General features: G+C 41.9%; 4 protein-coding genes across 7 annotated transcripts in view; 2 read left to right on the top strand and 2 right to left on the bottom strand.

Annotated features, from left to right (window-relative positions):
• schip1 (schwannomin interacting protein 1) overlaps positions 1–1,146 on the top strand; it is a gene marked incomplete at both ends in the record, with an annotated part of 239,189 nt that extends 238,043 nt beyond the window's left edge. For all 3 annotated transcript variants that reach the window (XM_080503600.1, XM_080503603.1, XM_080503602.1), the window contains one exon: positions 952–1,146. In XM_080503600.1, the coding sequence (XP_080359726.1) occupies positions 952–1,003 (52 nt within the window). The remainder of the gene's footprint in view (positions 1–951) is intronic.
• Positions 1,147–7,000: 5,854 nt separating this feature from the next.
• Positions 7,001–20,689, bottom strand: LOC308138275 (uncharacterized protein). Of its 2 annotated transcripts, none has more exons than XM_080507357.1 (17): positions 20,382–20,689; positions 17,053–17,084; positions 14,272–14,304; positions 14,095–14,166; positions 13,534–13,575; positions 13,424–13,459; positions 12,807–12,842; positions 12,638–12,687; positions 12,365–12,420; positions 12,055–12,281; positions 11,706–11,959; positions 10,557–10,682; positions 9,899–10,034; positions 9,461–9,508; positions 9,298–9,369; positions 8,855–9,145; positions 7,001–8,181 (listed from the first exon to the last, which is right to left on the bottom strand). In XM_080507357.1, exons 1-17 carry the CDS (start codon positions 20,429–20,431, stop codon positions 8,153–8,155), a joined length of 1,590 nt encoding a protein of 529 aa, XP_080363483.1. In that variant the 5' UTR covers positions 20,432–20,689; the 3' UTR covers positions 7,001–8,152. The 2 variants fall into 2 exon arrangements, with proteins under 2 accessions (XP_080363483.1, XP_080363484.1); XM_080507358.1 differs by having other exon boundaries at positions 12,365–12,417.
• Positions 20,690–33,368: 12,679 nt separating this feature from the next.
• Positions 33,369–35,152, top strand: c15h3orf80 (chromosome 15 C3orf80 homolog). Its single transcript, XM_080512639.1, has one exon. It carries the CDS (start codon positions 33,503–33,505, stop codon positions 34,202–34,204), a length of 702 nt encoding a protein of 233 aa, XP_080368765.1. The 5' UTR covers positions 33,369–33,502; the 3' UTR covers positions 34,205–35,152.
• Positions 35,153–37,580: 2,428 nt separating this feature from the next.
• ift80 (intraflagellar transport 80 homolog (Chlamydomonas)) lies at positions 37,581–71,744 on the bottom strand. Its single transcript, XM_080512447.1, has 18 exons — positions 71,532–71,744; positions 69,722–69,832; positions 69,521–69,589; positions 67,362–67,471; positions 64,701–64,790; positions 64,482–64,619; positions 47,470–47,649; positions 46,064–46,182; positions 45,079–45,153; positions 44,314–44,477; positions 44,161–44,225; positions 43,231–43,366; positions 42,757–42,904; positions 41,601–41,772; positions 39,124–39,213; positions 38,777–38,949; positions 38,461–38,584; positions 37,581–38,153 (listed from the first exon to the last, which is right to left on the bottom strand). Exons 1-18 carry the CDS (start codon positions 71,566–71,568, stop codon positions 38,043–38,045), a joined length of 2,112 nt encoding a protein of 703 aa, XP_080368573.1. The 5' UTR covers positions 71,569–71,744; the 3' UTR covers positions 37,581–38,042.
• Between the last annotated feature and the right edge of the window lie 345 nt (positions 71,745–72,089).

Genomic DNA, 72,089 nt, shown 5'->3' with positions numbered 1-72,089 from the left:
GAAAACTGTTTGGTACTCACACGTAATGGCAGTTTAACAAACTGAAAAAATTCAAAACAATAAATAAATGAAAACAATGAAACAATAATTGTTAGTTATAGACTTCTCAGCTCCTCTTTAAGTTTTGCTCAGACAAAAGTAAATATAGATCATGCGTTTGGGATCAGTCACAGCTGTGAATGTTGTCTTGTGAGTGTGTTTACTGAAGACAGAAGTCACAATCATATTTCGTATTATACACAATAAGCAGAACTCTACATTTCTTGTTGACGTACAGCAGCAAGATGTTTCCCTCCTATATGAGAGAGACGCTTGAAGTCGTCGACTCAAAAACTAAAACCAGCTGTTGCAGCTGTGTTCAGAGAGCTTCTTCTGCTTTGATGCATTTCAGGGCCTGTTCAAGTTCAGCTTTTGTTTATAGGCTTAAAATGTTCTGTTTTCTTATTATCTGTGATGTTGAGCTGCACTGCTTTATTTTGGGAGTCAGAATATCAGGAGCAACTGACCACATTGCAGTCCAAGTTCACGTCACAGCAGAAAAATATGGGAAAAATGTAATTCCATGGTTTCAATAATACAAAATATATTGTTGTTAATGGCTGTTTGGATCTATAACCTATTCAAGGCACAACTTGTCTCCTGGTGATTAAATATTTTTAACTTCAAAATATCCACCAAGTCTAAATATTTAGTCTGTAATAGTTCCTCTTTTGGTTTTGTGCAAAAGCTTATTCCAATTTCCAATTTCACTTCATTAACAATATATTGAGTTTTAAAATGTTTATGTTGTCATTGTCTGAAGTATGAGTCACATTTTGTTTCGGATCACATTTAATTTTACATAATAAAGTGGAAACTTACATAAACACCTGTGAGGTTCATACAATAAGGAAATGAAGGTTGCCACCTCTTAACATTCATCTGATGATATGCTCCCTTCCTCTTATCCAGGCATGCCGAGAGCCAGCAGAAGCATATGGCTGAGAAGACCCTATCCAAATAAGATGCCCTCCCCCACCCCCACCCCCTGGCCCCCAACCCCAGCCACCCCCCCGTGACACCCCGCTTCCCTCTGCCAAGCTTCGCCTCCTCTGCTTCAACACAAACTGTCTCCCTCTGGCCATTCCACCTCTGCCCTGTGTCAAATCCAGAAATCCTCCCTGCTTGTCCCCGTACTTTACTCCTCGCTGCCCCCACCCCCTCTTCTGCCCCGCCTCCCTTTCAGTCCAATTCACTGACTCCAGTGATAGCAAGTAGCAAAGAAGAAGAAGAAGAAGAAGAAGGCCACGTTCATTCATTTGCCTCTGTGGTTTTTCCTCCCGGTGCTGAGAAGCGAGGAGGAGCGTCTCCTTCCTCCTGGGAGACGAGAAAACTGATTGTGTGTTTGTCATGGACTCTGTCCCCAGCTTCCTGTGCAGTGATCGGCCTTGCTTTGCTATTTCTTTTTAACTTTCTACATTCGCCACTAAATTATAACTGTTCAAATGCAAAAATTGTGGGAAATAAAAAAAATAAAAAATAAAAAATAATCGTGAAAATTTAGTAGAAAGTCAGTCATGAGAGAAAAAAAAGAAGAAAGAAACAACATTGTATAAAAAAAGCGATGGAAAACTAACTTCTTCAGACCATTTTAAGTTGGACAGTAATTTTAAAGTATTTCAAAGTTGACCCGTTTTTATTCTGCACAAATGGTAGTTTTCAACTGAGAAATGTTCATTTGAAGGTGCTAAAAGAGTGTAAAGGAAACATGCCTGCCTTGTAGTGGAGTTGTAGATTTTTGGTAATACGTTCACTCTAATTGCTCTTCAACATTTTGTGAATGTTGATTTTCTGACACAAGTCATTTTAAATGAATAAGTGTGTTAATATCGTTTTCATCCTATTGTATTCAGATACTTTATTTGAGGGGAAAAAAAAGTTTATGTACAGATATGTAAAATAAAGAATAAACTTTGTTTCATATAATGTGGCCTTGTGGTGTCATATGTTGAATTTACCCACTCGCTCTTTCAAAGCAGCTTCCTGTTTCTGTGCACAGGGAGGAGAATAAGTGCAATGAGAATATAAATCGTCACGCTGCCAGTAGAATGACTCAATCTTTGTGTTTCGGTCTTGCCTCGTCATGCTATTGTCCCTCACAGTCAGATCGAGGTTGATTTGGTTCTTAGAGAATCCCTATCATTTGGTAAATCTCTTTAAAATCACAAAGAGGATTTTTTTTTTAACATGAGACAAGAGGACAGCCTTGTGAATTGTTACCTGCAGTGATGTATATTGAATAAAAATTTCAATAATTCATCCTATATGTTAAATTACCTGTTTTGCTCGAGCGAAAGTCCGCCTGTCTCTGGTGGGATCAGATGTCTAAGCATATATATTTAAAGATTTGGGTTGGTGGTCCTGTGGTCAACGGAGGGAAAAACCTGGAAACTTCTATCATATCCCACCAAGAGCTGCAGTTTCAGAGCACATAGCTCCTTTAACAAGTGAGTAGAACAACAACAAACGGACTGTGAAGCATGTGAAAAGCACTAAGTCAAAACTCGTGAATTTCTCTTGATTCTCATTATGTGTCTTGTGAATTTCTGATAGTCATTAACAGTGAACCAAGCGAGGAAAACAACTGGTGGGCGATGAAAGTTCATTCATAATTCAGGAAATTCTGGAGCTCTCAGATGAGATGGAGAGACATGAACTTTACACACTTCTTTCTGTTTATTTTCAATAAAGCAATATTCAAATGTACCAAAGTTCATATCACTTAATTCATCAATTCAGAAATTATTCAAAGTATTTGCAGAATTGTCGCTGTTCGAGACGTTTCACTTTCAAACAGTTATTGCAATAATTGGCGTTCAAAAAAAATCATTTTCGAGAACGACATCTGTTGTGAGGATTATTATGATACTTATTAAAGTAATATTATGAAAGAGCAAAACTGCTCTGTTTATGAGTAATTGTCCCGATTTATTTATTTTCTATTAACTAGGTGATTTAAGTATAAAGAAGCCTCATTATGCTCACTTTTACAGTGGCGTTTTCTATGTTTTCTGTAAATGATGAGTACAATAACGCCATGTGATGAATTCAATTCTAATGAAACTCAACTTTTTTTTGTATCATAACTGGAAACCACTAGTCATTAGTTACCACGGTTATTAATAAAGTACATATTGAGTAATTCTGTGCAAATGATTAATGCATGACATAATTTAGATGTCTTTCCCCCCTTGTGATCGCTTTCATTCATACTATGAAAGAGAAAAATAAACAATCAACATTTCTAAAAGCCGACGTGCAGACGACAGGAATTTACACATGACGTTTTAGTTTTCTTTTTGCTGGCGCTCCTGCAGGCCGCTGCAGGGAATTCCCCTCAACGACAAATAAATCCAGCAGAAACGGAGGCTTCAGCAACGTTTACCGACGAACCTGACTCCATCCAGCATCACCCGCTCAGAATCATGGCCAACTTCACCACCTGTAAGTCGGACGTTTATTACGCATCTGTGGAACTTGTGGAAATAATTTGCTCTGTGCAGGGTGGGAGTCATCCCACTGTGTGTGTGCAGACTCATGAGATACATGTGTTGTTTGTGTTTGTTTATTTGCTTATTTGTCTTGCCGTGCAGACGTTGTCAGCTGTGTGTTGGTGCTGGTGTGTAACCTGCGCGTCTCCTCCGGTCTCCCTGTGCGCAACACGAGCGCAGAAAACCACGAGTGCGCCTTTCTCTTCAAGAGCCTCCTGCTTAATGTCACGCAACTCATCGACCGTGTACCGGTAAATACATCCCGCAATCTCTCTTCTTCTTCCTTCATTTATCCGTCTTCTTCTTTTTTTTTTTTTTTTGGTCTAATTGCGCTGGGTCTCCCTGTGTGTTCCAGAATTCTGTCTGTTTTGAGGTCTCACCTGGCAGAGTGGCAGCGAGAGACGCGCAGACGGTTCAGGCCTGCGCTCCCACTCAGACCCAGGTGAAAATAACTCTTCCTTTGAATTTTAAATTTTGTAAAAAAAAAAAAAAAGAAGAAGTTTTAAAGGCCACCTACTCCTATTTGTCATCATTTCTTGGAAAGAAGACTCCAAACCCATTCTTGTCTGCCTCCAGCAGCCTCTAAAATGTTTCAGTGGAGATTATTACAGCTGTGAGCTTTCAGATTCATGTTGTCACTAACTTTACCTCCATCAATCTTTAAAATGTGAGGCATGATGTTGCAGAAACGCTGATCATTTTCTGACATCACCGGAAAAACACATAAACAAGTTCTTTTATTTATGTTTTTTTTCTCTCTCCAGAGGTCAGGCTGCATGCCGCAAAGAAATTCACCCTTCAGTGAGGTACACACTCCCCATGCAGCCTTTTGATATTTTCACACATATTATATATGTGTCTGTTTGTTATTCTGCTCATCTGTGTTTTGAGATTATTCACCCAAACATTGAACACATTTTGTTTGCTGGCTATTTGCTTCGACAGAGTGAATGTCTGGGGAACATCATGAAAGACTTGGCCCACTATCAATCCATCATTCAGTCCTACCTCAAGTTAGAGCTCAGACAGCAGGAGAATGAAGTTGCACTTCTGCACCCAACTCTGGGAATAATAAGCCGCCTGAGGAAGGTATGTTTATCATACATAAGTGTGTGTGGGGCTGGGGGGGGGGGGTGAACAAAGGGATAGATAGATAGATAGATAGAGAGATAGATAGATAGATAGATAGATAGATAGATAGATAGATAGATAGATAGATAGATAGATAGATAGATAGATAGATAGATAGATAGATAGATAGATAGATAGATAGATAGATAGATAGATAGATAGAAAGAAAGTCTCCTGGGAAACAACATTTGGAAGCTGCTTGACAGAAACTCCTCTGGTTTGTACAGAGCTGCTCCCCGAAGCCGAGTGAAGAGGCTGACTCTTCACTGACTCCTGAGGTGGGTTTCATTTCTCTTTGCTTTTCACCACAGCTCGTTTTTGTTTGTTTGGTGTTTTTTTTTTTGCTCTGTATTGGTGAATGGCCATGTTTGGTAACCAGGAATTCTGGTCTTGTCATATACAAGTGAGTGCATGTTTCATGCAATGAGCCTCCTTTGTTGAAAAGAACAAATTGCATTGTGGCATTTGACTCAAAAGTGTGCCGGCAATCTGTTACACTAATCTAGTGGCACATTCTAATGGCTGATATCGATTAAAAATCTACAGTAATAGTCATTTTTGGATCAAATTGACATGCAAAGGTGTTGATTTAATTATTAAGATTGAAGGAAAAGAACTAAAGTATTCATTCTAAAATGGAAATGAATTTGAAAGAATATTCATAGTAACTGCAGGACTTATGGCCCAATGACCATTTTCAGGTTTGTTTGTTGTTCATTTGTTTATTGTGCTCACCTTCCTGATCGCCCCATTAGGGAAACACTGCGCAGGCGTGGGATGACAACTCCTTCAGTAACCGGTACGAGATGTGTAAGATGATGAGAGGCTTCCACATCCGGATCGTCACCATCAACCGAGCAATGGGCTACATCTCCTCAGGAGACCACAGGAAGTGAACATCCCCCTCCCGCCATCATCCATAGATCCATTTAGAACCATATCCATTCATACTTTCTTCATTTGTCACAACCCTGCAAGCCGTCCTGATTGTTCACTCTCTTAAAAACCAAAACCAAGTAGAGCTGCACAGCTGATCAGACATAAGCTACCAGGCTCGACATGGCCTACTCCTAAAGAGGCCAGGCTGGTCAATATAAATATTTATTAACACATGGAGCAATGTATCTTATTTATTTCATCTCTATTTATTATAAATTATTTATTTATTTGATGGCCTGTGATGTTATTTATTACTATTTATAATAAAGTATTTTTGGTATCAAGTGCAAAAGCTGAAGTAGTTTGTGAAGTTATTTGTTTTTGTTTCCTCATTGTTCGTTTTTTTTTTTTTGTATAAAGGGAAATAAAGAACAGCACAATTGAACACTGGGCTGCACAGTGTTGTAGTGGTTAGTATTATCTCCTCACAGTAAGTCAATCCAACAGGCTTTGGGGTCTTTCTTTCGTAACATATGAGTTTCTCCATCAGCCTAAATACATAAATTTGAAGTCAAATGATGAACTTAGATTCCTATGTTGGTTTTCTCTCTGTTATTGCCCTGATCGCCTGGTGAAGGCAGGATCCATCCTAAAATAAAGGAATGGGTTTAGACAATGGACAACTGAGCGGAAACTAGGAGGAAATCAAAAGACAAAGACAGAAACAGCTTAACCACAATGCAAATTCCTGTTCATGGGTCACAAACAACCAAGCTTCATCTTGAGCAGACCAGACTGGTAAAATAGTGTCATAATATCCTTTACATTGAAACCTTAGTTTTTCTTTGTTGCGTATACATGATGAAAATGTCTATATTTTTACAAAAAAACCAAACAAATGCTACTAAAAAATGACTACAATTTTAACATAAAGCAAAGTTTAATGAAACCTTCTTCTGCAAAATACAGTGAAATGCCCCAAAACACTTCTCTTATAGCGGTTGCATTATACGTACTTTTACAAACGGACTGTATGTTTGACACCCCTGTTATATTGCCGACCTGATTTGAGATCTCTCCTTAACATATCCTAATGACCAGTGATGGGGGAAAAAAATATCACCCATTATTTTCTAGAACATTAAGAGTGTTCCTTCAAAAACAAATTTTTTTTTTTAAATTAAGAAGTGTATTTAGGCTCCCATATGAGTTTTCCAGTCTATCTAACCATCTCCCTGACAATTCAAATGCTTTTCCAGATTTTATCCTCAATTAGATCATTAGTTAATATTCAATTTATTGTTTTGCAGCTTCTTTCAGGGTCATCACAGAGGATCACAGGATCCTGTTTCACACAAACCATCTAAAGAATATCAAATAGCAGTAAAAAAAAAAAAAAAAAAAAATAGAAAAAAAACATTTAATCAAATAACAATAAAATGAAGGAAGGGAACAGAAAATTCAGTCATCAGTCACTTTATTTCAAAAGTACCTGGAATGTTAGAAAACAAAAACGTTCGACGGACTGGACAAGTAGTGGTTAATTTTTTAAGTAAGCGCCTCTTTGCTCGAAATGAAAATATTACTGTATGATTCATGATTCAAGTCATGCGAGGCTTAGAAAAATTAAACGATTCCATTGATGGTTCTGCAGATTTTCCAAGAACTGTCTGAAAATAAATATCAGTTTAAATCTGATAACAGCAATATTCCCACAGAAAGCTTACAGGGTGGATCAGATCTCATCTGATGGAGAACGTGTTCCAATTTGGACCTGGTGTATAAAGGGCACATAAGTCCAATAAGTGATAAGTTCACTCAAATTAAGATGAGTATTTGTCCAGTTTTTTCTTTAGCTGCACTGGCACACATAATTCAGCCCTGATTCCAAACGTGTGTCGTTTGATTTCTCGGCAGTGTATCCTTCTAAAAGATTCACACCTGGAAAAGGCAAGACAATCAATCCAGTCTCACAGGAAGTGACTCATGATTCAAGTTTTCAAAAGGAAAAGGTTATAAACAAGGAAGACAAACATACAAAAAAGTTCTAAACAAGTACAAAAACATGTACAGAAAATTTACAAATAGTGCATATATAAAAACAAAGTAGTAAACGTTCCATGATACTTTGCTTTTGCAATCACATGTGTGCATGTTACACAATGCCTGATAGTTTTATCAAATAAAAAGTCACAGAACATCTAAAAAGAGAAACAATATACACACGTTGTATATTTCCCTGTTGTGTGTTTTTTTTTGCAGTTGAAAGACTGCAGCACCGACACGTACATCTGCTACTGGCTACATGTTTAGCTACTTTACATCTCAAAGACCGCGACAGCCCTACCGGTCTTTTCCAAACCTCAAGGAACTCTTCACTAAGGTACCTTTCATACAGTCTGCCTGGTCTGTACTTGACTGATGGACTGTATTTGAAATTGGAATGCCTGCGTTAAATGGCCCTTTTTCTGAAATGCAAAATCAAAACAACTAATATGTTTCAGACTGAGAAAAACAAATTAAGTATAAAAAGCTGATATTTGGTCCATAAGGTGAATCCACTTTTCCCCCGATTATAGTGCAACAGACGTCCAGAGGTCCAGTTCATTCCGTCACTTGGCACCTTGACTGTTCATCATATCTGTGGGAAAAAAAGCCACTTAAATCATGAATAATGAAGCTTCTGTCGGTGACGCTGGTGGCCAACTGGACCAGCTGACTATGCAGACAGTTTATTACTGCAAATAGGAGTTAATGATTAGTGTGATATCATCATTATCTGCTTGACATACTGCTGTGCTGGCCCAGCATAGAGGGCACAGCTTCTGGAGGCTGAAGGAAGACTGTCTTGCTCGCGCCCTGCCGATAAGCATCTACCATGCTTTGAGTCTCCTGAACTTCTGCTGCAGTGTGTGTGTGTGTGTGTGTGTGTGTGTGTGTGTGTGTGTGTGTGTGTGTGTGTGTGTGTGTGTGTGTGTGTGTGTGTGTGTGTGTGTGTGTGTGTGTGTGTGTGTGTGTGTGTGTGTGTGTGTGTGTGTGTGTGTGTGTGTGTGTGTGTGTGTGTGTGTGTGTGTGTGTGTGTGTGTGTGTGTGTGTGTGTGTGTGTGTGTGTGTGTGTGTGTGTGACAGGAAACAGGAAGGTACGGCAGCAGGCTGCCACACATTTAACCTGAGTGGCTACATAGAAATAAAACAAATCACCTTTTCCCATTGCTGCCCAAATGGACGGAGACAATAAATAGACAGTTCCCCACACAATACTTTGAGACCTCTGTTTAAAGGGCATGTTTCTGCCATGTGTTCTCCTGGATCACCTTGTAGCAGCTGATGAACGTCATTTGGCAAGTCGTCCAGGTCTTTCAAGCTCTCCCACAGGTGGCACGCCGTGGATTCCCCCGGCCGCCTCCTGCTCTTCCACTCCACCAGCATCTTCAGCTTCTGCATGGTCACGTCTTTCTCCGCTGCCTGGATGTCGTCCAGCTCCCGAGAAGTCAGGTCCAGGAAGATGGCCACCTGCTTCCACTCCTTTCCGAGCCGCTTGGCCACCTGCAGGAGCTGCTTCTCTGACAAGTCCTGGCCCGGAGTCGTCCCCGTTTTACCTCCATCTGGAGACAGAGACGCAAACCCACACGTATACGGGAGCCAGTGAACAGACAGTTGCATCTGGACAGTGTTTAGGTGGCCAGTATTTACTTCAGCTGTGCCTGATGTTAATTTTAAACAAGCAGTTTGTTAAAAAAAAAAAAAAAACAGTCACCTGACTCATCCTGCCATCGAGGTTTTTTAACGTTGATTTCTTCTTCTGAGGGGCTGCTGCTCCTCTGTCTGCCTGTGAGACCCAACGAAGAAATGTAAGTGAGTATGAGCCATTTGAAAACACTTCATCAATAAAAATGAAAGGCCGAAAGCAGGACGCTCACTATAAGTCCGTTTCCTGGGCTTCGTTTGAGAGTTATCCACACAGTCACCTGAGCGAAGAGCAAAGGATACAAACCAATCACATTGCAGCAGAAACCAAGTCGCAACTAAAAGCTCAGTGAACACATAAGGGTCTAAATGACTAATGTTTTGTGTTTTTGTGGAAAAAATGTGCAAGCTGAACTACCAAACTGGTCCAACATGACGTGACGTTTCTATCACAATGCACTAAATACTGAAAGAGTGGAAGCAAAGCGATTTCTTCAAAACTTCCAATGTGATCGACAATGTCTGAATGAAAGCATTGTTCATGATTGCGTCTGTCGTCAACAAATCCTCTCGTACTACATCCAACGACACTATTCACTCACTACATGCAAAATCCTTATTATTTGATCATCAGCAAAACTAGAACCTTACAAGAACAAATGCACGGGTACCTTCTCTGATGGTAGCAGACCAGACGGGCTCCTCGGTGTTGACTTCGATCAGAGACAATTTGAAAGGAGGACGCTGCTCAAAGAACGCCTCAAAGTAGCCTTTCATCTTAGTCACGGCCAGGGTGAATTTCAACTCCTGCAACAGAGAAAAGTCGAGTTTAGTGAGTGGAAAAGACAATGAAAACATTTTTGATGGCTGGATGGACATGATCCACTCAGCCGTTCCAACAATATTCTGATGCATCTCAGAATATTGGTGTGTTTAGTGTAGAAATAGACAAAACAATGATTTTTTTTTTTTTTTTATTAAGTGTATCACCTTGCCGGCATCCGCTGAGTCTGGGCCATGTATGAAGTGAGTGTTTATACAAATAAACATTGACGGCAGTCTAAAGCCTGAAGAACTCATTTAACAGACACGTTTATCAAGAAAGAAGAAATGCTGTGAAGCAAGACGGCTTTTGAAAAGAAAGGTGCCTTTTCTCTATTAATCCGATAAAAAAAAATGCCAAGTTTAAGAAGAGAAGGAAAACCAGTGTTTGGTGACCAGTTTATATATTTTTTTTAAAAAGACCTTTAACTCTTCAATGTACACTTTTTTTGATGGGTCGCTGTCTTGTTATCGTTCGTACATGCACACACACGCACGCACACACACCTGAGGTTTGATCTCTCCCTCGGGCTCGCTCAGGAGACGATACGTCCCCTCATCCAGGTTACACGTTGGAGGCTTTGTGATTTGAAAGTATCGGTTCTTGTAGCTCCGCACCTGTTTGGCTACGTCCTGATGTAAACAAGAGCAACAAGACAACAAAAAGACACAGAAGTCAAGTCAGAAAGCTCCTCAACTGAAAGTATGTCAAAACTTTTGAGTGGGTGAAGTCACACACGTGATCATTTCTCACTTTTATTTCTGACAGAAAGGCAATTTCATTTATCCAACCCACTCCCATTAATCTGTCAGGGGCGGTGCATTGATCAAGGTCATACAAAATCCAGGATCAACGTCACTGTTTATCGTAAAAATGAACAAAAAGCAAAAGAGGTTGTTGTGAGTCTTACTTTTCCACATATAATTTCTCATGTATGGTGTTTTGCTGGACTTTTGCTCAGTTGCAAGACTCAAACCATAACTCCTGTGAATGGAATATTTCGTTGTGTGGCTCATGTGAAGAAGGGTATTTTCACACCTCAAAAGGAAAAATTCCTCACCTTCAAGCTCATTTTAAGAGAAAAAAAAAATCTTATGAGCACATACATGGGAACTGACCCTCTGTGAATATACAACAGTAACGTAACTGCAGTTTTTCACCACCAATACAGCACAGGAATAGATACTAGAATGTTTCTGAATGGAGGTGTGTTTTATGGAAAAACTAACTTTTATTTTCAGTCTCAACACAGAGCTGTCACCCACCTGTAAAACATTTACTGATCAAACCAGTAGTTTGAAAGGAGTTCCTACGACGAAAGTGTTGTAAATATAAAACAAAACAGGATCCTGAAACTATCGGACGCTTGAAGAAATTTGACCAAACAGTTTTGAAAGACTGCTTGGATAGATTTACATTTCATGACTGTAGAATTGTGAAAGAAATGTGCAATAACCGACTTGTTTTTTCTTTCTTTTTCTTTCTCCAAAATAACTACAACTTTCATTATGTTGCAGCTGCTCACCATCACTGTGTCCTTTAGTTGTTACTGAGAAGTTCATTTTACTAATGTGACACATGCTAATCAATCTTATCTGTAATTAGACAATCGTACAGTGGAGTTACAGGGAGGCACAGAGTTGCAAAGTTCCCACCTTGATGTCAGACGAGCTGTTGGGGGCCAGGTACACGTGGAAGCTGTAGCTGTGGGCGTCACTGCAGCGCTGCTTGTAGACCAAAACCACCCCGTGCTGCCCGACCGCCTGGTTCGTCTGAACGATCGGTCCCACGGGCGACAGAGATGTCACGTTCCACTTAACGTGGCTACCCGAGTGGTCCGCCGTGGGCTCGATGAGCGGGCGGTTGTTCTTTATGTGCAGGACTCCGAATGTCATGTCATTGTCTGGATCTGGGAGACGATGACGATTGAATAGGTAATAATGAACCATTATTAACTCTGATTAACTGAAAACGTGCAGTCCTGGTTAATGTCATGGTGCTCACCAGCTAGGCAGAGCGAGTGAGGGAACTGGATGGACTTGAGGACGGATGCGTCCTTGTCGACCGTGTCCACGTTGAAAATGGGGCCGGCGAACTTCCAGGAGTCTCGGAGAAAGGAGCCAAACTTGGACCAGGACAGGACGGAGTAGCGCACAAGAACCCGCTCAGAGGCCTCGAAAACCAGGCCGGTGACGCTACACTGGTAGGTGCCCTCTGCTTCCAGCTGCACCCTAAAACCATCAATCCGACGTGGACGAAATGCAGCTATGAGTCAGCCGATAAGTCTGTGGCAAATATGCAATGTCACACTTACTGTAGTCGTTCCCTGGATAACGTCCTGGGTGTAACAAGCTCATAGCTGAGGCTCTGCTGAAAGCACACGTGGACTGTTTTATTCACATTGCACAATTACAGCACAAATATAGTAAAAAACACAAGATAAAACATCAAATATCCAAAGTCCTTCAAACATAAACACAAGTATGAGAATGTACCGAAAAAAAACCTAAATTGAATAGAAGTGAATAGTTCCCGCTTTAATATGGAGAAATAATCCTGTATGATAACATCTGGTGCCTGAGCTCACCTGCTTGGTGGTGTTGCATTTTTCACAGCATATCTTGAAGAGGTTCTCATCTGTTAGGACGCACAACAACAACAACAACAACAACAACAACAACAAAGCCAGATGAACATTGCAAGATTGGTGACATTATCTGCAGCACGCCGGGGAGCATCAGTTACGATCTGCTCACCTTTCCCGTTTAAAGCTTCAGGTCCAGCAGCTGCATCTAGAGGGTGGAAAAAAATTCAGATCCAGGGTTATTAAGAGAAAATATTCCAGCATCAATGCAGACTAAATGTCTCGGCGAGACCTCTGGCTGCATCTTCACTTTTCTGATAGCGTGTCAGGGTTTGATTGAATTTTTAAGTGTAGAAGCAGTGGACCTTTACATTTCTGTGCATGAGAAGAAACGCCACAAGGCAGGCAACGCTGTCTGTTTCAACAATTTCATTCCTATCTAGCCACTGCTGGCAGTCTATGGGATGCATGCATCTCAACACTATAAATCCAGAGGCCTGTACGACGAACCGTGATAAACATATCCCTCATCTCTCTCTGTTTTCTGGGTTAACTTATCCAGACACGTGTGATCCTGATCACCGTTACGACAAAGCAGGTCATCGACTGGCGAGCTCAAACGAGGTTAGACAGGCAAGACATTCAGCGCGAGTTGCCGGGGTCATTTATCTCGGTGAGAACGAACAAGCGTCGGAGCACAGAAAACCCCGGGTTAATCCTCGAAGTTACCTCGATAAGAGAAAACCCAGTGTCGTAGTACAGTCCTCAGTAAATCTAACACATTCTCACCGTTTTGATATATTTCTGGATCTGCTTCTTCTTTGTCTAGAAAGGAAATGAAAGAACTGAATGTAGTTAACATGATTCACGTTTCAGCAGAATTTGAGTCGTTCCCTAACCTCGCTCATCTCCGTCCTTCTCAGCAGAGCATCCTGGTGAAACTTTAAAAAAAAACAAGCAGGAAGACGGCAATAAGAAACGGCATAATCAAAGGACTGCCTCAACTCTTTTTGACTTCAGGGTTATTTTCCCCACTGAGAATCAGATGAAAAGATTGATGCCACATTTTTTTTAAATATGAAAGTAGCGCCTGCAGTCAGTTAGCGTTGCACAAAGAGCAGCTGCAGATGAAAACAGCCTCCCTGGATCAAAAAGGTCAAACGTAAATCTGCCTTCAAGCGTCACTAAGGCACACTAATTAAAAAGTTTTATCTCATTTATTCCCACGATAATGACTAAACTCCAGTGAGTCGCTGCTTCTGGGTCTCTTTTTTTAACCGTTTTTTTGGGGGGGTTTTTTGTTCACAATAACAAACGCCTCACTAAATACTGAGCTCCAGAGTTACAGGATGAGTTTCAAACCTGTCTGGTTCTATTTTTATAAAAGCAAAACATTTGCAGATGAGAGTGACATCAATCACCTTCGAAAAATTACTAGTCGTTCAAGTCATCCTTCTCACCAGGATTAGTATCCTCCTCTTCATCCTCCTCTTCCTCTGTTGAGCTCTCCTCTGTGGATGTCCCAGCGTTTTCTGTTCAGTAGATTATTATGTGAAGAACAGGTGAATTTCTAGGTTTCTCAATTGCTCTGAAGTCTTCATGAAAAGGGATTTGATTTTTTTTTTTTTTTGCCGTACCTGAACCACTGCTGTCACTCTCGCTCACGTCACCTGTCATAAATGAATCAGAGTTTTTATGTGACCACTTGATGGACCGACATGAAAACTAGATCTGAACCTTTATTAGTGTATCATTGCACCAACATCATAAAAGATTAGGTAAGTAAAATCCCTCTACTAATCATAGCCTCCACTTTCCTAGACAAGACAGACTAACAACTAGTGGCTCATCGTGTTTCACTCTTCACTGCGGATGCCTTTATTTTCTTCTCTGAAATCTGTGGAGTGTTGGCGCTCAGCCCGGTGGGGTTTGCTTTGACACATACTGTGCATGGAAATCGAGCTTCAGCTCCAGGTTCACACTTCCACTGCCACATCGTACGCAGTCCAGAAACTCCACTGTGTTTACTTAAATGCAGGAAGTCTAAAATTATGTCGCTTCCTCAGAAGAAAAGAAAAAAGAAAAGAAAAATATTCAGTGAAGCTGTTTTTCCACAGGTGTTTGTGACTATCAATAAAAATATTGTATAATATCTCAAAGATCCTCTGACTTTAAAGTCGATATACCGACCAAAAGAAGGAAATCAGGCATCAGTTTAGTTTGCATTTGGTTTGTTGTGGTTTCTTATGCCTTGTTGGTCAATTGTCGGTCAGTTAATGTCACATTTAAAAAATCCTTTCAATAATAAGTGATAATTTGCCGCCCAATTATATATCTAATTTTTGGTGCTATTTGTAAGAGAATATCTTTCCAATTGATAGCCACACTGTTAAAACTTTCACGTATATATATGCAAAATAACATGTTTTTATATGCTTTCCAGTTTGTGTGTTATGTAGGAACATTTTAAAATATCCCCATCATCCTTTATATATTCACACGATTCACAGAAACAGAGCCGAGACGCCCTGTGAAGAAGCCCATGATGAGTGCAATGCAATAACATTTTGTCACATTCATACGGACGAGTCCTGAGGAGCTCCTGCACGTTTGTTTCCAGCAGCAGTGGGAGTCCGTGGACGGGGCCATCTGGCTGAGTGCCTGGCTGGCTAATGGAAGGAGCCCACCGTCTCAGGAGTTTTATCTTGGACTAACAAGCAGATGCTGCCAATGCTGCTCCCCTCACAGCACCTCCCTCATCAATCTCTCTCCTCCACTCTGCTCAATTTGTCTGTTTCACCTCTTTCTGCCCTCCCTCCATCCATTCCCTCCCTCATTGTCCTCGGATGCCTCCAACGGGCAACCGTCTTCCCTGCCACTGCTGCTGCAGCCACACGGCTGAGCCAGCAGGCATCCCCTCTTCTCTCCTCTGCCATCGCGGCTTCCCTCCGTCAGTCAGACCGACAAACCAGGTGGAGAGCACACACCAGGAGACGCCCAGAAGCATATGAGGACACACGCACAGGCACATGTTGATGACTGGATGTGTTCATGAGTTTTGACTGCCATCTGCTGGCCTACAATTGTAGCAACTGTCCAAAAAGGTCACTGGCTGTTTGTGGGATGTCCATTTCCATGTATCATAACAGCAACTGGATTTCAGAGATGTTTCACCTTCACCTTCACCTTCATCAGTAGGATCCTAATCGTATGGTTTTGTTCGGGGACATTTACATTGATTGTAATTATTTTAGCTGTGTAAGTGGAGCGTTATGACGGTTTGCAGGTTTAAGGCATGGCGCATGTGTGATTGTCTCGGTAAAGTCTTCATATACTTATTTGCCCACCTGTTTCTTTACTAGCTGCATGCTTATCTTTGATTGAATACACAATTTAATTAGTTACAGTATATAATGAATCGCCCCAGACATCATCATTTTATTACTCTCATAATATCATATTGGTCAGACCTTTTTTTTCTCTTCTGAACTGTTCTGAAAATATGGGCTTGTCTTATATTTGGGGTCAATATTCAGCTCTTGATGTTATGTGTAGTTTAAAGTATATCCAGTTGCTTTCGTATAAAAAAATAAAAAATAAATTGATGACCTGAATAAGTGAGGATCTTCAAACTTTCTATTGGTTGATCACCTGTTCAACCTCTTTTATGTCCATTTCAACTTATTTTAAAACCTTTTGGCGGTTCAAGATTTTAAAATATAATGTGAATATCCATCCAGATGGTAAATATTTAAGCAGCATTTCTATACAAAAAGCTCTGAAACAACACGCAAGTAAAAATAAAAATAAATAGGTGTCTAGAAAGCTTTATGTCACCAAGTTGGTGTTACCCAACTGATGGTGTCTTGTTACAATAGTAATCCCATTTGAATTACAATTAAAATTTAAGTATTTTGTATTCAATTGTTTCAATGTTTGCTGAAAAGAGCTGAAATTAACATTTTGACTAATTCCAACTGTGACATTAGGGCAAAGTTATGTATGTGAAAGCATTTTTCTGACACTGCGTTAGGATTGTTGAAATTACCTGCTCATATAGCAGGAAAAAAATGAAGAACTGGAAACTAATTGATGCACACGATGAAACCAAATGAAACTTCAACTACTCTGAGAAAGGGAAGTAATCCCAGTATATGACTGCATCTTTATTCTCCTGCATGTAAATGACATGCAAAGCAGGGATGAATGAGAACGTATGAGAATAAAAAGAAAGAAAAACCGATTAGTTCCAGGCATTAGATGGGGAATGTACATAATAAAGAAAAAAAAGGAGTCAGACGTATGATGTAGCATGATTACTGTACAGAATATCTGCACCAGACAGAGAGCGTGAGCTTTGGCAAAGTGAAAGCAGGAAGCTGACAGTGGGGGGGGGGGGGGGATGGGTCGATGTTTACCTTTGTTTCCAGCAATGGGGATATCTCCGTCTCTGCGGGGCAGAAAAGATAACATTCATAAATCGAAGGGACTGGAGGGCTGAAAGCGATGGTGTTTTAACACCGTGCAGCTGGAGACCACTTCTGCTTATGATCAGAAACACGAGAGTCAAGAGAATTAGAAAAACAGGAAATGTGTAGGTGCGAGCGGCATGCTCCGCGACTCTTCACGGATTTGGCTCGAAGCCATCCCCTGACACGACAGATTTACTGCCCCTCCCGACTTTCCATTGTGACACGCCTTGAGAGCTGCGGTGATGATACAGGACACCGAGCAGAGCGAAATACTGGCCCGGAGGTTTTAACACTAAACAAAACAGGTTCACGACGTGTGGGTGAAGGCTGCTTTCATAACACTGATGCTACATCAAATGAATCCCTCCATGAAGGGCAGGGACACCGGGGGCAGTTCACCTGTCCATCACAGGGCGAACAGCGAGACAGACGACCACAGACGCACACAACCACACCTACAACTATCTAACGTCACTAATTAACATAAATTGCAAATATGCCCAGAGATTATATACGTACACAGCGAGACCTTAAAGCCTTCCTTCCCCGCTGTGACGTAACAGTGCTAATCATTACACTATCATGCAGCCTTGCAAATGCATTGATATTAATATTAATATTAACGCTATAATTGTAAGCTGTAACTTTTATTTCAGACATTTTATACAAAAATGGTTTCGTTGAAAGTTCACGATGATGAAAAGCACGCTGCACTGAGGAGACATTTCTTTAGAGTCTCGCTTTAATGATTTTCTAAAAAGGAGGGTCAGACAGTAGTTTATCTCTCCGATACCTCGGGTTTGATTCTGGGCTTGCTGTTTGGAGTTTTAGAAAGTTCTCCCTGTGTGTGAGTGGGTTTTTATCCAAGATACTCTTCAACTTGACGTTAGAAATAAAGTATTTATAATGAATCTTTCTGTGTTTTTTGCCCTGAAATGGACTGGTGAGCTATTCAGGGTCTAACCTGCAGTATTAGTCAACAATCTGCAACCAGAACTTGAATGAATCAGGTAAAAACGATGGATGGATCAATGTCAGTATCGCCAGGACTTCATCCAAGAAGGCTTGCAATGCATCATGGATGTTGTGTCTGAGCAGAAGACTGGGGCAACTTGTTGATATGGTTTGCACTTCAACAAGAGGCAACACGCCTCACAAGTCCGTCAGAGGTAAACTGGAGCGCCAAACTACACAGGAGGAACAAGTTCACCACCCGCACATGAAGGAAAAGTAGGTCATCTTCTGTCACTTCCTGTTTCTCTCCCTCAGCTTTTCACACCGATGAGGGGGTTTGTTATTTATTGATCAAAAGAAAAGTGATGAATCAGGAAAACAGGGTTTTTTTTTAAACCGACCCAAAGACTAACCCTTTCTTTGCAGTCTGTTGATCCTGATAAGGAGGCTGCGGTTTCCTTTGTTTTAAAACATCTGTCCAGGAAACTCACTTTTCTCCTCCTCAAGGTCGTCTCGTTCACGCTCCTGCCAAAGCAGCCCCACCACAACAACAGTGGGGCTCACTAGTTGCCATGGCGATCGCGTTTTCAGACGGTCAATAACCTCCCGAAACAAGATCTCGGACGTTGTCTGCTGTTTGGAGATAAACATTTGGAAGGCTGCAATGCATAGAGGGTTTTATGGCAGAACAAAGGACATTTGTTCTAATCACTCATTAATTCAACCTTCACTTTCAGTTATGGTCATACTGCATGAAGACACTTTCATTCAAAACATTAAGTGGTGAGATACGTTATAAAGTAACAACTACGGTACTTCAGTTCAGTTCAGAACTGAGCGACGGGTTATTTTGAGACATCATCATTTATATTAACTTTTACCTGTACCCGAGTGTAATTTAAGCAGCATAACAGTACTTGTACGGGAGTACAGTATTTCATTCCATCTGTGCTCGCTTGGGGACTTTCTTTTCCAGCCGGCTCAACATGCAAACAAAACCCGGCTACAAACCTGGAGTATTCACCAAGGACAGTGACTCATCACCTGCAGTTCACATTACAAACAAGCACCAACTGCTGTGCGGCATAGAGAGCGAGTTCTCCAGCCCTTAAAATAGAATTAGTATTGTTTTAAATATGACTGTAGCCTGTTGAGCACATGTATGAGACATATGGCACTTGTGTTTTATTGGCTCATCAATCATAATGAGAAATACTGAGGATGTTCACAGCTCCCCATTATATTGAAGTTGAATAATGATCTTCGGATAGAGACGCAGTTGTCTTTATTCAAGCGTTTCACAAACTAGGGTTTAATGTAATAATCAAGTTTGTTAGTTACTTCTGTGATCATTGTGCTTTGGCTGCTGTCTTGTCAGGCAGAGGTCCCATCTTGGCACAAGGAGTGTCCCTGAATTATAATAGATACCAAATTATATAACCTCTTGTGTTTTCATTGTGTTACAAACAGAACATGAAATTCACAGTGAAAGTAGCTTCGACAACAAAGTGGTGCGGTGGTCAGTGGCTTAGCCCCATAGCAAGGTCGTGGTTTAGAATCTCTCCGTGCAGAGTTTGCATGTTCTTTTTGTGCATGCGAGTGTTGTGGATATGTGTGTGTCTCTGTGTTTGGCCCATGGTGATCTGTCAACCTGTCCAGTCAGCTGGGCAGAACACCAACAACCCTCAACATATACACACATGATACAGTGGTGTTGAAGATGGACTGATGCAAGACCAGACCTATGGGATATTTCACTTTAAAGATATTTCATTGTTAGAATAAAACTCAAATATAGGGCTGGGTACACAAACTGAGTGTCAGCTTCATTTTGCTCCGCCCCTGCTCCCTCACCAAATACAGGCTCAGTGTTAAAATCACCCATATTTTATTTCTTATATCACTGGTTTAATCATTGACGTGTTTTTCATACACTTTTCTAACGAAGGATTGCTTTATTTTTGGGAACATTCACAGCAGATGTGGTACTTTCTCCACAGCGCGGCGAATCATGACAACGCAACAACACCGCAGCGTGGACAAGATAACAAACATCACCACACTCTTCCTCTTCTCGATCGACGCTCCTTTGTTGTAGGGAAGCAAGAAATGTGTTTTGTTTATTACAAATAATAAAACAAAACAAAACCAGACATCGGTTCTAAAAAAAACTACTTAGAAAAGACACTTCCTGTGCGGACGAGAGCGTTTCTTTTCTTCTTTGCGCACTGGCGCAGATCAAGTCAGTTTGGTCTGTGACATTGTTACCAGTAATTATGAAGAAGGTTAAAAAAAAAAGAAAGAAAGAGAGAAAGTCTTACCCGTCCTCCAGGTGACCAGCCGTCCCCCAGCTCCCCATCTCCGCCACCATCCTCCGGGCTGTGACGATCAGTCGTTCATGCGTAAAGCACCTTAAGCGAAACGCGATCCTCTGCGGGTTTCCTCCTCGCCGTCGTTTAATTACGCGCGCGCTGCTCACCGGAGCCCTCGTGTCCGCTGCTTGGACTCTTTCTTCACACCGCACGAACCACTGGCAGCAGCATCCCGCTTTCCTCACGCAAAATAAAGGATTTTACGCGTGCATGTCTCCAAAATCCCAAAGAGAAACATGCAGCCAGGCTTTGTTGCAGAGTAATCGTGGGTGGATTGTTTCCTTTTTTTTTTTTTTTTTTTACAAACACAAGAGTTCGCGGGTGGGCGGCTGGTCGCAGATCATAAAAACATGGTAACTTGACTCGGCGCAGTCGCACATGCGGGGGCAGTGTCTTTTAGGATCAGCGCTGCTGCGCAGTTGCTGCGCAGCGCGGGGACGCGCGCGAAGGAGCAGCGGTAGCGCACGCGGGGGCGGGGCGGGGCGGGGTCGCGCGGCGCATCCCGCCTTCATCGTCGCTTGCGTTTACAAAAGACGTGATGATCTGTAAGCGATGTTTGTAAACAAACATGTAATAAACAAGGCGCTAATAAATGAGTGTTGAAGAGGAGTTTGCTGAAACCTGCCGCGCCAGTCTGGATTCAGCTGGACTGAAATCATCTGCAGGATTGAGACAGTCATGGGCCCCAAGGCTATCCTTTTCTTTCTATTTGTATTTCCTATTTCCCTCATTGTGCACAGTCAAATGTTCTTGCGTGAAATATTTTTAATAAGGTCGTGGGGGGAAATGACCTCACGGGAAACCAACAAGGAAGAATAATTTACTTCCTTTATTCTCTCTGCACAATAAGTATTCATCAGTGATATTCCTCCATACAGTAGAGAAAGCCTCAGACTACAACTGGGTCACTTTGAGCGGGAAAAGGAGCCAGATCTCCAAGCTGCACTACAGCAAAGACACCACCAGGTGTCGCCTTAGACAACAAAACAAGTCTAGGCCAGCATTTAAAAAAAAAAAAAAAAAAACCGAGGCCAAAGGGCAAATTCAAGTTTCATGTATGCGCCTGATGTGAGGACGGAGCCCAGTATCAACATGCCACATAACCAGAGTGAAATGTTTAATGGGTCAGGACGGGCCAGTGGCACACGCTCACTCACTGTGCAGCAAAAAGAAAAAGGGAGGAGAGCGATCTGTGAGTCTTCAAGATGTCCAGTGGGAGGAATGAGTGAAGGATCAAGGGCTTTCCTATTGATCTTCAACTCACTGATCTTTTCCCGTTCTCCTCCCTCCACTCCCTCAACTTGACGAATAGAGATACCCAGCATCAGGGAGAGAGAGAGAGAGAGAGAGAGAGAGAGAGAGAGAGAGATAGCACAGACCAGCGGGGACATTATCCAAGCCTCAGAGTCTAAAGGGAGAGATCAGCTCCTCTGAGCAAGAGGAGACAGCGCAGCATCAGAGTCTGTGGTGAGACGATATCCCCAATACCTCAGGAAACCAGAGGAGATAGAGGAAGAGAGGAGGAGGGGGAGCTGGGAGGAGAGGGGGACAGGGAAGGTCAGCCAGTAAGACGATGGGAAATATTGAAAGACAAGAGGAATATTAATAGAAAATGTAAAATTAAGAGAGGTGGATGCTTGGTATTTTACTTTTTAGAACACAGACTATTTTGAGCTTGAGCCCCAAAACTAAAGACATGTGGCTTTAACACCTTTTATTACATACAGGAAATAATGTTGAGGTCAAGTTGATAATTATGTTTCTTTGTTTTTTTAATTAAATTATTAAAAATGACGTTAAAAAAAAAGTATTGTGCTTTCACTAAAATACACATTTAGAATTGGATGTATTATGTAATGGTGACAAATCGAGATGATAAAACAAACTTGGCGCAAAACTGTATTAGTAACAGGTGCAACTGTTTCAGACGGTACAGAAAAGCATCGGGCCGCGACAAGTATCAGGGATGTTTGATGATTCAGCAATATTCACAGTCTACTTACACAGAATTGTCATTATTATATTGTTTTTGCATCAATATGTGCAGACGTATGTGAAATATATTCAACAAACAACAGAGGAGTACATGAAGTAATGGGAAATAAATCAGAATATATACATATATATATATATATATATATATACACACATATATATACACACATATATACATATATATATATATATATATATATATATATACACATATATATAAAGACTTATGAAACCTTTCTAATTAAAAGTGTCTAACTCACACCAGACAAATTCAACTTATTATTGTCCATGAATCCCAGCAGTTATAATATTTAATGATTTGGAAAAAACAATAGAAAGTGTATCTGGGATGAGGCGAAGCGTTGTGGCGAGAGTTTGGGCGGATTGGAGCGTTTACAGCTCTGTGAGAGGGAGCATATCCTCCCACATCTTGAGTATCGACTATTCTCCTTTGAGATTTGACTCAACTTGACAGGAGACCAAATGCTAAAGTCTTAACTTCAGACAGATTAATATTTAATAAGATGGAGAGTCCACAGTTATAACTGATTGTTCGAACTTTAAACATCAAGTACAGGCCTTGAAATGTTGGCAAAGTGTAACAGTGAAAAGTCACACAGCACACAATGTGAGAGGATGAGCATCGAAAAGCTGAGATCTGTCACGAACAGCGTCTCACGCGAACACCACTGGTCCAAGAAACTGTATCTGTTATCCATCTTGAACACCATAAACATGTACATGTCCATGGAGCTGCTGTGATGCCTAAATTTCCCCTGTGAGGGATGAACAAAGTTTTATTTTCTCTTCAGAATACCAACTCACTTCACTTCAGATTTTTTTTACACAGCGCCAATTGCAACCTATACTTTCAGGATACTTTTGCACACAAAAAAAGAAACCTCAAAAATCCCACATGAGCAAGCCGTGACAATGGAAAGAAAACTGTCACGAGCCAGACTCGGAGGTGGCAGCTTGTTTTCTGCAGAGGTCCTCTGGAGGCCTTCTGGTGTCACTCCCTATAAGTGTTCACAAATTTATATGGAAATAAATAAATGTTGTCAGATTCGTTTTTTTATTTATTTGTTTGCAGATCAGACTCATTTTCAAAAGAAGCTTCACCTTGTTGCTAGAAAGCTTAAAGAAGACATAAAACAATAACTAAAATTGCTCCTGAAAAGGTAAAACAGCTCAAAATGCTAATATGGCTAAAACCACTAGAAACAGTAAAAATGAAATAGTCCAAATAGCTAAAATTGCTAGAAACAGCTAAAACAAACAAACACACTAAAACAACTGCAAGCGCAGATGACCAAACCACTGAAATGGCTAAAATTGATAAATAGGTATAACAACCCCACACACTACAAAATGTGAAATAGAAAAATACAGACACACATATTAAGATAAGCCTTTATTGATCTCACAATGGAGAAATGTACTTGTTACATTCAGCTCTTAAGGACACTCATGAGTAGGAAAGACAAGAAATGTGCGAACAGTTATATAAGAATAGAGGTATCTTATATACAATGACTATCAAGAACTCTAAGGGCCAAAAGTATTTACAGCAAAAAGTAATAATAAATAAAATAAAATAGGACTAAAATTTAAAAAAATAATATAAAAATCACAAACTATAATAAAGTATAATAAGTTCTAAGGGGAGCAAAGTATACAGTAATATGAAATACAAGGAAATTAAACTATGATGGGGGGGGGGGGGGGGCAAAGTGTAGAATAAAAGTACAATAAACATACTATAGTAAAAATAACACCAGTGTTGGCAGTGCATAATTATTCTCACTTAAAAGATTTCTGCCCCATCCATTTGGATTGAAATCTTGATGTTGGCACAAAACAATATATATATATATATATATATATATATTTTTTTTTTTTTTTAAAGAAAAGTTTGCTCTCAAATGCAAAGTGAAAAATACAACTACAGTTGCTAACCTGCTTTGAGAAGCTAAATAGTGAGAAGCGCTGCATCATTTTGACCAGATGGTGGCGCTAAAGAAAAAGCTGGGGCTGGACCACTTCTTCCCTGAGAGGAAGCTATTGAAATTTAGGGGAACATTAGAAGGTCATCAAAGTCAGTAGGAAACATCATCACCGTGAAATGTCTGAAATAAAGCTCTGAGTTGAAGGTTTGAGGGGTTTTCCTGAGGAATGGGAGTATTTACCTGGTGGTGGCGCTAGAAGAGCAGTCGGAGGAAGTGGGATTCATCTAAAAAGGGACTGAACATCAAATATCCCAACAAGATGACTAGAAATCATTAATTTGACCAAGTTTAGTTTTTATTTTGGGGGGAAAAAACTGGCACATTGTTTGGTTCACTTAAATTCAGGTTACTGAAACGTGATGCTTCGTGTAATGTGTGTTCGAAACAACAAGTGTATATTTTTTAATTTTTTAATTTTTATATTTACATATTCTATTTTTGTGCTCTTTTTTGCTGTTGTTTAGATATTGACATATGTTTACATATTTTAATTCCTTAGATTTATAAGTTCTGCACCTTTTACCTTGAGCTGTTGTAAGTTTGTGTTTCCCCCTGGGGAGGAATAAAGCTCTCTACACTCTTTTCTAGACTTACAGGCCAAGTGTAAATGCTCTGAAACCTTGACCTGGACTAAATCTGAAAGACTTAAAAAAAACCCAACAACAACAAAAAAAACACTGGAAATAATACTGTTTTAAATCTGTAACGTGTTGTAATCATAAAAGGCTGAGCCGAGGTATATTTTTGAAAAACACAGGTATTGAGAAATGTCTGACTTTCCCCCCTCTGTGGCTCCGTTAAAACACTGTTTCATTGTGTGTATGTGTGAGTGCGTGCGTGCGTGCGTGCGTGCGTGCGTGCGTGTGTGTGTGTGTGTGTGTGTGCGTGCGCGTGTGCGTGTGCGTGTGCGTGTGCGTGTGCGTGCGTGCGTGCGTGCGTGTGTGTGTGTGTGTGTGTGTGTGTGTGTGTGTGTGTGTGTGTGTGATGACAAGGCCTTTTTTTAATATATATATATATATATATCACCAACCTGTTTGGATACGATGATGTCACGCACCCTAGAGGGTTAATACGAGCCCTCGTTGTGCACACTCATTATCCATCATGCAGAGTCACACACACATGCACAACACATAAAGGTACTACGTCAGGGAGGAGGGAAACTCATACCTCGGTGTTCCAAACCGCCGCTTTATAACATACATGTATTCAGCCACACACTGTGAAACACACAAAGGGTGTCCCCTTACTATCCCTTCCTCCGGAGATGAGGAACGCCGTATCCTTTCAGTTTCAATGGGCCATTTTGCCATCAGGGCTGAGTTATCACTGGAAAGATCCGCTGCAACAAAGGAGCCGTGGCTGCGGCGACCCTGCAAGGAGAAGCTGCAGGGAGGTGAGCAGGTACAAAGAGAGCCACGGCTTTGCATTAAGAGAGAGAGAGAGAGAGAGAGAGAGAGAGAGAGAGAGAGAGAGAGAGAAGCTCTGGGAATCATCACAGATGTCAGGAGTCACCTCAGTCCACCCTGTGCAACGATCCTGTAATGGACGGGCAGAGAAGTTGGCAGTTCTCTCATGATTTTTCATGAGCGATCAATATAGGATAACCTCTATATAAGAAAGCATAAAAGCAAAAAGCAAGTGCAGTGCCGCTGAAGAGATTCAGAGCTGTGGAAAAAAAACAAGAAAAAAAACCAAGAGGAAATGCTTCACAAAGTGCAACTTCATTTAAAAGGAGAACTCCTGAACTTGAAGCAAATGCTTGAGGCTGAATCTGTGACTCACTCACTCTGACCCCCGCCCCCCCACCCCCCACCCCCCACCCCCCACCCTTCTGATTTAAATTTAATTACCTGTTATTCATATATACTTTATATGGACTTTTGTTGTTTTTCCACTATCACCTCATTTCGCCATTACCATCCTCGCAGTTTTTTTTCTTTCCTCTTCCTTGGGTGAGGGATGTTTTATGAGTCCCTGGAGTATTTTCATCTCACCCACACAGTTTACACTTCTTTGTTCTCTATTTTCAGTGTGCTGTGATTTAGATGAGAAAATAAACTGAGGTCCCACTGAAATTACTGTTCCTGTCACATTTACCCAAAATGTACGACATTAACTACAACAACACAGTTGTCTCTCGTATCTGAAGAGCTGCTTGACTTAATGTCTCTTTATTACCGCTGCAGACATGGGGGACATATTTCAAAAATATAGACACGCCAAGTCTTTGCAGTATAGTTTTATAGATGGTGCAGTGAAGGAGGTGGGAGATGACTGCGATAACAGAACTCCGGTAAAATGGTTATAATCTCAGCTTTCGGCTGTCTACTAGCAAACATAATAATGTACAGATACATATAAGTATCTGAACTTAATTGGATTTTCGTTATCATTCCTGTCCCGTTTCCGAGACTCCACAAAATCACTTTTTTTTTTTTAATCTCTGCAATTGTCATTAAACATGAAAGTTAGATCAGTCAGTAACTGCGACTGTGAGAGGTCGAGGTTCATGGATAATCAAGGCCAGTCTGAATATTCTGAGCAAAACCACCAAAATATAACTAATTTAGATGGTAGGAGTCGGTGTGATCAGTCCGAACGACACGTTCAAGCGCCACTGAGATGAGTTCACGTCATGCCACGCTAACAAATGGGTCCAAGCCAAAGTGATTTGACTATTATTCTTTCTTAAAGGCTTGATAATCCAAACACAACTTTTGTTTTACATCATGCAGACTGTATGTTTTCTAAGATGTGAGGTACATCTGTCCTTCATCTTGTTAGTGTTTGGATTTGACACCTACACAGTTTTGCCCGGGAGTCTTGACAATCTTGTTCCTGCCTTCATCAGAGGGGAACGGCTTAAAGTGTTGTGTATTTTCAAATATTAACAGATTTCCTGCCTCTGGGCAACCATAAAACTGGATGGTGGGAAGTAACTGAGGCATGTAGGCAATAATTTAGCGAACATGGAAGAGAAGAAGTTAGTCTGCGCGGTCTCCAGGGAACTTGGTTGTGAGTTTTTCACTTGACTGGACCTTACATTGGTTTATACCCAGCATCTGTGTGTGTGTGGGGGGGGGGGGGGGGGGGGGGGGGGGGGCAACATATTTTTTGGTTTATATTGTAAAATATTTCTCATCACACTGTATAATGTGTGTTGTTTGTAGGCCTTGCTATCTATACTGCTGTCTTGCTATGTTCGTACTGTATTTTCAGCATTTCCCCGGGGAACTCGGAGTGTTCGGGGGGCCACAGAAGGATGAGCACCGGGATGTGACGTGGGCGTTTGGTGAGAGTGATGGAGCTGAAAGCCACAGTCTAGTCACCTTCTGAGCCCCCCCACCCCCCACCCCCCCACCCCCCGCCTACAACCTCCCTTTTCACTGTGACTCAGTCCTTTAGTGCGGAGGCAGGGAGGGTCAAAGAAATCCCCTGCCTCCACCCCGCTCAAAACACGTGGAATGGGAAAAACTTCATCCTATATTTAACCTCCAGGTGTCCGTCTGCTGTCTGTATACATGCGAGGGACCAGCAAGTGCGTCATCTGCAGCTGGGTGGTAGATGGGTTATCTTATTGGGAAAATTAGACTGGACCTTGTTCCTGGGAGATTAGCGGGGTTGGAAAAGCTGTGTGTCAGCCACCTAATACTTCACAGTCATTCTCCCTCTCATGAGAACTTCCACCAATCTGATGCTGAACATGTGTGATTTAGATTCAAGTGAAATGTTGCGAGAGAAAAGAGCCAAGATGACTAGAATTGTCAAGAGGAGGGTGAACAACTTCAGCGTTTTGAGGAATAAAGTAGCTTTTCTAAATGACCACTTTGATTAATGCACACGGAGAACAGTCCTGTGATGATCGCTGTGTCTGCGGAGGAGCAGTATTCTGAAAAATTGAAATACAGTATTGCAGTGAAGCAGTGTCTTTGTTTAAACAGAAAGCAACTGTGCTGAGTCAAATCACTTACTGCTGTTTCCCCTCAAACCTGGCGAAATGATAGCAGTCGATTATGGCGGACGATCATCACAAGAGCAACCTTATACAGTTATTCATATAAAGTCAAAAAGTCCAGCTCAGCACAACCCTTCCAATCATCTGATTTATTAAGAGTGCTGAGTGTAATTCCCAGTGGACTGAAAAGGGATTTTACCCCTCTCTCTCCGGTCGAGGATTTTCTGGCCTCTTAGAGGAGTTTTTTTTTTTTTTTAAGCCTTTCTCCTCAAAGCAAGCCTGGATTTTGATTCATCTCCACGCCAAAAGCTACAGAGGACTTGGAAAATAAGCCACATCATGGTAACAGGCGCACACTTTCTCTAAAACACATTTGCTTGTGAGAGGTTACCACATACAATGCTTGTTCAGAGAGCATATCATTGAGACAGCGCAGTGTATCCGGGTACTTGAGCTGCACAACCCGTACGCACTTTCATTTGTCTTTATCACATTTCATCATGTGAAACAAAAACAAAACAAAAAACAAAAAAATAAATCCTTGAAACTTTACAAAGACACCCACACAAACAAACTAAAACATAAATACAGTTGCCACACACACACACACACAGCACACATACACAGCCTGTACACTTTAAGACCTCCGAGCCAGCAGAGCGATAAGATTAGAGGAAGTATGTGGTGTGAAATAGCTGTGGTGTGGGACTTTCTAGATTCACGCAATCTGCCCTGACTGCAGGCCCTGCTTTTTATTAAGAGTTCAGACTGATGGGAATACACAGACGCTGATGACACCCACACATGCATCCTGCACGGATACAGCATTCATAAACTCACACACTAAACAAATCAACCTTATGTATCAATCCACTATTGTCTGCAAACTGAGACACAGCTATTTTTATTCATACTTTTTATAAAAAGTGATTTATTTATTTATTTATTTTTTGCATAATGCCCGTCTGGAAATCCCTCACTGCTGATGCAGTCGTATACCAGACTAAAGGACAGTACACCATATGCAGAAAGCACCCTGTTTCCTTAAATACTTTGGGAAAACAGGCCGTAGAGCTGGAGCTGGACCCAGGGCAGTAACCCTGAGGTTGTGACTTTTGCACCGGAGCAAACAAAGCAAAACCCAGAACCATCAGTGGGTCCATTAACAAAGCCAGAGGCCTGACAAGGCTCTCTTTGTTTCATAATTAATGCAAACGTGATAACCGTGACATTGACTGTTGGGCGGGCTGTACATCAACATCTCCGACACATGAAAATGAACGCTACCATTCATCATTACACGGGGCTAATGGACCCCATAAGACTGAATTATTAAGCACAACACAAGAGACCTTTGTGCTGGATTAATGGAAGCATGCGGCACAGCACATTTATTACAGAGATACACTATAGTCCGTGTTTTATCACTTTAATTGTTGGCCATACAGGAGGCTGAAACTTCCAATTATTGTGTAAGTTAAAGCAACAGGAGCAAAGCTGCCTTTGTGTGGTTGGTGTTAACAGATTTGTTGTGCATAAACTTCTTACTGTCTCCACACTCCTCTCTCTCTGTCATGTTTTACATCCATCTTCGATGTTTCTGCCTCTGTGCACGGCAAAGACTGACGTCTCACGGCAGAAACGGCTTCATCTAAATATGCTCTGCAGCAAGAAAGAGAAGAATCTATATTTTAAGTTTCTTGCGTTATATCAGGGGTCTCTTTTATTAGTTTGATGTTCTTGCTGAAAGCTGCTCCAGGATAGACACATAATAGAAAAGGAAAGGAAAGGGAGTGTAAAGAGAAGATTTATTCATTATTCAATCAATCTACTCATACCAGAGCAGCACTTTGTGGTGGATTTCAGGGAAGGGGGTGGGGGTGGGGGTTACAAATAGAGCTGAAGAGGAGAAATAGTGAGAAAATAAAGTACATAGAAAAAAGAATTGATTGAATGATATCACGTTATGTCATCAAATCTTTGACCAGGAAAACGCTAACTAAATCATGCCATTTATTCCAGTGAGAACACATGAAGATCTCTATAATGTTATTCCGTCATCTTCTCAAATGCTTCCTTGGGTTTGATTTGAGTGGCTACGAAGCCAAACACCCTATAGTTTTATTCTGTACTGCAGAGCAGTCCCCCCCCCCCCCCCCAGACACTTTAGAGAGCAAAAGCTGTGATCTAAAATAGCATTCATTCCCAATCCTTGTCAATACGAGCGCACTGAGGAGCAGAGTTGCTGGGAAAGTCCTCAAAACAATGGACTGAAAAGGTTTTCTGAACTCTCAGAGCCACACACACCACAAGCTATTGATTGTTTATTTGGTTAGAAGGCTGCCCAACGATCACATTTCCCTAATCGAGGCGGATTACAGAAAGAAATACGATGCTGCATAAATCAGGCTGTACGATGCTGCCCTTCTCCTGAATTTCACATCATAATGCTTCAATAATTAGATTTGGTAAACTGTGCATTAGGCCTTGTTTAGGAAAGAAAAGAACCGGACTGGGCTATTAGCGACAAACAGGAACATAAAGACGAGACGGGGTGAAACGTTAGTCTAATTCAGAAAGATATGAGTTATACAACAAAGACTTGACTGTCTGTGCCTGTCATCAATACAATCTCATTTGTTTAAAATATACACCCGGGACCCGGAGTTCAAAAACATCTAAAGAACCACACTTCTACAGTGGTCTGCTATAGCCAGGATGGCATTAGGCACATTCACACCAAACATGTTTTTTTATCAAAATGTCTGAAGTTTAGATATATATTGCATGTCAACAATAACTATCCAAAATCTAAAGAGTTCTGATGACGAAGGTTCTCATTCAATATGGTTCCCTTGGTTCAACTTGATACTCCAAACATAACTAGTTATAATTGAGGGTCCAGCAGGTCGATTCATCACTGAAATGTGATACTGAAAAGCTCCTCATTGAAATGAAACAGGAACAATTGGAGTATCTCAAATACATGAATGAACGAATGAAGAGTCTTTTCCAATTCAAAAAGGGAAGAAATCTTTCACTAAGGCAGTGGAACAGCACACAACCATGGAAGAAGCCTTTATATATCATAACTCATTGAGCTTATTACTAGCTGACTCAGTTGATCAGTTAATGCTCGGTACTTGTAGAACAGCTCAGTGAGTCGTTTGTCATTCTTGGGTGTGATCCAAGGGACAACTTTAGTGTGAATTAACACGGTGGGTGAGAAAGCCGTTGTTTCAAGCGAAGATTTAGTTTTATGGCTGCCCTCTTCAGAGCTGATGACACATGGTCCTCTCGGGTGATGCAGGACTAATGTGAATCCAGACACTCTCCTAATGGGGGGCCATTACAGTCCACACTGCAAGAACTATTCATTTTTTATGAGAGGGGTGGATCTGTTGGCACCTTATATTGGGGGGGGGGGGGGGGGGGGCATTCACCGATACTGGTTATGTGTTTGGCACTTAGAGGATTCAGTGAAGATATAGGCTTAAAGCTTGCTTCAGCTCTTTGGGGGCAATGGATCACGAAGTGGGGTCTGGGGAGTTGTAAGCATGCTTTGGAGACGATCATAAAAATGGACTGGAAGTCACTGAATTAACTTTGATTCATTTTTTTAATGTGTTTCATGAAGTGTTCCATTTTTCAACTTGGCGTGTTTTGTTTTTCCAACATACTTTGGCAACCTAATCACATGGAGTTTGTATGCTGATGTTGTGTTACCTGATAATGTAGTGGTGACCCAGAGCTTGGAGAAGCAAGATTGCGTTTGGAGGTTTGCAAGTTCAAATCCCCCCGTGTTAGTACCATGGCTTCATGAGCGAGGCCCTTGACCCTGCACTGCAGTACCACACTCCACCCAGTATGTTTATTTACTTCTGTTCAGGGGTACAAATGAAAATGATGGGTTAAATGCAGACAAGCAGTTTCCTCAACAGTATAAATAAAGTATGTGGTTGTTTTTTACAGGGATCTACAGGTTTATGCATTTCCGTGTTTCAACAGTGACTTGAAAACTTAACTATTCCATCAAAGGAAAACCAGTATGATTTTACAAGCTCAGACTAAAGCTTGAACCACACTGCCTGAGATCGAAACTCCTCTTTAAAATGCTCATGAATCACGAGGCACTGCTCCAGAGGCACTGACTCTTATGGGCAGGACAGGTCAGTTAGGGTGTGAAGTGCATGTCCTCAAATGGGACATGCAAGAGACTTGGTGGAAAATGTGCTTACATAACAATAACGTCAGAGTATTTGTGATTCTCATAATCTCATCATTGCCCCCTTGTTTTTTTTTTTTGTTTGTTTGTTTAAAAGGACCACAATGACATTTAGTTGTACAAATAGGTGCACTTTGCTGTGTCAACACTTCGTGATTTTTGATCTGTCATTACATGTTGCAGCAGTGCTTGTCGTGACCATAGTGTTAAATATTGCAGTACAATGAGGATTAGGTTCGACAAGGTGTTACAGTGAAGTACTAATGCGATCAGTAATTTTCACCCCTCTTTTTTTTTTATTCTACATGTTTATTGCAAAGAAGAAAAATCTACAGAGATCATCAGGCTCTGCACCAAACATTGCACTGACACGGGGTGGAGGAGGGTGGAGGAGTTTGTGTGTGTGTGTGGGTGGGGGGGAGGGGGGGAGGGTTGATTTGAAATAGGTGACATCACAAATCTATGGGGCAGGACAATTCAGGTAAGGCTGATCATGACAGTGTGTGTGTGTGTGTGTGTGTGTGTGTGTGTGGGGGGGGGGGGGTTGTGCCCATTTGCGTCCAAGACAATACAAGAGACCTAATGAAAACGTCTTCACGTAACAGTGATGTAAGATTATTCATGATTGTGATCACTGCTCTCTCCAGACGGTGATTCCGCTCCATATTGCCCATCATCACCGGAGCAGACAGGTCGTCCTCAACAGGGGGAGGGGAGGGGGAGCGGGGGGGCACCTGCTGTCCCGCTTGACTCTGCGTGCACCACATCTGGCGAGAAACGGAAAACCTCCCCGCAGCACCTGTGCGGACTTTTAACAGCCACGCCACACCGGGACGCGTCACGCGCAGCGGGACTATACTTCTCCGTCCCGGGAGATCCAGAGATGATGCCCCGTGTGCGGGGCGGCGGCGGCGGCGGCGGCGGCGGCGGCGGCGGCGGCGGCGGCAGGACAACGTACACCGGCACCTTCCTGTCGGCATGCCTGATCTCTGCCTGCCAAGCCGCCCGGAGCTGCGGCGGGGTCCAGTGCGGCGACAACCAGCAGTGCTGCCCGCCCCTCCTCACAGGGAACGGCAGCGCGAGCCCCGCGGTGCGCTGCTGCAAGCTCCCCATACACATCTTCTTCGACAACGTCGGCTGGTTCACGCGGAAGCTGTCCGGCATCCTGATCCTGTTGCTGCTCTTCGCCATGGGCTACTTCATCCAGCGGATCATCTGCCCGCGGCCCCGCCGACACCCGCACCACGACCGCGGCGAGGAGCCGTCGCTCTTCCACCAGGGACACGCGTCCGCGTCCGCGTCCCAGGACTCGCTCCTGGACCGGTACCCGGACCGGTACAGCCTCAGCGACGTGGCGTCCCCCAACCTGCCGGCGTACGACGAGGTGAAGTACCTGCCCACGTACGAGGAGAGCATGCAGGAGATGCACCGGGACCGGTCCGACGACAACTTGCTGTCGGAGAGCGACCGGGGCGGCGCGAGGAGGACGAGGGCGACGGCACTGGGGAGCGGGGACCAGAGACGAGATGTCCTGGAAGTACCGGCACCGCAGCACAGTCCAAGGACATCTCGGAACTCAGTCTGACGGCAGACAGACAGAAAGCAATGAAGCACTTTGCTATTTTAATATCACCAGGGTCATTTATCTTGCGGAGATAGAAACTCAAGTGCAATTACAACCCTGAATATATAGAAGAAAGGCGGAGGGAATATATGAGAATATTTAAGGGTCATAGAGGATCACTCGCCTTTTGTATGCAAATGATCGCTTGGGTGAAGTAAAGGAGATTATAAAATAAGCGAAGGCGGCTCCATTGACGCGCATTGTGCAGCGCGCAGCCAAACTGGCTCCGGTACAATCGCATTAAGTTTTACTTCAGCACCTCAATCTCAAGTGGCACCGTGAAACCGTTGCCCTGTCAAAAATGTTTCTGTCCCGTCTTACTGCTGAATCTGAACAATCTCCTGATATTTGATGTATTCTTCATTGGATTTACATTCAAAAGTGTTTCTAGCAGTACATCTAAAGTGTGGAGTGAAGAGTGGATGGGGCTTTGTGAGGCTGGTTTCTGCTAATGTATATCCTAATGGCATGAGAGCAATATTATATTCAAATGCACTTGGTTCACTGGGAGTGGATGAATGATCACCTGAGCAAAGGAAGTAATGTCTCCTGCGAGAGAAGCTGCAGCAGAGCCTCTCTGCCTGTGGTGTTTCCAAGTTTTGAAAAAAAAAAAAAGGGGTAAAGAAAACGCCCCCAAAAAAGTGGAGATTAGAGCTGGCATGCTGATGTGGGTCAAACTGCCGAGAAACAAAGTTGGATTTTAATGATAGCATATCAGAAAAAGATCACAACTCCAGCCCCAAGCAGAGCTGAGCTTGAACCCAGCAAAGGACAAAAGGTCATCCAGAAGAAAGAGTTCAATAATGTGTCAATCCTGGTAGAGTTAGAAGAAACAGACTGGAAAACATCTTCCAACAACACTTTCAAATATATTTGATGACCATAACTGTAATAATGAAACTGTGCAAATAAAAGAAGAGTTGTCTTTTAAACTGTAACAAAATGAAGGTTCACCATGTAAATCAGATTTTTTTTTTTTTTTTTTTTTTGGGGGGGGGGGGTAGATAATTATTCCACATTACTTGACATTGAAATTTATGAGAAGTCAAATCAGCACCAGTTGTCATATCCCAGAGAGGGAACACAACACACAAAAACACAATCAACGCAGAGACAATCTCCATAAAAGCTGTATGTGTGACGTTTTGTGATGCAACACACTGGTATACCAATCCGCCACTAAAACCTCAAAATTACACAGATGTTACATTTTTAGTGGCCAAGTTGATTTCTTCTTGAAAAAAAAAATGATTCAGTGAAGCAATCAATCACTTTGAGAAAATGATTGCCAAGATCTCTTTTGTTAAATAACTTAAACAAAGAGAATTGTTTATTCTTCTTTCTTGGGTGGAATTAAATGACCTCCACTGTGGTTACCTGCCTACAAAAAGAAAGTCTAATAACTTCTTGAGGACAAAAGACAAACAATTCACAATACACTGATTCCCCCCCCCCCATGTTCAACAATAAGCTGTTCAAATATAACAGAAGAACTGTCAATTATCTGCAAAACTCAGATTTACAATCAGGGACCATCAGATCATCTTACGCTCCTGACTTAAGAGTCTGAATGTGATTGTGGTGGCTTGTGTAATCTAATACCACCAGGCTCTGATGGCAGAGCCAGTGGTTATCACTGATGGCTTTCTGTTCCACAGGAGAAATTGCGGGTGGGTGCAGTTAGCACTTAAAAGCATTTAGCCCGCGGCGAAAGCCCACTGATGGACCTATGAGGGGGAGAACATGACCCCAACATACACAATGTCGTGGATCAGCCCTGCAAAAACAATGACGTGAGAATGTTGTGCTCCATCGCCTCTTTCTTGGTCACTACGAGTCATTGTCTAGTCGCTGGCATGTGTAAGATGGGCTTCCACTTGAATGCATGTTAGAAAGATCAAATGTACAGTACAGACTCACAATGTACCACAGAAACAGAAAGAAAACAAAGCTGCAGATTGCATTGGCTGAAACTATCGATTTTGATCCAGTTCATCTGCTGATCTTGTTATTCTATTGCTCTGCAGAAGCAATAGAAGAGATAAACTACAAAGGTCAAATCAATAAGCATTATCCTCCTCATTAATTGCACATCATATCCAGGAAGTGTATTTTGGAGGGAGCGGTATTGCTGGGCTATCAATTTATTATAGAAGAACTTGCTAGTCATTGAACGTGGAACTGCAGTTTTGTGGTTTCATAAAGAGCACTCTTTTCATTTTTGCAATAGTATTTAGTTTCAAAGAGTGTGAAATTATGACACAAACTGATCCAAGTCCAGAGTCTCGTCTGAATTTGACGTCGTTGAACTACATTCATGGGAGTCAATATTGTTGCATGAGATGCTGAATGGAGAAAGAATATGCAATACAGGTTGCAATAAATACAAGCCCAAATCAGACGATATTTTCCATGAAATGCCAAATTATTTGACGTTCAAGACCTCAAATGGTGTTTATATTTAATGGTGAATAAAATCTAGGTTTCTGAAAATTGCAAACCAACTGCTTTCCGTTTTCATTTAGATTTTACACATTGTGTCATTCTTTTAGGAACAGCTGTCCAAAGTTTCTCGCCACTACAAGAGTTTTGGTGACATTACCAATATTCTGAATCAAATGTGCTCTATAGTTTAAAACACACTCACACACAAATGCTCCATTTGTTACATACGAGGGGCCACGCTCTTAGTGGTAATGCATGTGAAACCTGACTCCTTGCTGATCAAGTCTTTTCACAGACTCACACGGTTTTATCTGTGAGGCAGTAAGTAAGTTCAGAAAGCTCGCAAGCAGAAGAGCAGAATGAGAGACAAGCCCCCCCCCCCCAGAGGGACTTACACATATATGTTAAGAAGGCGCAGGGAAAATAAAGAAACAAGACGACAGACTCTACAAAGATTTTCATTCCTCGAGCCTCTCCTCTGATGTTTGAGCATTTGTGGGCACTCACAGTTTCCTGCGTTATGCTGATCACCGTTTAGCGTATTTATCAGCACCGTGTTGATATGGTCTAGAAGCCGTTTCTGGAGACCAATCTTCTCTCAGCCAGGCCACTAAAAGAGATGGATAGGCTATAACGGCTCGCTGATGCACTGGCCTTCTGCCAACCAGGGGGTGGAGCTCCACTGCAAGCGGTGGGTTTCACACCTCAGCAGAAAAGGAAATACAAGAATAATTCAAAGAAAAGCCCTACTGTAGATATATTGGACGATAAAACACCCAGAAATATCTTCTGGGTGTATATGCATAGCTGAAAAAATATCTCAAGAAACCAGTGAATCATCAAGGGATTGCAAAAAAGAGAGAAAGCAAAGAAGGGAATTGGGATGAATATACTTGGTACAGTGGCATATTTTATTAACAGAGAACTTTTCTAGTATTTACAGAAGGTAACAGCTGAATGTGTGAAGTGTAAAAATATATTTCATAAAAACAAAAATGACAAGGAAGGAAGAAAGCACACATTTGAAAATGACCAAACAAGATCAAGAAGGATTGAAATTCAATTTGAAATAAGTCACTATATACATATTTATTGTTGCTGAGAGATTCATTGTATTATCATCTGTGCAGTTGCAGCAATGTATTCTGTTGTGCTGATGTTTCGTGTGTCGTGCTTAGAGGCGTGTCACAGTAGGGTACAAGAGTGTCGGGCTTGGAGTTTCCGTGTTACTCCCATAGTCCAAAAACAGGACGTGTGTTAGTGCCTTTAAATTGACCACACAGTACGCTGTGAAGGCGAGTGTTTTGGTTGTCTGTCCAAACTGTCTAAAGTAAAAAAAAAAAAATTAAAAAAATTAACGCCGTGAGGCCATGCTGCTTCTCACAGAGGCATTCGCGGCTTTCTCTCTCTCTTTGGACAACTCCATCTCAATCTTTGCCTGGATTTTTTCCCAGTTTACTTCAACCTGGAAAAAATGATGCAAAAAAAAAAAAAAAAAGTGACATGAAATTAGATTGCATGAGATGAGCTACATGGCTTTACTGTTTTACATCAACACATCACTAGGCAATAGGGTCTACTCTCTATTTAACATTAATTTGTTTATTTGAAAGCTCTTTTTTTCTCCAACAGGCAGTGAACAGAGTGTGCAAGCAGTGTATAAAGAACTAATATCCTCTGGGAATAATTAGAAATAGACATGACTGAGCCAGTGTCCAGTGTGGTCACTGTCTACATCATACAGTGTGGTGAGGCAGGCTGCAGTAACTTACCCCTTCAGAGTACTGCAGGAATCTCTTATTGGTCTCTTTCCTGCCAAATCCTTGTAGAAATTTCTCTCTATAGGCGAGTACAGTGTCCACATGGGTCTTGTGCTTAACTGCGAGTTCCAGTGCCCTGGACACAAAATAACAAGCTGTAGATGAGCGCACATGTTGTGCAAACAAACATACATCACCCCGACTCTCTCTACCCTAAATTTAGATCTACTCTTAAAGATAAAACTTAGGAGGTTTAGGGGGGAAAAAATGTGACCCTATTGACCTTCTACTTCACACTGGACCTTTATACAAACAAACTGAATTGTACCTCTCCCAGTTGAAAAGGTCAATGTTGACTTGTATGGCCTGGTACATGAGACCGGCTTGTAAGAGAGTGGCCTCAGCCTCCTGGGTCTGACCACTGAACATCAGCATGTGGGCCAAAGACGACTCCTTCGAGGGCTGTTCCCTTATAAAGTCGATGTACTGCACTCGACCTAACTAAAAGAGAGAAAGACAGATGATTATGCAGGTGTAACAAGCAATATAATATTGTGATATATAATATAAACAACATATAAATATTGCTATAATCTCAAATCTTTAAAACGCGTCTGTGCAAACAAGACCTGTACAACCTGCTGAGCTGAATTTGCCCCGTACCGATGTTCTTACCTCTCCGATGGCGGCATAGGCCATCTCCGCTGTGTTGAGCTCCCGATTGGCCATCGCCATTCCAGCAAGACACGCCCACAAAGACTGGTCCTATAGATATAAAGGAGACCGATCACGTTCAGATAGAATAACCTTTCACTTCAGTTTTGCTGTGCGCTAACCAGGTCACCGACATGTAATTACTATAACGGCTGTAAGAAGTTTACGCCTCAGAGCGACAACGATCCCAGTTCGAGTCTGGGTTGTGCTCGGGGCCATTTATGTGTGAAGTTTGCAAGTTCTCCCTGTGCGTGCAAGGTTTTTTTTGTGACTCCAAATAGCCCATGTGTGTGAAGGTGAGTGTGTTTGAATTGTGTGAATGATCCTGGGAGTTCTGTCTTTGCCCATAGTCAGCTGGGATCGGCTGCAGGGTTGATATTAATGTCTGTCCGGACTCATATATTATATGTAACGAAGATTGTAAGGGCAGGCTATCAAAAAAGAAAAAAAAAAGTGTACGACGATGCATTCAAAAGCTGGTGGAAACACAAGGTCACTACGACTTGGACTTGTGACCTTCTGACTCTAAAATCCAATGAATTAATGAACGAGAGAGAGTAAACATGTGCCGTACTTTTCTATATACTCGTATAGTAATGAGACAGATGCATAAACGACTCCAAAACACAATGGAGGCATTGTGTTTTGGGGTCGCTAGATGGCATAGCCAATCATCAATTGGTGAATGTTTCCTATCATTTTATAACAGGAAGAAATAGAAAATGTCTGACTGAATAGCAATTTCATTATGTCGTCGGCAGAACAGACTGACGAAGCAGATTAGGAATTATCGTTTTGCTTTCTGTGCTCGTTTTTAACAATCCAAACGAAAACTAATCTGAGGCTACCTGATGAGCGATTACTATTGTACACCTGTTGCTCATGTTACAGAAAAGATATGAGAAAGACCCAGCATGCAACTCATTAGTGTTCCTGATTCTGATTATCCTTTCAGACCGAAGCACCTCACCTCTGACACCAACCGAGTGATGCAAGGAAGAACTTATGACCCCCTTAGTGCCATCCACTCAGACAAAATGCTCATGCTTAGAAAAAAGTGTAATTATTCCAAGTATACTTAGGATGGAGTATTCATCGAAGTTTTCGACGCGTATGCAGTGGATAATGGTTAGCAGTCTGGCTCCATACCGAGAACGCCCCCGGTTGAAGTCTGGTCTTGGATTTTTTTCTATGTGGAGTTTGCATGTTCTCCTAGTACATGTGTGATTTTTCTCAGGGTATTCTCATTTCCCCACAGGGGAGATAATGGACAGTTGGATGGATCTGTGCGTGTTCTCACATTAAGTCAAGATGAATGACACAGAATTTGAAAAAAAAGAGACTCACCTGTTTATCAACGTAAACAAATGTGTCACCACTTTTCTTCTTCTTTTTTTTTTTTTTTGCAGTTACAATAATTAAATTGAAGCCCTGACCACTAATTGGCCAACAGCGGAGCAAAATGCACTTCAGAGTCACCGCTCTGTAATTCCCCCTTTAATCAGTGTCATCACGTAGACAAACAGCCCTAATTGGAAACAATTCCTGGAACCAACTAAATAACACTGACGGGCATTGCCTGAAGGCACAGACATGACAGAACCTGCACGGCTGTGGTTGAAGTCTGTTTTTGGGGTGTTGTATTACAACTAAATTACAAATATAATTCACTTCATGCAATGTCTGTACATACAACAGTTAACGGTGACATGTAACATATTATATCAGGTAAGATCTCACTGACGGAAACAACAGTAATTCTGGGAAACAACCACCAAACTCTTACCAGAAGCGGGGGGGGGGGGGGGGGGGTGTTTAAGGAGAATGCTTTTAAAACTAGTGCCTCTATGCATCCCTTTTGTTCAGGCCATCTCTCGCGACTTGTCCATTTCTCCAGTGCTGTGGTTACTGCATCACTGCCCAGGCAAAGGTTCAGTGTGCGTCAGTGTCGAAGTTTGGAGCGTCTCGATTGGCGTACAGCACAATGTGCATTTATGAGTGAGGTCTGGGGTGGGGTGGGGTGGGGTGGGGTGGGGGGGTTAATCCGGTAAATGGTGTCACCAGGCTAATTGAAGGCTAATTAAAGCCTGCTGGTCTGGTCCCATAAAACTGTCTACTACCTTCTTATTTCACCCCTCCCTGCCATACATAACATCGACGCTTGCATGTGACACGCACCGCAGGAGCTTGAACTGTACTCGTGCAACCGGCTGCAGGATATTTCACACTTTCCTGAGGCTAACTGCACACAAATGCAACGTAAAAGTACTAAAAAAGGAGAGCACAATGGGATTGTGTTTACAAAGACCATAACCAGATGGAGAGATAGAGCGAAAGAAAAAAAAAATGGATGTTGCAGCAATGAAAGCTCAGGTCAACGTTAACATTTCTTCAATGAGTTATTCGCACATTGTAACAGAGACTTGATGGTATCTTACTTTAGCAAAGCGACAAAGACGTAGTGCATCCTCCCAGCGTGCAGAGGTGCTGTACTCGTGCAGGAGAGCAGGGTACGGGGGCACGCTGCTGTAAACCAGCGACCCGTCTCCTTGGCGCAACGTCACCTTGCTATCAACGTAGCTCAGAATGTGGGGGGCACGACTGAACTCACTACGTGAAGAACACACACACACACACGTATCAGAGTTGATCACAGTCGGCGAAGAATCTGCTTTGTATGGATTGGTGGACATAAATACATATGCTTGCTGACATGAAGAAAGTAAACTATTTAATGTCATGTGTAAGGGCATCTAAAAAATGGATATCATTTAAAAGTAAATAGTTATATCAGTAATGTCTATACTTAGGATAAATATACTAGAAAGGTGCAAGATTTGAAAGAAATATTGTGATAAAAGTATTTTAAAAAGTGACGGTATTGACCGTTATATTTATTTGATTTTTATGACTTTTGAGCTAAAGCTATAAAGGCTTGATGAATCTAAAAAGTTAGGACAAGGGCAAGTTAAGCAAAGACCAACACGTAATACAATTTTCAGATGAGCTAGAATGCCTCAGAAGAACTTTTTATTGAACTTTGCCAAATCCTATCTTCCTTCCACCACAGGCATAAAAAAAAGACTATTTTGTTATTTATTACATTTAGCCACATGCTATTTCTTTAAAGACTTCCAAAATGCAAACTTCTATGAGAGACGAAAGTATCAAGAGGACAATATAAAACTGAACAGTACAACCAAATGTGCAGATTAGTGTAGCAGACATGAAAAAGTAGTTTGAGACGGTCTATGTGGACAGTGCAGGCATGATGCCGAAGCACCTCCTGTGTTGGCTGAAGCCGAGGTCTTTTGGGCAGGAAGCATTGTGCTTGAGGTACGTGTTCCTGCCAGTAACTAAGTGTTGTACCTCGTGGAATAAGCTGGAAGGTGCAAAAAAAACCAACCAAGAAAACGTTCTTTTTTCTTTCTATCGTTTCATGCTACTTTTCAGATGAAGATCCTAAATGGGCGGAGCCTTACCTTCTGTTCTCTTTACTACATGAAACTTGGGCCTGTCTTAGTTGTAATACCTGATCAGAAATTGTTATAATAGTAAATTGCAGTGAAAGCAGAGAGATATGCATGTGTTTACCTGCCGTCCTTCATGAATAGTGTTTTTGGTAGTAGTTCTTTGTCAGTGAAGACAACGCTTGGGTGGTACCACACTGTGAGCTGGGTGTCTTGGATTCCACACAGGACGTTAACAGCATCATTCCATGCCAGGCTGTGAACCATGCTGCCTACAGGGGTAGAATGCACACACGCACGCACGCACGCACGCACGCACGCACGCACGCACGCACGCACGCACGCACGCACGCACGCACGCACGCACGCACGCACGCACACACACACACACACACACACACACACACACACACACACACACACACACACACACACACACACACACACACACACACACACACACACACACACACACACACACACGTAAAAACACACACACACGTACACACACACACACACACACACAGAAACACAACTTTCATTCATCTAGTCTCAGTCAGACGTTTGGCTAAAGTGAGGTCCCTCCTCCCTCGCTCACCAATCTTGCAGAATTTGGGTTCTCGCCCGAGATGACGCACAGAGGTCAAGTAGAGGTCACGGTTCTTGTCTATCAGAGCGATTTTCCTTTCAGTGGACGGGCCACACTGGTCCAGAGCGATCTCCACCACTTCCAGCTACACACACATGCAGGCGTACACAAAGAAAACGTTAAGAGGGAGCAAGGAAGTGAATGATGGAAGAAGGACAAAAGATCAGGCAAAGAAAGGAGGAAGCGAGAGAGGGGTTTGGTTCAACAATTGCCTGCCAAGCGCATGTGCATATTGGAGGCACAGAGAGGGTATACGTGTGTGCGGACCTGTGTGTACTTTCGACCAGAGTTTGTTGGCATTGGTGCAGTGTCTTGGAGCTGAAGCATACTGGCAGTCAAAACCAAACTCCTGCTACCAATACTTCTTTTCTGCTTCTTCCACAGTTTTTCCCTCTTTGTTTGCCTTCTGACCCCCCCCCCCCCCTCCTTTATTTTTTTAATGTTTTTTCTTTATCTTAGGAACAATCAAAAAACATTTGAGAAAACCCTTTTGGCAATTTGTCAAGGGAACCAGAGTTATGCTAACTTCTGGGTTGACCTGTAACATTGCAGCTGAGGGACACCACATTACATTTATTCCACAAAAATAATTTCACTCTCATTAGGCACTTCATTTTAAACAATTAACACAGTACTATAATGTGTTTAGATTAGCCGCCACATCAAGATGTTTCTCATTTTCTCATGGCTCTTTCAGTTGTTTATTACCTCAATTATGCTCCACAACTTTTAATCATTTTCTAAAATGCAGGGGAAGGTTGTATACTTCAGCATATGGCGCCCTACTTGACAAATTCCCACTTCCATTGTATACAGAAAGTGAAAGAGCTTGATTACTTGAAATATGTGTGGTTAAAACAACGAAAAAGGATTGCCCACCTTGTGAGTCAAGTGCTTCCCATCACCAAGGACTTTTCCGGTCAAGGCGTCAAACAGCAAGATGACTGATGGGTGGACAGTAAAAACGGAGCATATTAAAAACACAATCCATTTGAATTATTAGATTATGGTGACCACAGAAGCCCCCCTCACCTTTTTCATCACTCTTGTCTCGGATGGCAATGGTGTCGTTGCTGAGTGAGACACCCTGGGCGTTCAGGATGTCGGCTCTCATGCCAGGAAAGTTTGGGGAGGATATCAATCGACCTTCGTAAGAGAACGTGTACAACCCTGCTCCATCCACGAGTAGAAAATGCCTGAGAGTGGGAGACAGTGGATGAGAGTGCCTTCAGAGTTTGAATATAGTTTTAGATATGGTTGAATGGGGATAAATGGAGAGCAAGAAGGCAAATAATATAAATAAAATGTTCATTAAAAAAAAACCTACAACATTTAATTAACTGGAACAAGCCGGTAATGTAATCATTTATTGAACATCAACACCGTGCTAACTTACTCAGCGAGAGTCATCAAACTCGGTTGTGATTACAAAATGGCCAGTAATCCATTTAGCTCTAAGTGTTAAGGACACTGCAGTGGAGTATTGCACAAGAGCTACTCCATATTAATCTAATTTCCCCCAGTGGTTTCACTCTCAGCCTTATTGTATGACAGGGCTGGCTAAGCTAGAACGCAGCCTGTGTGTGTGTGTGTGTGTGTGTGTGTGTGTGTGTGTGTGTGTGTGTGTGTGTGTGTGTGTGTGTGTGTGTGTGTGTGTGTGTGTGTGTGTGTGTGTGTGTGTTGGCTGCTGCTTGATGAGTGGCTAGTGCGGAGTAATGAAGCATTAGAGGAGCTGATAGACGATCCAGCAGCCTGTTCGCTCTCTTGTTGCACTGCTCCTGGAATAGAAAGACTCACTTCTCTGCTTGCAGGATGAGGCTGACTGTTCCCTCCTTCAGGTCAAAGATGAGTGGAGTATTCCAGTTTCTGGAGCTGGCACAGAAACGCCGTAGAGTCACTCACAGCAGCATTAGACAGAAAACAGACGTTTATCAAAAAAGAAAAAAGGGCCACGTTTGGCACAAGTGCGGAAGAGAAAAAAAATTATAGGAATATAACTGAAGAGAAGACCAAGGACAAGTATGATCTAAAACTGCAAGGTAAGGGTTTCTTTGAAGGATTTTCAGCTGTGAAGCAGAGTAAAAGATTAAAAACAGTCTATTTACACAACATAGAGGGTGAAGAGCCACACGTGGCTTCAAGCTAGTTATCAGACCCCTGACCTACAACAAAGACATTGGAATTTTTTTTTTGAAAAACAACAAAATAAAGGTGGAAGAAAACAATAGAAGATAAAAAAAGTGCCACAACAATGACGTCTTCCAGATGCATAGATATTGCAGGTGTAGTTATTGCTACTATGACTACCATGAAGTAGGTGTATACCATATTGTATGATAGGTCAATTGTATGGCAGAATATATTAGCCCAATGTGGATTTACTTATTTCCAATGCCCCCCCCCCCCCCCCACACACACACACACACACACACACACACACACACAAACATAAGGACCAATTTGTAAAGCTGTCTATGAGTTTCTTGGTAAATTTATTGGAAAGCACTCTCAAAATAAAATCTGATACTATGAACTCTCACTTCTCATCACAATAACTCTGACACAGTTTATGACATTTAGAAAAACTGAGCTTTTTTCTGCTCCATGGAAATGAATTTCATTATATTTTGGCTGCATCTGAAAAATATCCTCCAGGTTTGGTCAGAGAGTGTAAAAGCTGGTGAAAAGATTTCTACAAATCCTTTGAAAATCAAATAGGAAAAAGTATATGCAATGTGTCTGCGGGACGATGGGAGACAAACAAATGTGTGTGAATACTGACTTGTAGACATAGCACTGGAGGGAAGTGGCAACCACCAGGTGACCATATGCCAGTGAGGCTTTGATGACTCGATCTCTAAACTCCAATACATCCACTGCGTCATTCATCACATTCCGCACCTGTGAAGAAAATAGGGGAATATGTGAAAATGTCATGAGATGTGTGTCATAAATGAAAGTTGAGATAAGTTTGCTTTACAAAAATAATTCAAACAATATGGGAACAATCAAGGAGCACAGATTTCATTCATTAAAAAAGGGTCAGAGCACAGTTATGGGCAATCTTAAATGTGAAAATCTTTGATATACAAAAAACACACAGCAAACATTGGGCCCAAGTATACATAGATCAGCTGTCGTCAGCTAAAGCAGATTTAAATGTTTAAATGTGTTCACGCAGTGGCAGGCACTAATTTTTTCACCTGCATAGATAAATACTTCCCTTTAGCCCTCACTGTGACTGAATGAATGAAAAGGCCTTGTCCAGTACCAGGTGAAAGGTGGGGTTATTTTTACAGCTTTACAAATCTTCCTCCTCAGCTCCCTCCATCAGGCCAAATTTACATGCAACACAACCAGGAATAAAAAACATTTGACCGCAAGGTGGTAAATTTAGCTGGCTGATTCACAAACCACTGGCAGATGTGTAGTTTTAAAACGGACTGCATGAAGGAGAGGGGGAGGAGCGAGGCAGGAAAGCGCCTGCGAGGCTGAAAATAAATGGCTGATGACCCAACTTTGTTTGGTTTACACAAACTTCCCTCGGTCGAGATGTCTATGGCAAATGAGTGCACACATATGTTGGCACACATGTATATGACCTTGTTTCGCTAGGTGTGCGTGTGTGCCCAAAAGTATACAACTGTGTGTGTGTGTGTGTGTATTTGTACACTTGGGTGTGTTAACCGCATGTAAACGCTACCTTGTGGTTAGTGCGAGTTTAAACAGTAGAGAACGGTGGAGCGAGGGAGGCAGCGAGACAGGCTGGTCATTGTCATTGCAGGGCTGCACACTGGCACACTGGGAGGGTCCGACTATAATATATGGCCACAAGTAGCCAGGCATTTGCTTCTTTACATAGCACATTCACCCACCTCTTTACTCTTTATGCGTATGCCAATATAACTGACTTTGTCTGTGTGCTATTTTTCCTTAAAGACAAGCTTACTTTGAGTGATATTTGACTTCAAAAGCCCTGACAGACAGCTTCAGCATGTCAAACACAAAACTTGCCACGACAAGCTCCTTTGCCATTTGTTTTTAATCATTTGTTTGCAACTCCACAGCAGTGTGTCATGTGTTCGGGTGAGAATCGCAAGTATATAAACCTTCCCGTCACTGATTTGTTTTTCAATATCTAAAACTGCACAGTTGCATAATCATGCATGCGTGTACATTACGGTCTACCTGCATGGTTCTCCTCTTTGTAAGGGTGATTCCATAGTTCTTCCATTCCCAATGCTGCTCAACTACATGGGCAAAGATGACATGTCCATTGCCGCAGGCACCGGCCAGCTGGGTGCCGTCTGCAGACCAGGCCAAGTTGAACACACTGCCAGTGTTGGGTTTTTCCAATGCATAGGACCACTGGAGAAAAAAGACACAAAAGCGTTGGGAGGCTTTAACAATATATGCGACAGGAAATTCATATAAAACCCTGAATGATTACAGGTACCTGTAGAAACTGAGCAAAATGACAGTTCTGCTATGACTAATAAGTAGCAAATAGGAAACAATGTCCACGTCCACAAATATATCTGTGATTGATGCACGGGAACGTTGAAGTTTGTTAAAATTATCCACGTTTTGAGTGAAATCCCAAGGGTGGTGTTTGCCAGTGATCACCTGGTGGTTGAGTAGCCTACTTGCACCTGTCACGCACACACCGAACAAGCCACGTGGGCACAACCAACTGCGAAGTTTAACATGAGGCAAGGGGGCATTGCTCACGCTGTGCCAAAGTCTGGAGAAGGTTGCAGAAGGTTGAGAGGTACTAACTAGATATATTTGGGCTCACATCCATGCACTGCATGGGCTCTGAAACCAAACTCCTTGATAAGGGATGGTCTCAATCTTATTCAGACGTTGCACGGGGTGAGAGGGAACCGGCCTGGCGTAGGAAAACTCACAAGAGATCCAACTAGCAGTCACACAGGAGTTCGTCCTAGTGGACGGGCGGGGGGTGGGGGGGGATGTTGTTTGTTCTTATACACTGACAGCAGCTCAGAGTATTTGGCCTTCTTGGAGCAGGTGGGAAGGGGCCCCAGCAAGAAGCACCAGCAACGGACTCCACCGTCTTGCTGGGGGATTTCAACGCTCACGTTGCCAGTGACTGGGTAACCTGGAAGGGGACTTTGGGAGCAAATGCTTGCGTGAAATGGCCACAGCTGTAATGGTTGAAGAAGCAAAACCTGCGGCATGGGAGAAGTTTGGGGAGAAGACGTTGTCATCTTTCATTTTTAATGAAAGATGACAAGATGATTTCTTTTTCTCAGAAAACCTTTTTTCTTTATCTAATCACCTCCGGTACTTTGTTACCACAACCATTTCCCCCCAAATACATTTACTCACTTTGCAAACCGAGTAGCATTAACCTTTCTTCTTCTCTAGAGCCGAGCCTGACCTCCCACTTTGGTGAGAGTGGCATGCTGATCTGTCTTGAATTTGGAGTTTCTCTTTCACACAAATGCAGGCATTCACACAGTGAACTGCTTATAAAAAGGGGAGGGAGAGTGCTAACGTTAACCTAGCTATGCCTGCTTGCCTGTGATGGACGGACAAGTGTGGTGGAGGAGGCCAAGTGCTGCGGTGAACCTTGGAGCAAAAGACTCAGTGTGCTCGCTTGCTTCGTACACATGCGGCTGCGGGATGTGAGGTCCATCGTTATTTCCTCCCTGATTTTTCTTACAGGACTGGAGGTAACCGTCGGCAGGCTACAGGTTACAGGCCCACAGCTTTGATCTCTTCCCCTCTCCTGCTCCTCCCGTCTGCCTCATACACACACTGCTCAGCTGGTTTCGGTCAGCAGCCTCTCAGCAGTTAATGTCATATCAGGACCCAAAATAGCTGTGGAAAAAAGACCTTTCCCATCTGGACGAAGTAAAAGCTTGTTAATATTTCAATTCACGTTCTCCTCCTGGTGCATGTTTGATTACTGTAGTTTAAAGGTTCCTTGTATACAAATTGCATCAGGAATTCATCTTTTACATAGCCATATGAATTACATGGAGTCTTTCTTCTCTTTTTCTAAAATGATTGTCGTGTGCTCGCATGACCTCGGCCGGTTTACAATAAGCAAGCTCATGTACTCTTGTACTAACATCTTGAGATAGCCCAGGCTGTGTTCAAGCACCCCAGGGGTATAAAGAAGGGGATAGGGGAGGGATGGGGGTGTAAGAAGGAGGGATGGCTCGATGGAGGGTCAGAGATGCAGCTGAATGTATACACCAGACTGTAATGAAGGAGGACATATGATATCGGCCTGAGGAGCACTGCTGGATCCATGCTTACCTAATGCTTTTAACACATTGAGCCATTTGACTCTTTCGTGGGCCAACTGGCCTACCAGCAAGCAAGGAGGTGTTTGTGTGTAGAAGGGGGGGGGAGGCCTTTTAGTACATCGACTTGTGTATTGTTGTACGTGTGTGTGTTTGAGAAAGTATTGACAAAGTGAAGTGTAAATGCCTAGATAATGAAAAAAAAAACAGAATAAGAAAAAAAAAAGCCAAGAAAATTGTCCATTTCTGAAGGGGGAAAAAGAAATGCGACTTCACATTTCCCTCTCATGAGTGTGCATAGCTGAATGTGCATGTAGGTCAAAGAGGTGAAAATCCTCTGACTTGTCAGAGTTGTCAGCCGGTGTCTGATTATGGGACACCCCGGGGGGTGGAGGGTTGCTGTTGCTCTCATGAGACGACTGCACTGAGCCAGGAGAAACTTGGGAGACACAAAGTTTTTCCAGAGCAGCAAGCAGGTTTTCTGCATTTCTCTCTCTCTCTCTCTCTCTCTCTCTCTCTCTCTCTCTCGCCGAAGTCAACCCGTTCAGTGTTGTATTTTCAAACATTTGAAATTCATCTATGTGGGTTTCTACTGAAAACAAAACAATTGCATCGGGGTTCTAATGCGTGAACTATTGTGCTGTTTTGTATTTTCTGTTAAATATAGCACTAAAATACAGGCTGCATTAATACAAGAGCAAGCTGTCTTATGATCACAACAACTACACATATTCTCTCAAGGCTCAGACTTCTCTGAATTGCTGGTTTGGACCAAATTTGCACAAAATTATTTGAAGCTCATATAAACTTCTTTACATGGTATATTTGTGGCTAAGATGATTATGGAGCAGGTATCAAATTACAAGTACCTCGTGCTCAGTGTCCACATGATTACAGGTGTTGAAACGCAACCTTCTTAGACAGTCTTGTCAACAGAAAGTGGTGTTTTGGGATGAAGAGTGTGAACTGAGGGGCTGCAGAGCACTACAAGGTAATAAGAGAAAAGATCATGAAACTGAGCACGATGACCATAAACCAGAAAGGACAACAGGCATTGAAAGGACTAGACAATTTGTTTATATATTGTGATCTATCTTACCAAGTTAAGATCATTCTGAATATGTTATTTAACTTCAATTTTACAATTTAAAGTCACCCTGGTGCTCTCAGATTTTAAAAAGCTGGGAGAGTAGTAATAAAGAGAGGAGGGGGTGAGAACTGATTATTACAAGAAGAGGGGAGATGGGAAAGACAGGAAAAGGGAGAGCAGCAGGTGGAGGTGAATCAGTCAGTGGCAGTGGATTTGGCAACTCGTTTTACTGCAGCCCAAAGGGGTGGAACTCCACTGGATACTTGAGAATAGTACCGAAAAAGGCTAGAAGGGCTGTAAAGAGATTTAATATTAGTGTCGAGAGTTACTATAGACTTGGAAGGAAGAAAATATATAAAGACATGCACATACATATATAAGATATACACATAAAAAGGCAGATTTAGATGTGGAAGGTGAGACTGAGCCTACATCAAACTCGAGTCCACTCTGGCCATTGCAGGATGCCTGTCCATAATGGGCAGCTTTGTGGTCAGTGAGAAGGTGGCAGACATGACGTGTAGCTCTGAGTTGATGTCTGGGGGGGGGGGGGGGGGGGGGGGGGGGGTGGATACCCCCTCAAACTTAGAATGAGCTTATACAAACAGACCGAACGTATGTCACAGCAATACATGACTGTACGTGTCCATTTCAGTATACAGTGCACACAAAAACACATGCCCACACATGTACTCACCGGGAGGTACAACTTATGTGTCTATTTATAGAACTAGATGCATAGAAGGACAACAATGATAGCAGTCTCAATGGTGGTAATTTTGCACACCAACAAAGCACCCGCACATGCATCTCACGTGTGTAGCTATGTATTAAAAAAGCAATACAGAGATACACAAATATCAGTTAAGTTTAGGCAACATGCTTTTGTATATTTCACCATTTGAATGAACCATGCTGGACGTTGCAATACTGTGCAGACTATCACATTTGCCACATTGGTTTAACTCTTCAAGTTGGCAGACCTTAATGAAGACAGCAGGCAGAAACCAACAAAATGGACAGAAGCCCACGCATATGTACGCGCACACTGAGAGAAAGACCGATCAGTCACAGTACTGATGCGCAGCCACTTTAGGGAGCATGCTCACACTCCTCCTTCTCCCCACTCGCTCTACATTTCTCGACATATGTTTACCATTAAGACTGGCAGGTGTTGTAAGCCTGCCCCCTCTCTCTGTTGTTACCCGACTGCTGCAGCCAACATGGGGACGCTTGCAAAAGTTAAGGTTAAACACTGGCAAAAGCATTTCTTCTCAGGGAAATGCTCAAATAACGATCCAAACTTGGTACCCTGTGCCCGTATTCTGATATGGACTCTATTCTGAGTGCTAAAGACGAATCATTAGTTTTTTTCACTTGCTTTTTCAATTATTATAATTTTTTTTTTAATACCTCACAATAAAGTGATGATGAAGTATTTGTTGAGAGTCAAATACCTCTATCCTGTAGGAGTGCAAAGTAGTTGCTAAAGATTTTTTGTATAATTATTTTATTTAAAAGTGACATAATTTTTGCTTACATTATGGGAGTTAGATTGCTTTCAAATCGGGACATTTTGTAAAAGATAGAAAATATGACAAAAGATTTTAAAAAAAGGGATTGAGTATTTGGAAGATATTGCAGATGTAAACTACACTGCAAGAATGATTTGAAAATGTTGACATTTCAATGCTTTTTCCTACTATGAGTGAAATAAAAAAATGCCTTACCACTTATCTGTACTGCTCTAAAGTCCACCATTAGATGCCTGAAGAGTTTGAGTATCTTCATAGCGAAACTTAGGAATATGAGACGTCAATAATTTCAGTGCAATCAAACATTTTTCATTGGCTTGATCTGGAGAAAGGAAACAATCAGAGGCTAAAGACGAATAAAAAGCACACACACTAAATCAGTTGGTTTAAAAGGAGATGGGGAAAATATATATATATTTGTTACACTGATTTACACTTCATCCTTCTCTATCTTATCTGTACTACCTGAAAAACGTCTCTGGTCTCCATGGCCAGAGCTGCAGGGAGCGAGAGTGGGGGCGGGTGGGGGCGGAGCTTGGTCCAGGGAAAGGGTTAATGACACATGTCTGGACTAATGGCTCCCAGTGGAGCTATCTGCTGATTCAGCCCCATTACTTCACAAGCATTAAATATGTCTGCCATGACCGCGCTCTGCTCTCCCCCAGTCCTAATGCAAGTCAACAACATGCTAATCAGAAAGGAGGGGAGGGGGGGGGGGGGGGGGGGTTGTAGGCATGAGATTTCCAGACTTTCTGCTTTTCTGGCCCTTCATCCTGGACACTCTGAAAACACTGAAGTAAACATCTACAGACAATTTATAGCAGACATTAGTGTTAATGGGCCCAACTCAGACTGTGACCTTGCTAAAACTAGTAGTTTACGGAGTTACATCAGCGTTTGGTTTTAATTTGGAATACATGCTATGTATTGTATACTGTTTGGAATAAAAAGTAATACTACATTGAAATGACTATTGATAAAAACCCTTTTGCATATTTTTCTCTCTCATGAAATAATGTTGCTACATATTGATACATGAAACTACAATCTAGAGAAAATACGCTCAAATGCGTGTTGTTTGGGAGCAACATTGTTCTATCCACTTTTAATGGCCAGGCAACAGTGCCCTGCAATGTGGAGGATACATTTCTGCAGATCCACAAACAAATGCAGATGGACTGACAAAAGACTAGAAGAAACAGGTTTTACACACATTTCTAAATACCAGATTAAAATCGTGCCTTCAGTTTTAAAATTAGCGATTTACCTCTTCAATGCATAGGGGACATTACCACAACACTCTCAAGTTGTTCCAAGAACTTTCTGTACAGTTTGCGAACAGGTGAAAAGCGGACTATCTCCTCCGTCAGTTTAACACTGTGCTAGTGAGCGAGTGGGAGCCGACCTAGTCCAGGGTTAACAGTCTTACATAAATCAGAACAGATGGCAGACTCTCCGTAAAGCCAGCTGGCTTTAGTTAGCCTGCGTGTCTATGTTCAGGACAGGACCTGGCACTGCAGGTACAGAGAGGAACTCCCTGCATAAATCACAACACATCTTAGTGTAATGGAAACAAAGACATATACACACACACACACACACAAGCACAAGGCTCGACCTACAAAACAAATACAGAGTGTGTGTGTGTGTGTGTGTCCGCGAGTGTGACAGCGTCCACAAAATTAACTCTTTAAGGTCTAAAGCCAAGCATGAAATATGGAAAAGCATTCAAAAGTGAAACCAAATACAAGCCATTCGTTTAGAGGAAACAAGAAGGTCGTTTTGGATGAGGGCTCATCAATCTCTCAGCAGATTAGGAGACCTTGTAAATGTCTGTTTGCAGTGACCCCTCTAAGGGGGGGGATGGGCTTTACTATTAGGATAAGGACAAGCTGGGCCTACGTCCAGGTCTCGATGTGTGAGAACTGGCTTGGTAAGCAGCTCACTTCAAAAATGAATTAAAAAAAAATTTTTTAATCAAAGTCATCACACATCCCTTGAGAAAATGCTGTCAGTGTGAACATAAACGCCTGAAAATGAATCTTGGGGTTTGACTGTGAAGTCACAATTTGAATGCAGTGTGAACTGTCCGTGTAACTCAGAGCCACTTCAATCTGCGTTTCATTATCTTCACTATGACATTTACAATTTGAAAACCCAACAATGCTAACAAACTCTTGTTTTATATCATAGTTTATTAATGTGCAAGCACATATTAGGTAACAAGTCTAACTCATAATGATGTGAGAGAGGATTGGCATAGCATTTTTCTTGAACATCTGGCATGTAACTAAAAAAATCTTTGCAAAATACTGTTACTCAGCCGACTATGTAGATTTATCTTTTGCTGAAGGTTGTGTTTTCTTTTTCGCTTTCTTTCCCCCCCCTAAATATTGTATCATGTAGGAAAAATCAATAGCATTTCTTATTAGAATTGCAAAGCTATGGCTTGTAATAGAACACAGTATCAACATATGCTAGGCACATTTGCCAAAATTTACTGCGCAACGCCTCGCCCTTATAACCCCATTTCGGTTCCCTGACTCTGCTATATAGCTATTGTATAATCCCATCTGTAAACACGAGCTGGTGTAAAGGGCTCTACAAATCTCTGTATTGAAATACTCATTTGGCACAGCTGAAGTGATACAGAGGCTGGGCTTGAGATGAGACCAGAGTGGTATAAGTTGAAGCTTTGGCAGTGCATGGGGAAATGGAAGGAGGGCGAGAGAGGGCGAGAGAGAGAGAGAGAGAGAGAGAGAGAGAGAGAGAGAGAGAGAGAGAGAGAGAGAGAGAGAGAGAGAGAGAGTAATGATCTACACATGGTTTCATACTGGAGCCTCAACATAGTAACCATAGACACATGCTGGGGCCTCCTGGGACTCATCAGCAGGACACAGCTGTGAGCTGGACAGCAGAATTCTATTAGCACCAACTATGCACATATGCACTTGCAAACGTGCACATACACTCACTCATACACACACTTACGCAGGTAATTTGGGACTTCGATGTATTTTGGCATGCTACAAATGGCATAACACATAAAACTACAACAGGACTGATTGCGAGTCAGGAGTATACTGGATTACTTCACTCATCTGAAGGGTTGAAGGATTTGGAAAAAGCATCAAAAGAGGGGAAACAACTTTTCTCGTCCCTACAGAAACTGTTTTGTCAAGCCTGAAATACAATTCATGTGCTTCTGAATAAACTGTTGATAAGGAGTTGGGCTGCAAAAGGCTATAAACATGCGAGTTGGGTCATGTTTCACATCAGCGAATAAAGAAAATGGGAAACAAAACATTAAATGTGTCTCAATTGTGTTTGAAAGACTACCTTGAAATTATCCTTGAAAGTAAGAATTTTAATAGAGTGTATAACATGCACATATATTATACATATACTGTATAAACAGTATTACAAACATTTGCAATCTTAGTAGCCAAAAAGGCCATTTTAAACAAGTTCCAATAACACAGATGCTGGTTCCACATTACTACTTTGCATGCATCTTTAAAGCAGCTCTGCATCCACAATTAGGGATTCTTTTTTTTTTTTTTTTAAGAATATTGCATTCACTTTCTATTTAACATTGATCAAATCTAGGTTTCATTACTCCCAATGGACTGCACGGTGCAACAGTGGTTAGTTCTCTCGCCTCACAGCAAAAAGGTCAATGTTCAAGTACCGACCGGGCCTTTTTGTGTGGAGTTTGCATGTTCTCCCCGTGTGCGCACAGGATTCCTCTGGATACTCCCTGTTTCCTCCAACAGTGCAAAAACATACATGAGGTGTTGATCAGTGAACCTAAAATTGCCATCGCCCATAGTCCGCTGGGATGAAATGCCATGTAGGAGCCATACACATCACAAACCAATTCCAGCCTTATCCACCATAATAATAATAAGCCCTTTTAAATCTAATCCCCACAATTTGGCTGCTTTGAATAATGTTCTATATAAAAAAAACACACATGAGCATAGAGAAGATTCTACAGAACAGTCCAAACACACAACTAGCTATACAGCAACAAGACTATCAGTTTCCTATGGAGGCAAAACGATCAAAAAGATCAGAAAGTCAAACAAATAAAAATCCAATCGATAAGTTAGTCAGCGTCAAAACGTAGAACCATTCTGATCCCTGTGCAAACCAACCGAAAGGAGGGGAAAACCTGGATTGCCGCCAAAACTAAACCCTTTGAAATCATCCTCTTTTGGACCTTGGTTCATTGCCTCCAGCCGAGCCCGAGTTGTCATTGACAGCCCGTAATGAACTCTGGGTTGGCAGTAAAGCTCGAAGTGATACCCCGGTCCCACACATGCTCACTGTTCTCTTATTTGTGTGAACAACCCAGGCCCTTTATTTGCTCCCCGCCTTCGTCCCCAAGAGTCACCCTCCACTCCTACTGGCTTATCCCTCTTTCTTCTTCTTTCTCTCTTCGAGTGTGACATGTTTGTCTAGCTTGTGGAGGTAGTGATTTAGTACTGCAAAGAATGATGACTCTGCCAGAGGGGCTGGCAGGGCACTGTCTCACTGTCATACTCGTACTCCAGCTGTGGGGGGAGGGAGGGAAGGAGAGAAGCTGAGAAATATAGAAAAAAAGAGAGAGAGAGAGCGAGCAAGAGAGGGAGCAAGAGAGGGAGACTTGAGGGAAAGAGAAACCACCATCTTTTATGGAGACCAATCCTCCAAGCCTCACTGCCTAGGCCAACTTTAAGGGATATATTGGACAGTTCCACACTACCCCACCCCCATCCCTCCAACTGCTCTCTTTTCTCAGCTTTTTCATACTCCCCTCCTTTTTGGTTTCCAACAAGGCAAGCCTTTAGCCGAACTCTAGAGAGGTGTAAAAGTAATACCATGTCAACAAGTGCCTTTTACTCTAACCCACTTCAGACAACACACACACATACACATACACACACGCACAGACAAATCAGGGGGGGGGGGTGTCAATCATCTGCAAGATGGACCTTCGTATACAATGTTCCACAGAGTGTGCCAGGATCAGTTCAGCAACACAGAAAAACCAAAGCCCGATCTCCACAAAGGGGCGCGAACACAAAGGAGAAACATTATTCTCTCAATCTGCTGGGGCAACGAACCTGCTGGGGCAACTAATGAGCTTCTTGGGATGACGATCAAGTCCACATGTGTGTCTTACAGCTTTGTACTTTTGGCACAATTGTATTCATCAGGATGGGCAACCTGGTCAATAATGCATAAACAGGAATCAGCAAAATGACTCAGATGAAAACAACAATTAATGGAAGGAGAATGGTGAGACAGATCCAGCTGCTCTTTTCAGAAGTGCTCTCTTTTTACCAGTTCGCAGTGTTCGGAGGGAGCTTTCTGTTCTTACTACAGCAAGGGAACAGAAAGGAAGAGTGCGGGGAGCAAGAAATAGCACGCAAAAGCAGAGATTTGTAAGGGGAGGCAGGGCGGTAGGGGTAAAGCAAGCACAGGGAGGGAGTGAAGGAGGGAGAAAGAAAGAGAGTTAGAGTGAAACAGCCCTACCCAGTTGCCTGGGGAGAAAACTGCTCTGCTGCTGACTCAGGACTCTCTTTGTTTGACAATTCTCTCTCTCTCTCTCTCTCTCTCTCTCTCTCGCTCTCTCTCTCTCCCTCTCTCCCACTCTCTCTCCTTTTTTTAAACGGTCACCTTCTTTTTGAATGTGCACATGCTCTTTCTTTGTCAGCTCTATGCCAAAACTTTTACCATGTGTTTTTCTACCCCGTCTTCTCTGTGGGTGCCTGTCTTTCCCACCTCTGCTGTGTAAACCATTCTGTACTGAGCAACTCCTCTCTCATGTGATGAAAACGGATAAAAGCGACTCGCACTCCAATAAACACGCCGCGGTTTCAATGGCTTTTTTCATGCTCTGCGCTCAGGACCAGGACGTTAAACTTTGGAATTATTTTCAGCAGCGGTAATTTCCAATCGAGTTTGCAGCCAGAAAGAGGACAATCATCCCAATACTAAATAATAAGATGAGGAAACTCTACGTCTGGCATTTAGGAAGACGGTAATGTGTCACATTGTATAAAGCTGTGATGCCAACGAGAGAATAAAGACAGCAGTAAGAGTGAAGGACCAACGGACAGTGAAGAGCAATGCACTCTCTGAGGGAAAAATAATGGCTGGCAGCTTTAAGAATGTCAGACAAAGATCCTATAGAGAATGAGCCTGCAGTTTAAGAGGGAACGGATGAGAAAGTAGCAGAGGCAGACGAGAGCGATGGCAATTCCAGCTAAACATGGACCTGATCCAAAAGTCGCAATGCTGAGCAAGGCCCTAAAGGAACTCCTGGACTCACCAAGAAAAAAGGAGGTAAAGAGGGCCTTGGGGAAGGCACACGGGGAAGGGAGCCAAGAGGGGGAGCACTGATAAGCACAAGGTAGTCCAAAGAACCCAGATAGAGAGAGCCATGAGCAGCAGACGAAAGAAATATAGGCAGGGATTCCAATTTATTCTACGAATAGGAGAACTCCATCATTAAAAAGAAAACAAGCTCCTATCTCAGAAGCAATACAAAAAATATTATGCGGCTTAATCTCCGCCAAGTGGACATACAAAGCATAAGAGTATTGTCTGCTTCATTGTTGATTTTCAGTACAGACGTTCGAATTGCTTTACAGATAGACACATATTTGTCTAAAAACAATATTTAATAAAAAAAATAACTGAACAACAAGACCATTCACTTTAAATAAATTATTGAAACACAAAAGTACTCAGTGTATTGGAACGCTTCACGACGTCTATCACCTATATGTCTAAAGATTATGATACTCTCTCATTGTAATGTTTATAAGTGTTACAGTCGTACACATCCATCCCGATGTTGAAGAGTTTTGCTCTCTCCAAAGGTTTTCAATTACATTTCGGTCAGAACTTGTTGCTGGCCAGGTTCAAATACACTGTTTTTTCTCTGGCCAGAGAATGTTGTTCCACAAAGATTGCAGCATGTCTATGTAGAAATTATATAGTTAAAACACCACTCCAGGCTGTTGCAGCACTGGGCTGAAGTTTTTAGATGTCTTGTTTGGTGTTTATGCAACAAATTTCACACAGATGATTCATCAAGTTTTCTTTATAATAGTGTCTCCTGGAAGTATGAAACAAGTTGATAACATTACAAATAGGGATGGGGCTGATCCGATCCAGTATCGGTATCCGGTACCGATATGAATGTAACTCAGAGATCGGAAATTTTCTATCCAACCTGCTGAGGTTTCTGGTCCACGAAGCCGCAACTGCAAAATGTGAAGTGGATTTCTTGAACAGAGGCGGGTCTCAATGAGACGCGTAGTAATGAGTCAGGAAATCCTTTCCACAGTTTGCAGCCAGCTTAGCATGCTGGGGAAGTAGCGCTATCCGACTTTTCATGACAAGTGTACATACGTGTGTAACTCGACGTATTTTACACTCAAAACGCCGCAAAGTATTGACGTGAATGTTTGTAAAAAGGCGTTGTACAGCAAGGCGGACACTCTGCAGCCAGACATCACCATTTTCAAAAACGCCAGCTTACCGAGGAGAACAGCTCCTTCCTAGGTGAGCAGGCGATTAGGGTTAGGGTCATACTCCACGCTAAACTCCTTGAAAACAGTCCCAATCATTTGTGTTGCATTAGAGCTGTAAAAATTGCAGTTTGTGCTGCCTTGCTGCAGAATTTCTCCAGGAATTAATAAAGTGATTCTGAGGTTTTAAAGATAGAACTAGTTTAATATGAGATGCAGACCCCACATTGTCCAATGTGAACAAAATAGTTTATACTGCTTTCTGACCTTATACTAACCTCAAGTTGCCTTTTGAGAGAATACACGCATACATTTGTACATTTCATACATTACTGTAGAGAGGAGTTCATTACAGCCTCATATAAAATCAACAATAATGATAATAACATTAAAGCAAACAGAGTTCTGGTATCTGAATAATATCGGTATCGGCAGATATTCAAATTTGGGGATCGGGATCGGATCGGAAGTCAAAAAACCTGGATCGGTGCATCCCTAATTACAAATTAGTTGAACCAAGGAGTTCAAGACCTGTGCCAAAATGCATTGGCCTTTCAAAGGTTTCTTTGATGATAATACTTCTGAAACTTAGATAATTCTGTCTTTACCACATTCAATCGAATCATGCAAATAAACAATAATGTTTTTTCTAATGTAATCCCGACAAGGTAGTTTCAAGAAATTGGCATTTCATGTTTATACTCCTGTGGAATACTGCTGAATTCTAATTTAAGTTAATTAAGCAAACTGCTTATGATTTGTCAGCTGAACTGTCAGAAAATGTTTTCGAATAAGATGCAACATTTTGACCATTTTCACACTGAAACTGAACTGATATTTGAAGTAGGTTGCAGACTGAGATGTTTTAGCATTTGACACATTACACACGAGTTTCCACGTCAGTGTGAAAATGGCTTTCGACTCCAATGTGGGGCTTGTTTCTCAATGCCTGTAGCATCTAGGTAACATCTACGGTACACTTCTACTCTGGATAATATAGAAACAACTACTATGGTCGATTGATATTTGAATGAATAAACTATGTTTTGTTTTGTGTATTTAAAAAAGCAAAACTCCTATTGTAGAAAAAAAAACCTCACACATGTGCAACCTTTAGAGGCAGAAGGGTGACACAAGGCTAAGGCTTTGGCTAAAATTACAACTATCAGATTCTAACTAAGTTGTCTACAGTTACATGTAGCCAGAAATAGTGGAGTAGGAAAATGGGGAAAGGAAATAGCATCATAAGCCGTACATATTGTAATATCGCAGAAGTGGGAAACAATTATACCATGGCAAACCAGAATGGGGACACGAGTAGGTATCTTATGGCTTCAACCTATCACCCCCCCCCCATCCCCAAAATACATAAATAAATAAGTACAATTAAAACAAAACAGAAGTCTCTGCACAGTTTCTCAATCGTGAAAACACATTATGATACATGTGTTTTCTTAAACAACCCTTGAAAAAAATTGTAAAAATGTAAAAAAAAAAAAAATTATTATATATATATATATATATATATATATATATATATATATATATATATATATATATATATATATATATATATATATATAACATGCAGAGATTTGAGTAACAAAACTAAGCAGCTATTATATTTATGTATGGAGGCATGGCTATACAGTGGAGAAAGAAAAAAAAGTGTACGGCGGAGAGGGGGCGGAGAGAAAGAAGTGAGAGGGTGCTTGCCTGGCACAATGAGTCCTACTTGTTAGCCAGTGACAGTGTCAGGGATCGTGACAGGGTCCAGACGCTAGACACCAGCTGCAGCGCCTCGTAAATAGACTGCTGTCTCGCAGGCACATTTGCACGGCAATGGCCGCACACACACACACACACACACACACACACACACACACACACACACACACACACACACACACACACACACACACACACACACACACACACACACACACACACACACACACACACACACACACAGAGGCATGTGGGCACATGCACGTACTATAGCAGGCACACAGACAGACACTGACTTATTGTGTCTCCCAAATCTTGTAAAAGGGACAGTGAACCTCTTTGTGTCTTGTGTGCGAGGTTAAACCTCCTGTAAAAAAAAAGAAAACGTACTCTATACACAAAAATGACAAACTCAACAAGGCTGTAACTATCACACTTGATGTATTAAAATTCAGTAATGCATTTAATTAAAAAAGCTTCTGATGGATAGAGGAGAAAAAAGAAAAGGGCAAAAAAACTTTGCGAGCAGTCCCGGGGTCCATTGCTAAAATGCTTAGAGTAGCACTTACCATTAATTTTGTGTAGGTGGACACTTTCCAAACGTGTGCCGATAAAATGAGATAATGTTAAAGCATGGAGGAAAGGAAAAAAAAAAAAGAGTTGGAAAGAGCTGAGAGTTTAGGATGAGAAGAGAGCCCAGTTGGACTGGAGGTGAAGGGGTTAAATACGCGGGACTGATCCTGCTGAGCCAGCAGCAATATGTTAAAGTGCAAGGTTTCATTGTAGCAGATACAGAATGAAACTCCTTCCCATTAGTCATGCTAGTAACTGAAAAGACTCTTCACACTGCTTAACCCTTGCTGCACCGCAAACAAACCACAGCCACAACACAGGTGAAGCACTTTCTAAATGGTTCCTGCGTTTGTTTGTAAATTAACATACCCAATTATCTTATTGTAAAGGTACTGAAGGGAACAAGTGTGGACATGTGCTCAAAGTGATCCCCCCCCCTTCTAAATGAAAGGACTGTGTGTCTGAAAGCAATTTGGATGGATTGACCTTTGAGGAGGATTTTTCGTTTTCTGAACTCTCTTTTTCTCCATTTCTCGTCCTCCCCTCCACCTCTTGAGCAAGCCTCCCACACCATGCTACAGTACACACTGTCTCAAAGGGGCTTAGGGAGGAGAAGGCAAGCATACCCTTCCTCCCATCGCAGCAGGGCAGAACCATAATCATCATAATTATCATCATCATCGTCATCATCGCGCTGCCTTCACCAAGACACGCCACAGCAAAGTAAGTGGTGCAACGATGAAACAATGGAACAAACCGACCACAAAAACAAACCCATAATGGGGGACTTAAGGTGAATCGGGTCATTACGAGAAAAAAAAAAAAGAGGCGCAAGTTGTGCTCAATTCTGACGGTTATAATCTTAATCACGCAGTATTTTCTGTTTTTGTTGAAAGTGATACAGGCTAGCTTAATGTGAACAATTTCATCATCTTTACAGCGGTCAACAGGCCATTTTCTATAAATTCCTTTGAAATTCGTGCTTCCAATCACACAATATAATAAGGGACATATCTATACTTGCATATTGCAACAATATCTCTTTAAAAACACACACACACCTTACCCCTCTGGATGAGATATGTGTTGGCTCTGACCTCCTCCCAGCCCATTTGTTGTACTGCACCAGCAAAAAAGACATTTGATCCTAATTGAATCAAAATGGAGCATGAAATGTCTGGCGATCAAGACGCGAAGGCCCGGCCCAGCATGTTTGTTTCGATTACAGCAAACGGTGACATTTCCACGTAAACTCAAATAAGTCCTGAATGTCCCGCGAGGAAACTAGTAAAATCGTTTCTTTCCAAACATTTAGCAATAATGAAACAACAATCGCCATTCGTCGTCTCTCTCATTTCCCCTCTCATTACTGCCGTTGCCATCAGCACCAGGTAACAACACGTGACACGAGGCTTAATGTGATTTACAGAGATGAGCCACACAATACAAAAGCAGGCTGCTCTGAAGAAAACCCTGAAGTGTATCACATGGGTCGAATGTTATAAAGTACTTGAATGACGAGAAAATATAAATAAAGAAATTAAACAAAAACAGAAGCTTATAAAATGTGGAAAGTACTTGGCCTCAGTGCTCCACAGTTGCATTGCTCCTGCCAGGTTTGTCAGCAACAGCTGCTTATAGCCGAGGTCAGGCTGATTTTCTGAAGTGCTACTTTTGTATTTCAGGGACAGACTCGTGTCTACTTTGTGGCTCTGAGGGGGCAAAAGTTTCTACTCAATTGTGTTAATATGAGACAAACAATGCTCAGGTCGGAAAAATGATATGTAATTATATCATATCATATATTTTGCGCAGTCTGTGCAATGCTAACAATTGTTATGAAGTTCAACCAGAGAAGAGGAATCCATTTTCTGTGTCCGTTTTGTTCAGTGTGTCACATCTGGCAACCCCAGTGCTGACCTTTCTGCCATGCGTGCTCAGCGTGACGTCACGTCGTCTTCTGCGCATGCGCTCTGGGGCCCGGAAACATTCGGTCCGATCCCGTTCACATGGTGGATCGCGTTTGAAATGATCACGCCAAAAAAAAATAAAAAATCGGATCCCAGCAAAAAAAATAAAAATAAAAATCGACAATCTTCTCGCCAGGAAGACACATGCATCAAGATAATAGAAGCTTGTTGATGTTATAAAAGCTTCACTTATCTTGTCACTCTTTGGCACAGCCACTGAAAAGCATGTCAACAATTTTATTCCCCAGTCAAGATAATATACCATCGCACTGCTGTTTGTTCAGGCTTGGGGGCTTTTTCTGTTTGTGCGTTATCCATGTGTGAGGTTCCCACATATTCATTCACCGTGTGTTAATGATTTTGGTCACCAGTTCGCTTTAAGACGGACTGGTGACCAGGAGGGCCGATGTCAACTGGGATCCAATCCCCTGTAACTCAAAGTGAGATAGCCAGTTTAAACATAAGGAACCGATGTACAATGTCAGGGTATCACTTACTCCCGTCTTGTCACAGAGCCACAGGGTGTTGAAGGAGCCCATGGCGAACACCTCTCCATCAGGAGACCAGGACAAAGAGGTGACGGGGTAGTCTTGAGGCGCGGAGGAGTGAAGCAGGCGGCCAAAGCTGTCCCAGACCTGTTGGAGAAGAGCATGGATGAAAGCCCAACTCGACAGCTTCTGACTCCGACGAGTCGGCGAAGAAACAAAACGACGAACCTTGTATTTACAGTCCTCTCCACCTGAAAGGATGAGGTCATTGACCGAGTTCCAGTCCACTTTTAAAACCACCCCATCGTGAGCCTTCCACTAGAGAGTATCCAAAGAACACAGAGAGAGAGAGCAACACAAATAATTTAACACCACATTAAGAAGAGAATCAAGATATAACTTAAAATTTTGCTTAACAGTCAAAAAAGTAAAGCCAAAATAATGATAGCCATGATAAACAATTCAAATTTGGATTCATATTTTTGCTCTTGAGGAAAGTTGTGTGTGTGAATAATTTTGTCTGACTCAGCCGAACAATTAATTGTCAACCTTCTGAATAACATAACAAGAAGGCCGTTGCTCAGCTAATCCCCCGCCGGAGCGCTTTATATTTTCTCACAAAGCCAGCTCTAAGGCAGCACACTTGGTACACTAGAGGGTGTTCCATGGGTCCTAGTAGATAATTATGTAGAATCTGAAAGGTCTTCTTCATAAGCTATGTCAAAATACGTCTCCAGAGCCCAAAAGGTGTTTTTTATGCACTTAGTGACCCTGTGACCTGATATGCAAATTAGGTCATGGTCACCATGGTGCCCCTTCTCCCCAGGTGGAGTGTCCATGTGTGAAGTTTGGTGACTGTGGGCCAAGGAACTGCTGAGAAATGAGGAGAAATGTTTATATGAAAATACATGTATTGTGCAACCATGATGAGCAAACTTCAGACCCTACCAATCTTCAAGGTCAAGGTCAGGTCACTTGGTGTACTGGAGGTTATCCCTGGAGTGTGTAGCATGTGTGTATAAAATTTCAGAGCCCTAGCTCAAAAACCTAGGCCTCCAGAGCCCAAAATGTGTTTTTAAGCACTTTGTGACCCTGTGACCTACTTAATATGCAAATTAGGTCAAGGTCACCATAGTATCCCTTCCCCCTCTGAGATGTATCCACATGTGAAGTTTGGTCACTGTGGGCCCAGGGGTTGCCGAGATATGGGTAGAAACGTTCGAACGGACGGACGGACGGACGTACGAAGACTGTTTCAAGATCCCCCTTCGGGGCCTATCAGCCACGGCGGGGGATAATAATAAAGAGCAGAACGTTTGTCACTGGGATCATCTCTTCATATTTTCATTTTGCATTCTGTGGAGAGGCTTATGCTTTCAGTTCTGCACCCTCCCCGTCGAATTCATGTACTCAAAAGAAACCAAACCAAATTTTCCACATGCTCAGTCTTCAACATCCCTGTGTTAGGAACTGTGAAGGTTAGATTAGGGAATTTTCATCCGTGGAAATGGTCACCACGGGGTTGGAAGGTGACGCTGTACGTTTGCACATTGTATGTGTGGTAATGGCTGAAAGAAGGTAAAATGATCAGATTGCCCAGACTTGGCTTTACACTGTGTGAACAAGGCCCCCCAAGTACTATTGAGCCTGAAGAAGCAGTAGTAAACAAATGTATATATATGAACCTATATTGCAAAATATTTTGCCATCTAATATTCTTTGATAAACACTGGAAAAACTTATTGGTGTACAACATGCAACTGGAGAACAGATTTTGTCGTGAATGTGTACTGAAATCCATTGTGAAGATGAAACCTGGCCTTATTATGCCTCTGAGGCACCATAAACCTCTGGGCTGGAGATTCTACGAGTTTGAATTGTCCCTCCATCACATTCATAGAATTGTGACGTGTAGAGAAAACATTCAGTGAATTTGATACAAAGTTCACAGAGGCTCCACAGAATACATTTGGTGACTGCGGTTAATACATTCACCAATTGTGGAAAAATGTCATGACAAATCACGATGGCAGTGGGGGGGGGGGGGCTTGGCTTTATTGCTGAGAGCCAGTGACAGAAGGGTGGGGGTTCAAACCCCACTGAGGGTTGGCTCAGGAAGGGGCATTCAGCGTAAAAAAAATATGCCAAGTTACACATGCAGATCACAATTCGCTCTGGCAAGTCCAGAGGGGAGCAGCCAAGAGACAATCAGTCATCATTTAACGCAACCAATTTTATATTTAAAAGGTGAAAGAGTCACCAAACAGTATTATATTGGTGTGCGTCAGCACTTCCCGAGTCATTACTTTGCTGAATAATACTGAAACTGACTCACGCTTTCAAGGAGTAACTCTAGAGATTTAAAAGTTGTGTGTCAAATTTCAGATTCTGGAATTGTTCGGCTCCAACATCCACATTTGAAGAATATTTGAAGGGTTGCCTCTGACAGATGTCACACAGCAAGAACGGCTCTGTCTTCAAAGCTGTAAAGCTAAATTATAACCTCAAGCAAAACAGACGTCGTAGAGTGAAGCCAGTGTGATGCAGCACATGAAACCATCTAAACTTGGTGGTTAATCTGAGGGTCTGCCCTCGGGCTCGTTTACTGCCAAAATCAGTGGTCACAGGATTGAATGTGTCACCTCCTTCAGCTCTTTACTGATGAAAAAAGAAAGTATAATGATAATGAGAACCACATGCAGAACCCCTAATTTGGGGTTCTATAAAACTTTAACTTGAATAAATATTCAAATTAATATGCACAGAAATAGCCAGCAGGAGACACATAATTATTGAAAGGGCCACATGACTTGGGGGGGGGGGGGGGGGGGGGGGGGGCGGGGTTTCCTTACTTGATTTACTGTTTTTATTCTGAAAGTGGTTGCATACCTGTATGACTTTGGCGCTGGGCTGCAGAGGCTTGATGAGCAGTTGTCTTCCTGAGGTGTAGAGGATCCTGTCTGAGTTTGGACTCCAGGCCACAGAATAAACCGGTGACCCTAGAAAAAAAAAACAAATATATGGGGAGGGGGGGAAGAGAAAAAAATGGTATTGTTCTTAGATAAATTAATTGAGCACTTGGAGGCCTTGAGGTAGTATTTGGAAAATGCTACTCGTGAAAAACATGTCTCCTGCTCTCTGACAAACTGGAGCCTGGTGTGAACAACAGCGAGAGAATATAGCAGAGCTAATGTGTCCTCTCACAAAGTATCCAATTGCCTGAGAGATCTCACCTCATTCAGCCTGTGCAGCAGCACTGCGCTTACAGGAAAACCAGCTGAGAAAATCAGTCTAAACTTCTACAGGATAAGCACAAATGTGTGTGTTGAATTGTGGCTGCGCGTGTGTGAAGGGGAGGGGGGCCTGACATTTAACCCCACTCCAGGTGCATGCGGTTTCTCACAAATGCCAACCGATCACATGATCCAAATCTGACGGGAGGCAGTGAAGGGAGTTGAGACGAGGTCCTCTTTCCTCCTTCTTGCTCTCAGTTAAAAACCTTTGCCTCGAGCTCCCGCTAAAAATGGGTCACGGTGGCTTAAAAGAACAGTCTGCTTCTGTGGCGCGTTTGACTGTCGTCGTTGTCGGTCCCGAAGAGAAGCAGCACCTGCAGTGATCTGGCTGCCATGTGGAGCGTGGTGTGCAACTGTGGGAATGCTGCTGAATCCAGGTGTACTGCAAATATATAGGTCTGTTGAGCCGACCACCACGCAGCAACTCATTCGCCAAACACTGAGCTAAGGAAAAGTCTTACTACACACGCAGGCTGAATTGCTGTTTGCCTGCCAGATTTTCCACACCGCCCGTCATTCAGCAGGGGTATAACCATCCATTTCCCCAGAAGCCAATCCCCCCCCCCCAAAATCTTTTTCCTGTCTCACAACTGAGGAGAAACATTTAATAAGTAAAACTGCACAATGAATCAATTAATAAGTAAGCAATCTGTAATGGGAACGCTGGATAGAGAAATGCCTCATTAGGAGGTTTTTATATGGCTTTTAATGAAACTCCACTCGTATAAAGCTTTGAAACTTTATGGAGCTTTTAATGAAAAAAAAAAATACACAGGACTCAGCTTTTGGTTGTACTGAGCATAGTTGCATCCTAATGCACGCACAGACACATTTGCAAAGCTGACAGTAGGAAAAGAATACTTCCTTTTTCATTGTGTTGATATAATGTATGGTCCTATAAATCAACAACACTTTTACAATGCAGCCACTGTATCAGTGCACAATGTGACACTAAAACGCAGGAGCAGCAGCGTCAATCGATATGTAAATTTGGGAGTATTTATTTGCCATCTGGGAAGATTTAATAGAGTCGACTTGAGAAGCTAATTGACATCAGTACTGCTTTACTCTGGTGCCAAACAGGAGCCACAACTTACACAAGTCGGAGAGAAAGAGAGCGAGGGAGAAGCTGGTGTGTTGTGTTTAATAAATTCCCCAAACTTGTTGATCAGTGACCAACTTCAAATGACTCTCGCAATAGGAGAGCTTGTTTAAAACTCAGTTGGGCTTGTTGTAATACTGTCAAATCAAGTGAATCAATAGTTCTATCTAGAAGGGTACATGTAGGCTTTCTAATAAACGTAACAGCAGCGTTGTAAATTCAGGGGTACTATATTATGATAAAATACAGTTTTTTTAATTGCCTTTAAAATTTTAAAGTGGCACAATTAAATGTTAATAATTACTTTTAAATCATACCTAGCATACCAAGAAACTGTGAGTAAAGGGGGTTTTAGTTTTAGTTTTTTAGTTTCACAATAATGGTTGCTGTCATTTAGAACAACTTTCTTTTATTCAACAAATGAGCAAAGTCCTGCTATTATTGTTACCTTCACACAGTGGAGATAGTAAACATATAACAAATAGAAATGCTTTGCTCTGGAATACGTTTTTATTGTCAGCTCACGTATGTTTCAGAACAGTTTATGTCATTTATATAACCATATATATAATCAGATGCCACCTCACAGATTCACCTGATGTGCAAGCGAAGATTCTCCGAACTTAAGTAAACCAGCTTTCATTTCACCTCACCTTGGCTGGCCAGCGTTGAGCGCAGCATCCCACTTTTGGACCATATCTTGATCTGCCCATCTTCTCCGGCTAGATAAGAACAAAATAAGATAAGAACAAAATTAAGAGATTTAAATGAAGAGGATGAATTTGCAACATCGATTTGAATCTCTAAAGAGCATTTGCCAACTGGCATTGAAACGGTCCTCCTGTCATCTTCACCTGTGATGAGAGCAGTGCCATCATAATTCCATTTTCCCGCCAGCACAGCTCCTTTGTGTGCTTCAACACTCTTCTCAATTCGCCCCATCTTGGAGACCAGGTGAAACTTCCCTGGGAAGACAGAGAGTGAAAAAAGACTTTGACTTCACGGCAATTTCACGGTCTTGGACTGAGTCATTGCGTGTTAGTCTCTAATTCAAAGAAGACATGTGCATTGTAATACAGTAGTGGGTGAGCTCTTGTATATAAAACACTGCGACTCTGAATGGAAAACACTTTATGATATATCAATAACACAAGTGATGACAAAATGTTAATTATTTTTAAAAAGAAATACACAAATATATATATATATATAAAAAAAAAAAAGATAAAAGCATGAAGAGGGAGGATGAAACCAAAGGACTACATTTGGAGGAATTAGAGCAACACAAAAGGGTGACCAGGCATGAAGTCAGTTATTGAATAAGCAGGATTGATACATACTTTGTAGTGACATGTATTAAAAATTCTGAGAGTTCTATGTAATTTCCGGTGGCCAAAAATGGCAAACTGGGAGGCTGCTGTTGCTCCTCTCCCATTTCCAAGTTTGGACATCCCAATGAAAGTGGATGTTACTGATCCCACGGGTACCCAGTATAACTGGCATGTACTATACAACTGTACTGAAGTAATGGGACAAATAACAAACAAGCTTTGTTATTGATATTTTATTGCTTGTACGCTGAAATTAACAACCCTGGTCTGAGTGGCTAAACTTTGTGTGAGGAGACTTATGAGGACAATTTGTTAAATTTGGTTTTCTGACACAAACGCAAACAAAAACATCTGAAAAACTTTGCAGTGGGAAAGTACCGAGGATGCAGATGTAATAAATTCTACCTATTAACTAAATATTTTATATTTCATTTATAATTATTGACATAAACTGTCATCAGAACATATTTATAGAATACTCTACTTTGGAAAGGCAAAAATGTCATTTAAAAAAAAGCAAAAACAATACATCCGCCATAGGAAGAAAGGCTGACTAATCAAATGAGAGCAGAGAAAAGCCACGCCGTTGATATGAAGTCCCCCAAGCTAATAAAACACTATTGAACTGCTGTATTTTCAACTCCATTATAATAATCTCTGATAAAATCTTATTTATTCTTGTAGAAAATCCAGATATAAATTTGACATTATTGAGTACACACCCAAGATCAAAAAGAAATAAAACTGATAAGTCAGGACAGGGTTTCCATTATTGTCTTTCAAGTATTTAAGTTGAACCAAAAATATACAATGTTTAAAAGTAATATTACAAAAGAAAAAAAAGTCACAAAAAGTGAATTGTAAAATGGTCTTTCCTACTTTCTGGTCTGCCAGAGAAAATTGCTGCTTCAGTTTGTGGGTGCGTTTATGCAACCCTACACTGCCATTAGTGTTGTGACCACACGTTGCTTGCCATAACAGTACATCCATATTCTGTGTGTTGGGATCTAATATAGGCTGAATAAGAGACACCATTGGCCATGTATATGTGAGTCATAAAGCTGTACTAATATTACAAATATAAAACTTAAAAAATTATTATTATTTTTTTTTTTTTAATTGGATCACTTACTATGGTATATTTAGTTTAGCTACAAGAGCACAACTAGTTGAAATAATTTATTGTTTTTCCATAAAACAAAAACTACTCACCTACTCTTTTCAAGCAACCGTCAATGGACTGAAACCAAACCATCTTTTGTAAAACCTAACTTTTAAAATAATTTTACACCTCGAAGACCTCAAACTATATATAAATTGGATCAATACTTACCGTCAGTGCTGGTAAGGACAAAGATCTCAGCCTGCATCTGTTTCTTGCCACCAACAGTTTTTGGGAACCAGTGCAGGTCGACGGGGTAAATGTCCTCAGGAAATCTGACAACCAGACTGGTCTCACTGGTCAGCAGGTTCCACTTGAGGATTTGATGGTCCTCGCTGCAGGAGTACAGCTCATCTGCTGTGGTCCATCCAACACAACTTACAAGTTCCTTATGTGATCTGCTGTTAAGGAGCATTCTATTGAGTACTCTTTACATCAGACCAGGCAACACAACACACCACGTTTTTAAGTTGATTTCTTAACACTACTTAAAACAGTATAATAATTTATCCCTATCAAAGCAGATGTACAGAAAAGGAGTGAATGACATCACGTGGAGGATATGTTTGGGTTCCTTCAGCAGTGATGTTTTCAGTCTCATGGTTGACACTGCTGATTCACAAACAAACAGTTAGAGACCGATAAGCAAATGACTACTGACACATTTCATCCATGAAACTCCCAAAAATGTCCATTTTCCTGATACGCTGTTGGCAGAGATTCCCCACT

The sequence above is a fragment of the Blennius ocellaris genome (assembly GCF_963422515.1).
Source record: "Blennius ocellaris genome assembly, chromosome: 2".
NCBI classification, from domain to species: Eukaryota; Metazoa; Chordata; class Actinopteri; order Blenniiformes; family Blenniidae; genus Blennius; species Blennius ocellaris.
The sequence above is the reverse complement of the archived record's forward strand: the minus strand, read 5'-3'. Positions and strand labels throughout refer to the sequence as shown.

Bases quoted from the DNA above. Each gene is read 5' to 3' on its own strand.
- c15h3orf80 (XM_080512639.1), top strand. From the start codon at position 33,503: ATGATGCCCCGTGTGCGGGGCGGCGGCGGCGGCGGCGGCGGCGGCGGC.
- ift80 (XM_080512447.1), bottom strand. From the start codon at position 71,568: ATGCAGGCTGAGATCTTTGTCCTTACCAGCACTGACG. The intron at 64,791-67,361 runs GTATGCAACCAC...GATACTCTCTAG, and splicing joins CCAGCGCCAAAGTCATACAG to TGGAAGGCTCACGATGGGGT. The intron at 46,183-47,469 runs GTAGACCGTAAT...TTTTCTTCACAG, and splicing joins CAAAGAGGAGAACCATGCAG to GTGCGGAATGTGATGAATGA.
- LOC308138275 (XM_080507357.1), bottom strand. From the start codon at position 20,431: ATGGTGGCGGAGATGGGGAGCTGGGGGACGGCTGGTCACCTGGAGGAC. The intron at 17,085-20,381 runs GTAAGACTTTCT...TCTGCCCCGCAG, and splicing joins GCTGGTCACCTGGAGGACGG to AGACGGAGATATCCCCATTG. The intron at 13,460-13,533 runs GTTAGGGAACGA...TTTCCTTTCTAG, and splicing joins GAAGGACGGAGATGAGCGAG to ACAAAGAAGAAGCAGATCCA.